This window comes from Chelmon rostratus, chromosome 16, assembly GCF_017976325.1.
Source record: "Chelmon rostratus isolate fCheRos1 chromosome 16, fCheRos1.pri, whole genome shotgun sequence".
NCBI lineage: Eukaryota > Metazoa > Chordata > Actinopteri > Chaetodontiformes > Chaetodontidae > Chelmon > Chelmon rostratus.
The window spans coordinates 6,462,762-6,519,694 of record NC_055673.1 but is presented as its reverse complement, the minus strand read 5'-3'; the positions used below and the strand labels follow the sequence as shown (position 1 = coordinate 6,519,694).

The following is a 56,933-nucleotide window of genomic DNA, read 5'->3' as shown; positions in this document are numbered from 1 at the left end:
GTTTGTTACACAGTAAGATGAAGTAGAACTCCTGCTTTTAGGAGTAAAAGTTAAGTACAAAGTACAAAATACAAAAGTATTAGCATCAAAAATATTCATTTTGTAGAATGGCGCATTTCAGAATGATGCATAATATATAACTGGATTATAATTAGATATACATTAATGCATAATTGTCAGGTACCTTAATCTAGTATAATCCATTGTGATTTATTTTTAATTTATATTTTGTATGAAATCAAGTCCAGTGAAATAAACATAGTGGAGTAAAACATACAATAAAGTACAGAATAGCAGAAAATGGATATACTAAAGTTAACTAAAGTACCTCAGAACTGTACTTGAGTAAATGTACTTAGATGATTTCAGACAGAGAATGACAGGGACTGAGAGGGAGACGTGGACCTGCATACATTTGCATTTTCTGATACATCATGTGATATACTCTTGAATTCATTAAAGGTCTCCTCACTTCTTTTAATGCCTCAGCATACTGAAAGACAGTTCACAGGTCACAGCAGCAAATCTGACATCCACGGCCTACTTTCTGCTGCACCACTGGAACACGTGCCATCTCCAGATAAGATATCAGCTACACATCTGCTGTTTAAATTCAGCTCCCTGTGTAACTCCACACAGTCCAGTTCGAAGGACCTGACCTGATAATGCTGTGAAAAGTTGCTTATGTGCTGCCCAGTGTCAGAATACAGGAAGACATCATCTACACCTACAAAGCAGCTATCCTAGAAGAGAGATTTGTTAATTGAACACGATTCACCAGGTTACAGTGGTGTGATAATGACTCCTCCTGCTGGACATATGAACCAATGCAAAAGTGCTTTCATGCATTGTGGTCTCGGTTACAATAAGAACTGAAAAAAATTCAGTGTTCAGTGTTGCTCCAGTTTTGAGCAAACATTACTTTGCTTGTTTGTTTGTTGTTAGTTTCTGGTTGCTTTCATGAACTTATTTCTTTTTAACTTATGGTTTTGTTTGGATTTGTTCAGATCTGTATAGTTCACGACTGTCCAAAACTTCTTTTGTCTGCAAAGGAAATACATCTAAAGCCTTGTGTCCCTGACTTCAGACTTTTCTCAAAAGAAGTGAAGTACTTATATTCATCCCATAATGATATCTGTAACAGAGAAGCATATAAGACTGCCACTTCTCTGGAAGCCATTGTGAAATTGAATTATTTTATTAGTTGCTTTGCATGTAAATTTCTTACACAAAAACAAATGAAATTAAGTGAAATATTCCAACTTATAGTATTACAAATATATATTTTTAGGACTGATAAAAAGTAGCAGAAATACCAAAAAGGAGAAGATCCTGACAATAATGCCAGAAACTTCACTACCCACAATTCAAATGGAACTCGCGCAGTCGCAGTTAGAGTCGGTCGCTTGACGCTGATTTTGTTGTCCTAACCCAGTTACTGTAGTGAGCTAATGCTCTGCCTCGTCTGAGAACTAGCAAATACATGTTGCAGTTATGTAGCCCATAGAAGAGGGACTTTGCCCTGCGGTGACCAGCTAACGTTAGCTCATGTTACAGCCCTCCCTCGTCGTGTGAAACTGCTGCCACTCCGTTTGTCAACCAGCTAGCTAAACTAGCTAGCTAGCCACACGCCAGCGAGCAAGCTGGTGTGAGTTTGCAATGTGCTGCTGTTTGTTTTCTCTCTCTCTCTGTCGTCTCGGCTAGCTATTTAACTCAGCAGCCAGGCGGCCAACCTTGCTACGGTGTCGTGAGGTGCGAAGCAGAAAAAACACCGCATCCATTTCCTTATGCTGTTGGTGCTATCAGGTGTCCAGCTAAGATGTGGCAAAGTGTCGGGCTCACACTGCTGGTCATTGTGGCCACACTTGTCTGTGCGCTGCTCTTCATGCTGTTCGGTGAGTTTACAGAAAATAACCTCGCTGAGTTACTTACATAACTAGCTAACTCCCTAAAGCCATTTTGTAGCTGGTTAAACTGTTGTCTTCGGATTGGTAACAATGACGCCGGGATCACTTAAGCTAGCTATAGAGGCTGCTATAGCTGATAAATTAGCTGAATGATTCGGTGTAAAATTAACTTTGACCATCTTAAAGGAATAGTTCCTTCTTCCCACCCAAACGTCCGACTGTTGCTTTAAAGTTGCTTTGTTTGGCAGGTCAGAGTGTATTGAGTGTCTTTGACCGGCAAGTTTCGATTTCAGTAAGGAGTTTCTATATTTATCGTGCACAGCGAAGGAGTCTGGCAGATGTCGGAACATAAACATGGCTGTTCCTGAACGCCTCTTCTGCAGGTGTATGTTCGCTCAGTCCCAGGTAGCCCCATCACTGAGTGTTTTCCATCTCTTCCACCTCTGCCCACACCTGATTAGCCTTAACTGCACACACCTGATCCATTTAATCAGGTGTACGTAGAGCAGTGGAAGATGGGGAATATTAAATGTTGGGCCCTAATTTTGTGCCTCTAATGTAGAAATATTACTGGTAAACCCAAATTCCAGTACTAAGCAGCTGAAAGAGAGACACTCAGCGATCTGTGGAAAACATCCTAATTGTTTTGACTCTTTTGTCCTTCTGAACGAAAAAATATTCAGCCTGCTGCTCAAGATTTTTAACCTGTTTTCCAGGTTGCAACTCTATTTCCTCTCCAGGTAGTCATAAATCACTTGTCTCCTTGCTCCCTTTATTTAACGTAAGAAAAATAGAAACACTTATTTCCTTTGAAAATATAATATATTGCGTATAATGCATCCATATAGACAAATGAGCATTATATAATACTTTTGAATTTTTAGTTCAGGTTGTACAAATTGACTAAGGAGGTGTTGTTTCTGGCTACTGTTTTTTAAGATTGGGAAATGGGTTAAAAGTCTTATTTATCACATGGCAGCCAGAATATTCAGGGGGTGAGAAGAGTATTTACCTCCAGGATTATCAAAGGTTGGATGGCTTTTTGCGCACCTTTATTATCCCTGTAAATGCCTATTCTCCCTTCTTTACCCCTCAGGTTGGTATGTAGTCTGGCAGCTCTTCCTGTCCAAGTTCAAGTTCCTGCGTGAACTTGTTGGGGACGCTGGGACCCCGCAGGCCGAAACACAGCCGTCCGAAACCAAGCCAGAACGTACAGTTAACGCCTCAACACGAAATCGGCCCAGGACTGCACGCCAAAGAGTTGCCTCTCCAGAAAGCACTTAATAGATCACCCAGACGGCCACTGTGTATCCTTCACGTCTACTCACGAAACCTCTCCTCACATGACTACTCGTCAGCCCTCTACCAACGTCACGTGTGACCATCAGAGATATTTCCCACTGATCCTGCGCTCTCCACTACACAAGGACATTGTGGACACTCAGTAGCCAGCCCTCCTCTTCACCAGGACACTTTAAACTGACCAGGCAGATCTCCTGGTTTCAAAGGGAAAAGCCATTTACGTACATTACTGTCCATTTCTTTGTCATCTGTTCATATGTTTGGTTATGTACAGTCGTCTGTGTACTGAGCAGTGAGTCTGGGGCTCCACTCATGCCCCTTCTGTTTTCCTGCAATAGTGACGGCCAGCTTTGATGAGTGGCCACGCTGCTTCCTGCCACCGATGTGGAGCCTGAAGATGCTCCATCACACAAAGAGATGTGTTCTTTCATGCACATGTTTTAATCTTGTGTTTTTAACAGAAGTATGTCCTACTTTGAACAGTTGAGTTCACCTATATCATTTCAACAACTGAAGATAAACTCTAAACTGAAACAGCGATTTGTACAACTGACAATTTGAATTCCTTTGAAACGTAACAAAGTGCAATGAAAGGAATGTTTATGCTGTCATTTTGTTGTTTCTTGCACAGTATACTCTTCGTATTATGGACTACCATCCAGTAGATAATGCCCAAAACCCTCCAAGGACCTGTTGGATAGAAGGAAGATGACAAATGACACGGCTTCATTCCAGTTGTGTAAAATGTGACCTTTTTTTCTTGCAACTTCTCCATCACCCTTTTTTTTATCGACTTATACTTGAAGAGTCAGGAGAAAGTTTCAAGGATTGTTGGTGTTCAGAAGCAGCTCTACACATTATTAGCTGATCTCTAGGAGCTACGAAACGAGTGGTGAACCCTCTCCCGTTCCCTGTGCCTCTGTCTGTACCAGTGCCTGTCTGCACAGCATCCACTGTTTGTTACATGACCTCCTTTTGTATAGCTGAGAGTAGCTTGGTTTCCATTACAGAGCAAATCAAAGCTGACAAGCAGTTAATATTTATGTAATATTCTCCCTCCAGATAAAGCTCATGTAACTCTTGCACCTTTTTATCAATTGATTTTTTTTTTTTTGTCAGTGGAGCACTAGCTTCAAATAAAAATGCCATAAACATTTTGAGCACTGACCTGTTTGTTTTTAAAGAAATAATCACTCTGGAGGACATGTGATTGGTAGTTCAAAGTATTGGAAGTATTCTTTAATATCATCCATAAATGACCAGTGTAATAAATACATGAAATACTCCATAAACTGTCTCATTGTAAATACACGTGCAAATAACCGTGTATTTGCCGTTTGGAAATTCAGATTGAGAAAACGTGAGTATTGACATTTGATGTCACAGTGGCTGTTTGAAGATATGATGGCTATTCCAAACTCGTCGAGACTGAACAAACAGCATAATCAGTAGATCAGTAAATAAAATAACTGTGCTGCATTCTGACCTTTGCATCCCAAACAACCAATATTTTAACCTCACTGACGGAAAGTAACTAAATACATTTACTCAAGAAGTGTACTTAGGTACAATTTGAGGTGCTTGTGATTGACATGAGTATTTTCCTTTTCTGCTGCTTTTCAGTTCTCTGCTACAATTCAGTCAAATATTGTACATTTTATTCAACTACTGCTACGGTTAATGTGCAGATTCAGATTAATATAAAATATTCTAATATTCCACAACAACCAACGAATCAATCATGACGTATTCTTACAGATTCAGCTAACCAGCAGGAAAGTAGTTTAAATTTTCTCCTGCTGTGACTGCTTACAGGTGAATGTGTTATTAGAATCCTGTTACATCATATTTATTATACTGCATGATGAGCAATTTTACGTTTGGTACTTAAAGTATATTTTGATGCTAATACTTGTACTTGGGTAAACTCAGTGAATTCAGGAGTTCTAACAGAGTATTTCCAAACTGTTGTTCTGCGACTTCAGTAAAAGATGTGAATGCATCTTCCACTACTGGGAACTGGTGACAACATATTTGATTTCAGACATGTTTCTCCAGTCTGACGCTGTGCACAATGCTGCCGTCTCCCAGTTTGACCACAAGGTGGCAGTGTGGCACTGACAGAAAACAGCATCCTAACCAGCCTCACAGCTTAAAGGAAAACTTCACAATTGAGCAAGATAGTACATGTTTCATCTCTTTGGTCTGTAGTCTTTACACTATCAATTGATGTGGATAAAGAATAAAATCCTTCCACCTGGAACTTTTTGTTTGAATATGTGTTACAGCTTAGAAGTAGACTGATGTAAAACTGTATGTTGGATGAGTGTGCAGACAGAGCAGTCTGCATTGAGCTTTAACTCCCACCAGGAGTGACAACAAAAGGGGGAAATGTTCTATTAAATGGGTGTATTATTGTTGTGCTGATAATAGTGTGTTTGCTCAGTTTTCATCGTGAGGTTTCTCTGGAACAAACTGCAGCTGTTTTGTTTGTCAGTGGAATTCACAAACCAAAACAGATGCTCAAACATACAAAATACTAAAAATAAAACAAATACGAACACAAAAACACATGTGCCGACTGCAGTGAACTCTCCTCGTGTGCCCTTCGAGCTCTGCTGGCTGATTTCAACTTGCTGCAATGAATTAATGTCCCAGAACTCGATGCAGTGAGTTAATCTCCTGTATGTAAAATCTAATTTGAGTCTGTTTAGCTTTAAAAGGCGATTTTAGTCTTTGGCAAGCCTTAACCCATTTCAGCCTCAAGGGTCATTAGCTTCTTCCTAACATGCTCAGTACAAAGCAAGGATGCAATGATCGTGGCTGCAAACACGTAGCACAGAGAGGTCTAAAGGCTCAATGCAGATTTATTGTCGGAAAGTTTCAGAAACAGAAGGGTAACGCAGTAGGTCAAATACATGACTGACACTTTGTAAAGTTCAAATGTATTGAATTTCTCCATAGACTGTGGGTTTTAGACTTTTCTGTATCAGTCAGCTCTTTTGAAACTCACAGCTGCAACAAACCCTTAGCCCACATCTGCTGTTCTGAATTTATATTTGCAGTCTGAGAACCAAAAAAGCCCCGAGAACACAGTGGTGGAAAGTAAATCTATTTATTCAACTACTGTACTTAAGTGTGCCCATTTTCTGCCCATTTTTACTGGTATTCCACTACATTCAGAGGGAAGTATGGTACTTTGTAATCCACTACATTTATCTGACAGCTGTACTTTGCAGATAATTAAAATAAACTATAATCAACTAATAATTATGAGTATTAAGGACACAGCAGTATATAAATGAGTTAACTTAGCTGCACTTTTACCAGCAGCAACATTTGATAATTAAATGACTGCACCAGTAATTATAATCCAATAATATATGTTTTGAAGGTGATACTGCAGTGATAATGCAGGACTTTTACTTGTAGTATTTCTACGCTGTGGTATTGCTACTTAAGTGGAGGCTCTGAGCGCTTCTTCCACCGCTGCAAGAACATACATGTAATTAAATGCAATGAAGAAATATTTAAAGGGCAGTAATTGATACATTTCACTGTGGCATGACTCAAATGTTGAGAATCCACTCATCCAGAATATCCAGCATCCATCATCTACTGGAAACAGATGCAGAAAATTAAGAAACCGCCCTCACAGTAAATTGACTCTGAGGCTCATAGTTTGATTCATACTAATGATGCCACCTCTCCCTCAGATCTGGCTGACTATGGTTCTGCCTGCAGCTGGGGCCCTTTTTTTTTTAAGAAAAGGAGGCCCTGCTGAGCTCCGAAGCTGTAATTTCAGAGCCTGCAAATACTTTACAGGAAATGATTGTGGTAAGCCAAGGAAATGACATAGACTCTCCAGTACTCTCTCTATATATACGGAGAGAGCCACACTTTGCTATTTGCTCCTGCTGTTGGCCGCAGGTATTGCACATTACCTCTCTGATGACCTTTCCACTGTTTGTTCACTCAGCAGACAGGTGAGCAGCTGACTTCTGCTCTTATATATCACTGCAAGTTTCCACCTCAGCAGTCCAACACCTGTTTGCCGTTTCTCGGCTCGACTAGACGGTATCTCATCGGGGAGCGTGGAGACAACTGCTCCAGGGGATTGAACAAAACGCAGCTTCAGCTCTCTGTCTCTGGAGCACCTTGTGTAGTTGTGCAATTGTGGTAAACCAAAGACAGCCATTTATGAGATGTTTGGCTGACTGCCCCTGGTGACAGACACATACAGAAGCTTCTGCCGCTGCTGAGTGCAGGACTGTGTGTTCTGGCCCGAGTGGATTTATTAGAGCTGCCAGGACTAAAATAACTCATTGATTCACCAATCTCTCCCCAGGTCACAAGCATTAATCAGACAAAAGCTATTTTCTCACTTGTTTGGAGCCACAAGATATCCTGGCATGCCATTATTACTGCCCTGCAAAAGCAAGACAGCAGCTCAAGAGCGAAAGCTCTATCAATTGAGAGCTAGCTGGCAAGATAGCCACAGCTCACCTTAGCTAAAGCTAAAGCTAAAGCTAAATGTACTTATTGATTTTTGCTTAGGTCACTTTTAATGGACCAACATCTCAGAAATGTAGCTATTCAGCATCGCTAAATGAGGAAGTCGGAAATCCAAATCATTATGTTGAAACAAGCCAGGCTAATCTGTGGCTAACGCTAACTAGCTAGCCAAAAAATAAGCAATAACTGCCATGTTGGGTTTTGACTCCAGTGTAGGACTGCGTGTTCTGGCCTGGATGAATTAGAGCTGCCAGGACTATAATAACTCATTGATTTGCCAAACTCTCCCCAGGTTTCAATTATTTGTCAGACAAAAGCAATTTTCTCACTTGCTTAAAGCCCTGAGATGTCTTGAAGCACCATTATAACTGTCCCACAAAGGCAAAACAACAGCTAAAGAGAGCTAGCATTATAGCATGTGAAAGCTAGCTGGTGAGAAAGCCATGGCCAGCCTGAGCTAAAGCTAAAAGTAAATGTACTTATTGATTTTTGCCTAGCTCTTATCTGTAATTGAAAAATATCAATTTTAATAGACCAGACCAGACCTCTCAGTAACTTCGTTATTCAACAGACCTAAATGAGGAAGTAGGAAAATTAAATCATGATGGAGACACAAACATAGCTAATCTCCTGCTAATGGTAACTATCTTAGCAGTAACTGCCACCTTGGGTTTTGACTCCAGTACAGGACTGTGTGTTCTGGCGCGGATGAACTCGAGCTGCCAGGACTAAAATAACTCAATGATTTACCAAACTCTCTCCAGGTCTCAATTATTTATCAGACAAAAGCTATTTTTCTCACCTGTTTACATCCCTGAAATGTCTTTAAATACCATTATATAACTGTCCTATAAGGCAAAACAGTGTCTGAGCTGCTTAGCTCAGTAGCATGGCTGTTGACTTAGTTTTTTAATATGTAGGTTTTATGGAAATTATTTTTGGGATACAGCAATCAGCCTAAAAAAAAAAAAAAGTAGTACATCTATCGGTGTGAAAACTTTAAACCTCTTTTTTCTCAGCTTCCTTTCTTCTGTGGTTTGTGCTCTCTGGCTTTGCAAGGCAGATTAGCAGCAAATGTCCGAGGTAGACTTGTAAAATGGACCTAACATCGCCTGATTTACTGTGTCTATCTGCAGTTTGGGTTAAATGGGATCCCTTTTTAAAGTCATTGTAAATTCCTTTCTCAACTCCCTGGAGAGGACAGAGAGGAATGCAGCGAATAATAAAAACATTTAGATTGCTTGTAAGTGCCAGCCTGTGTGAGCTCGGAGGATTTGTAATGAGATTTTCTTATTGGGAGCTGAAGTCGTGCAGTGGTCACGGGCATCTCTTCATCACACGGTCCCATCAATGTATCTGTGAAGCAGCTTCTCCACGGGGAGTTCAGTCAGAGTGTAATGAAAGAGAGGGAAGAGGGGCAGGTAAAAATGGGGACCGAAGCGAGGAAGAAAAACACAAAGGCTGTTTTGAGTTGTGTCCTGCAGCCAGTTAGTTACACCCAAAGACGCTGCTGCAGAACATGCACTTTCTTATTCTTATTGTACATTCTATCAATTCACAATACTTTGAACAAGAGCGAATGTGTTGCAGCTGATCAGGTTGCTCTAATAAACATGTATCTCACTGTAGATTAGAGGGCACAAATAACTCTGATCAGATATGACTTGAAATCCAAAATATCCCTCAGGCGTCCACGAGGATGTGATTGAGTTTGACGTTTGGGTTTCCACAGACTGAAAACAATGTTTTACTTCCAAATGTGGCTATTTATTAACTGCTGACTCATGCCTTGCATAAATCGATTCTTCATGGAAAATACTGTTTTCTATCACCCAATCAAGTCCCTGAGATGCAGTTAAAAGCTCCAGAAAACTAAACAAATGAGCATGTGTTCATTCTTGACTTCGGAAATAGTAATTTAGTAAAAATTCCTAACTCAAGGTCCTCTTTTTTTTTTCTTTTTTTTTTTTAGCCAGATGAAGACCATGAGATGCGGTTGAAAGCCCCATGAAAACAAAACACGAGCGCGAAAGTCATTCTTGTTCTTGGACATGGTAGTAAAACAAAAAAGAACAACACAGTCACGTGGTTAAGAACAATCCTTTACTTTGTGGAGAGCTCCACACACATATCGACAATAACATGATTTACAGGGTTTACTGTCACACCCAGCAGTAAGACACATCGACGACATTCTACACGGAAAAATGAAAGAACAGGACTCATCTCATAAGGTGCTTCATAATATACGACAGGAATGTTATGAAAAACGTCTACGTAATCCTACAGAGACACCAATACTGCATCTACATATATATTCATACCATAATATAAAACAATCTACACAAAAATAGAGCAAATATTTACAGAACATACTATTTACAACATCCAAAACGGGCTTAAAGATGAAGAGCAATATATATATATATATATATATATATATATATAATGTAAATATATATATTTATGCTAAGTTAATGTACACATGAAATGAACTGGAGCAACATGGTTGAAAATCACAAACTGGCCAGTTGCAGCAACTGTTCTTTGAACTGCTGTGCGTGGTGTGAGAGGTCAGTGACTCTGTCCACCATCTCCTGGATGGCAGCTGTGTTCGGGTAGTTGAGGGCGGCCGTCTTAGTCGCAGCCACCACCGTCTTTAACAAGTCACACAGCACGTTACTGGAGTTCATCACCCTGTTGGCCACCTCGGGAGCGGAGGCCTGCCTGGACAGAGTGTCTCCGATGAAGACCAGTTTGTGGGCGCTGAGGATGACGAACTTGCTGTGCGCCACGAAGATGCGGGGAGGCTGCCCGGCGCTGACGCAGCCGAAGAAGGCGTCCACGGCGCTGAGGAGCGTGACGAAGTGCTGCTCACACTGCTCGGAGTAGAAGCCGAGCAGCTGGCGGTCCCGAGCGCACACGTGAGTGGACGGGGAGGAGGAGGAGGAGGAGGAGGAGTCCGAGGGGGGGGCCGAGGTTATGCCCGAGTGTTGGTGTGAGATCCACTGTGTGATGTCGTTCTCCACGGGTTTGATCACTTCCTGCTCCAGCTTCTTGAACTGATTGATCTGTGAAGGGTGACAGGATTCAGATTAGTTTCCGACCTTGCTTGCTAACATCGTCCGTCTGATTTCACAGAGATAATCATATCAGATCAAGCTCTGTGAAAATGTATCCGAGACTCAAATTCTGCTCCAGACTAGAGCCGCAAATCAATCAATCGATCAGTTGAATGACCATTTCAGACATTTTTCAAGCAAAAAAAAGCCAAATATTTGCTCCGCAAATGTGAGGATTTGCAGCTTGTTTTTTATCATACATGATGATAAATGAAGTATTTGTTTGGTTTTGGGCTCCTGGTTGAATAAAACAGGCGGTTTTAGGACATCAGTTTGGGCTGTGGGAGGTTATGATGACGTTTCATAGACTGAATGATTAGTCGATTAATCAATTGTTTTCTACTTCCAACAGAAAGCTGAAGTGCCTCATCAGAACACTGTGGATTTGACTGACAGCGGTCAGGAAATGTAAATAACTAACAACTCCACACATGTCATCAGTTTCTCGCCTCACCTGCTCCTGGCCCAGCTGGACTTGACTCTGCTTGATGATGTTTTCTTTGTCCAACAGCTCCTTCTGCTGACGTTCAAAGTCGTCTTTGCCCTGCGGAGGAAGACAAGTAGGTGATGAAGAGGCATTGAGGGACATCTGCTGCATTATCTTCAATTTAGTGGCTATACTGTATATCAGCTGTATATAACTGACTTAACTTGATGGTTGTTGCTGATTTAGGATGAAATATCAGATCATCAACAGAAACTATTTATATATCTAAGGTTTTCTCTTTCACTCATTTCATTCACACTTTTCTCAGTCTGAGGATTTACCTGCAGGTGTACGTAATCGTAGTCCTCCATCCAGCTCTTCACACACTTCTCACTGTTGTTCATGTTGTCTTTGTCTTGGCTGGAGGGCACGGGGAACGGCTTGGTCTGGCCTCCGTAGTTGTCGTTATCAGAGGATGGGGAGGTGAGCGGGTGGATCATGTTCTCATCAGGTGTGCTCCCGATGGAGAAAGACCCGTCCGTGTGCGTCCGCCTGAACAGCAGCTCAGCGTTGTTGCCTATCGTGGAGACCAGCTGCTTGGCGTCATCGGGGACAGTCCTGGAGACCATGACGAAGCGATCCAGGTCGTCGCTCTTGTTGTGGTGCTTGCCAGAGGATGCTAGGGCGTTCAGAGCCCAGCTGCAATTCTCCAGGACCTGGTAGATCTGCAGGAGGATCTGCTGCGAATCCTCCAGGCGTCCCAGCTGCCTCCTCATCTTACTGTGCAGGCTGGAGTCTGATAGAGCCGTGGCGTTAGCCGCAGCCCCTCTACCAAACACAACAAAGTCTCCCAGAGCAGCTCGGACCCTGTCTAGCACTGTGCGGACGTCGTTAGCATGACGCTCCATGAAGGGAAAAGTCCTCCAGTGAGGAGAAGCTGCCATTGAATGTAAAGCCCCGACCGAGGCCTCCACAGCCTGCTGCAGGCGGTACAACCTCTGGACGGCAGCGTCCACGTCGAGGGCGAGGCGGCCCTCAGAGCTGGAGCCCGTGGAGGACGAGGAGGTGGACATGCTGCTGCGTGTGCTCCCGGTGCTGGAGAACGACAGGCGGTTCACGCCGTCCGTAACGTCTGCTACTGCGCGGGCATCCTGAGCGGGGATGTCGTAGATGCCTTTGCTTCCGTCTCTGTCGGCGGGCGAGGTTCTGTGCTGGGAGGGCTGCATGCCGCGGGGGATGTCGTATACGTCCCTCTGAGATCCCGCACCTGAATGAAGGGTGGGTGGAGGTACGTCGTAAATGCCTTCGTTGCCGTTGGTATTTGGGTGTTGGTGATGGGCAGGAGGCTCCACGCTGGGGGGGAAATCATAATGCGACTGGGGGCTTTGTGTGGGCTTGGTGAGGGCAGGCGGCGGCACATCGTAGATGCCTTCCTGTTTGTGTTTGAGAGGCTGCGGGAAGTCGTAGTTTCCCTCCTGGAGGGTGAGGTTGATCCTGCAGGGAGGCACCGAGTAGACCTGCAGGCAAAGAGAATCAGACATGAATTTAACACGCATACAAAGAACTTTGTCTTCTGTCCTACAAATAAAAACAAACACACAAAGGTAGCCACTCCATCATCATGAAAGCATGCAATGGATCTTTATCTCATCATCATCATCACCAGTAAACCTGCCTGTTTCTACTTATGGCACCTGAATGTGGTTCAATTCTGCTCATATCAGGCTGTCCACCATGGTTGTTTTTCATCAGACAGTATGTTTGTACCAGACAGAAGCAGAACATCCTAAATCAGGAACATGATGTACTTTATTCACCAGGTTAGTCACAGAAATCAGGCTACGCAGGTTAGTAAGGAATGCGTTTTAAATACAGTGCAGTAACTTGGTTACTGCAAATCCATGAATACAAGCAGCAGGTCAGAAATCAGATTTCTCGCCAGGCCCCGACCTTATTTTGGGACCATAGTTTTCTTATTTTAACTGTAGAAGAGACCGAAGCCACAGAGAGCAGAGCATTTCACCACATTGTGTCCAAATCAAATGTTCAGTGGTGAAAAGTGACCCGTAGATTTCTAGGGGCTACGTTTTAGTTTAGAGGTTTCAGTCGTAGTCTGGGCTGAATTATTTTAAACACAAGGGTGCATCACTCCGTGTAATGAAAGCCGATTAGAAGCCCAGTTAAACGTACACAAGCACAAGCAATAAGTGCTGTCCAGGGAAAACCCAAACATCTCGTCATGTGACATTTAAGAAATGATCTTACTGGAAGAAGTCGACTGAAACCCGGTTGGGTGTAAATGAAAAGGCACTGAATGCCTGAAACCGGATACAGTTTGTATAGCAGTGCTGCAGTTAGCGATAGAGGAAGTGAAAGACCTTCTGGCTTGTGCAGATAGTACATTTGAAACCTCAGCGCTTCTTCCTCTAATGCAGAATCAAGAGCACAACAAAGCGTGAACCTCCCACTAACTTGACAGGGCAGAGTGTGCGTTCTGACGTACATGGCACAGAGCATGATGGGAGCGCAGCGGGGCGAATAAAACGCTGGCCTGTAAGTGATTTCCATCAGCCTTGAAATGCACTCTTTTCAGCTAGACAGGCCTGCCCAAACTGTAATTAGGAACGACGCAAATAACAGGTCCCGGCATATTTCAGGTTATTACAAACAAACTGATGGCGCTCGGCCTGGTCGGGTCTGGAAGTCTGGTGAAATCTTAGAGGGTCTGGAAAGAGAGGAGTTATGTCCTTGACTTTTTTTTTCCCCTGCTGGAGAGTTCAGACACAGAACCATACTCATGGAGTTTTGGTTAAAGTCCTCTGGCAGGCAAAGGTTTCATTTAGTGCAGCCGCAAGAATGTCTTAAATATGACATTTGACGTATTATTCATTTATTACAGACAATTAAGAGAAATACTAGGAACTGTATCAATAAACATAAAATAACATATTCTGGTTGTAAGCAGCTACCACTTCCTTTATTTTCTTCATGCGACTGAAATAAATGGAGTGTCTGACTGATCTGCCCTTTCATTGTGGTGGAAGATGGAGTAGCTGTTGAAATGTTCTCTTACCCCTTGTGAAGAGGGAGGTATGTCATAAACGCCTTGTGTCCTGAGGTCCATCTGAGACGGGGGAACATCATAGACTCCTTGGTTCCTGGCAGCACTGTGCTGACCAGGGTACATCTGACCCGGTGGGATATCGTACACCTGAAACATGAAACAAACATGAGATAAACACCACATACGTTAAACCTCTTGTTATGTGTCCGAGTCTGCATTTAAAAAAGTGAATGGAACTGAATTTATTGGATTAAGGGAAATTGCAGGCTTTTATTTCGTGGGAGCTCCATTTGTTTTTCTTTAAATAACACAACAGAGCATAACATCGCAGCAGCACTGAAGGGTTTATCAGGACAAGATGACAGGACAAAGTTAGAACTGTCACGAATCCTTTCTGAGAAAATAAGGTCACTGCAGAGAACAGGATATGTGGTAGATTCAAACACGGAACAAGCTGAAGATCAAAGAAACAGCTTTCTCATTCTGACAAATAAAGGCCTTCTTCTGTACAGCATTTGTCTCAAATTATTCTTGCTGTGTTCACTACAAATGTTTCTGTTTGTTTGACCGATTTATTTTATTTTAAGTGCTAAACAGTTGTGGATTAGAGCAAAAGGTGCTTAATTACATCTTCTTATTTTTTAGCACCAAAGAGCCGTACGAGTGTGTTTGAATGCTGTACAGTTTTTACACTTTTTGCCGTTTCTGTTCTTTCGTTCCAAGCGGCTGTTGCCTTCCATTCATTTCTTTTTCGTAGGAAAATTGTTTGGGTTATTTCTGAAACAAGTGAAACATGTTCGAGTTCGTAATCCACCACAGTGAACCCCAAGTTTGCACTCTGACAAAAATGAAAGCAGACTTAATGTAGACTGTGCTGGATCATACAACTCAACAACGTTTCTGCTTTTAATATGTGGATATTAATGGAAACCTGTGGATGCCTGAAAAGGTAGGAAAGATGTGAGATTTGTAGTAAATGGGCCAAAATATTCAAGTAATCTGCTGTAATCCATTAAAATTAAGAAAACTGATATTGCAGAAAAATATATGTTATGAGTAATTTTCTATTTTTCATGCAAAAGTTTTGACTTGGACATTTTACTTTTTACTTTATTTTATTTAATCATTTTCTTGTCTTTTTGTTTATGATTACAATTGAGCTCTTTAGGATGAGTTTTTAGAATTTATGTAGTAGTAAAGTTCAGCCAAAATGCAACTTAAATACCTTTGAAATCATTCACAATGTACACTGTGGTATTCACACTATTATTAGATTTTTAAGTAGACAGAAGAGGTCGTACTGGTGAACTGAACATGCTGTGGGAACATGAGACACCTACCCCCTGTGATCTACTGGGTGGGACATCATAGAGGTCCTGCTGGTTGTGCTGGCCTGGGCTGTAGGTGTAAGACTGTCCCACTCTGGTCGGGGTCACCACCTGTCCGATCACAGCGGGAGAAGAGACAAACAATCAGAGCTGCTGTCTAAAAAACGACACCTGGGCCACAGCAGTGCTCAAGACAAACACAAACTACAAACACACTCCTCTGGCCACGCTGCTCTAAGATCTCTGTACATCTGTCCCTGTTCTCCACTGTTTTGAACACTTTCATTCCCAGTCCTCGAGTGACCCGGGGAAAATAAGTGATTACAGTTGAGGCAGATATGTTCTGACAACAGAGACGGACCAACATCCTCCCTGTTTCAGGCTATTTGTGAAGGACCCAGGAAACCAAGAGATAAACAGAAACCTGGAGCTACAAAGACTGTTGAGTCAGTTGCTTTAAAGACATCTGGTTCGAGTCCGACCTGGGACCATTTCCTGTCAGCTCTATACCAGGCAAAATACTTTAACAGGGCTGTATACAATTATTTTCATTACTTGCTTAGTAAATAAAATGTCAGAAAATAACAAAAAATGCCCATCACAACAGCCCAAGCCCAAGGTGATCCTAAAAATATTCATTTGCAATGATATAAAACAGAATAAAGCAGCAAATCCAGACCCTGGAGAGGCTGAAACAGGCAAATATAAATTTCTGAAACAGACAAATGTAATTTCCGACTAATTAATTGGTTGATTGATCAATTGGTTAGTCTTTTCAGCTCTACGCTTTAAAATATTATTTTTTGAAAAATTATCAAAAGGAGAATTGGGATGGGGCCACAAGCAGGAAAAAAACAAACATGTCCCAATGTGTTTTATTCTTTGTGAAAACCAGTGAAAAAGTTGATCTGGGACATAAAGAAATGCATAAAGTCTGTGGTGTCAGTGATATCAATTACACAGCAGCAATATCTATCTACAGTTTGCTAACTTAAGCTAGCTAACATTATAGTTAGCTAGCAGTCATACTAGACAATGTAAAGCTGCAAGTAGCTGCAAAACCCCTGGGTTTAAGCAAGGTTTGGTGCTACTGTTATGAAGGGCCTTTTTTTCATTCAAAATTTTACTTGGTCTTACTCAAAAGACCTAAAAAGCTGAATATTAAGCGCAAGAAGAAAGAAGTTTTGCATGCTAGCTAACATTAGCCCGCAATAGCTAGCAGTCAGTCCAGACAAATTAAGGCCACAGCAGCAAAAACCCTGGAGGAAGACTTGAACAGGAGTGCATTTTATTGGCCAGACATTCATATTTTTATTAGCATGAGGAATATTGTGCTTGTTTTTCTTTTTAAAGTCTCTCATTTGAAGGCATAAAAGCTGAAATACTAAGAGCAACAGAGGGAAGCTGTGTAGTAAAGCTAGCTAACATTAGCCCACATTAACTAATGGTCATAACAAAGTAAGGCTGCAGCAGCAAAGCCTCTGAGTGTAGAGAAGGGTGCGTTTTATTGGTAAGTAATGAATCTTCCAGTTAGTATGATGGAGATTGTGTTTTTAGCCTAAAAGTTGAAATATTAAGAGCAAGAGAGAACAGAATACCGACCTAGAAGCTGATGAGTTATATTTCAACTTATGGCTCTACTGGGAAACAGTTCAACTAATAAAAACTAGACCGAGACTGAGTTTTATCTTGGTCCTGGCTGGACTGGGAGTTTTCCAGACATCTCACAACCTGGAGAAGTAATCATTGAGTCATCTGTATTGATGAACAACCTTGTTACAAACACAGACATTTTGCTGTGGGATTTAATACACCTTTAAAATATTTTACACTAAGGTGCAGAAGGGCTCGCCTACAGAATAACGGGGATTCCTATTGGAAAAAAAACCCCACAAACACATACAGCTGGTTTCACCTTCGCCTTTGACATTTTTGCCCCTGTTAATTTTTTTTATCACATTTTCCCTCCTCTTTTCCCGTCAGTGCTAATCAGTCCCTCCACACCTCCTAATCCCAGAGTTTCCGTCCCCCTCCCCCTGCCATCGTCACCCTAAAAGCAGAGCTGCAGACCTCCTTGCTGCGTCAGACAGACAGAGGAATGCTGGGAATGTCCTTCCCTGAGCCCAGTAGTCCTCTTCTGCCCCCACACATCAGTATCGCCACACTGGAGCAAGCAGGGTTCATTAACAGGGCTTGAAAATAGGAACCATGTGCATGGCTTCCTGGCAGAGGGAAAAGTCTCCAAGGACATATAAGACTTTAGTCACAGTACATACTCGTGAGTCGCTGTATGGCCGAGTTAATATCCTAACACCATCTCTCGTGCTGTGGAGACATTTATCGGAGCGTGAGCAGTAGGAGCCTTAACCTCAGCCAACTCAGAATGGGATTAATGTTTCTGAGGAAGCAGCATAGATGGAGAGGAGGAGGAGGAGAGGGGACTGGTTTGTAAAAGAGATTTATGAAAAAGGCTAACAGAGGTGGAAGAGGGGGGGAAGCGAGAGGAACGGAAAATGGGAGTTCGTCGCCTAGTATGGAAAGGAATGCCATTCATCTGAGCCAGAGTCTGACTAACAGTAGTCCATATGGTTCTCATAAGTCCAATCTGAACAAGCCCGTGGTGATTTAAGGTGTTCATTGTTGGCATTCCTGTCCGTGCATACATCATCCCAACAGGGCCTGTGGGGTCAGAGCTGAAACATACACCGAGGGCTTTAAACACATCAGACTGGCTCTGAAATAAACCAACGGAGGAATAAATAGAATCGCTGCTTTGGGCTCTTGTCACGCACTGTCGCTCGCACACTTCAGGCTATTAAACTTGAAAGATGTTCAATCTCTGTTAAAATATATATACAGCACAGTGATGGAAACCACGCTATTGTCACATGTTCACGCATGTACTGTAGCATCTGGCTGAACAGCATGAATGTTGATCACTGTGGAGCTGGTCTACTGTACACTATATATACACTATGATTCATATGATCCAGATCAGGGGTTTTCAAAGTCTGATACTGTGGCCTCCCCCTCAGAAAAAACTGAGACAACTGAATCATAAGAAAACCCCCCAATTTTTTTTTTATTTTAAAGCCTGTATTTGTTTAAATTTTGGTCAACTGTCTCAATTAAAAGTATGCCGAATTCGCTGTTATCAGTTCCTGTTTGCAGTGTACCAACAGATGTACAGGAAAGTATCACTGAATTACATTAATACTGCAGAAAACTTAAAATCGTGATGATTCTCAGGCAAGTTCTATGTTTTCTAAGTAGATTTATTGAAGTTTATTTCATGATAATGATATCTCTAAAAACTAGGTGTATCATGTCTGTGTTTTGACTCACAGCCTTAATTGCCTCCTTGTCACACCTCACCCCTCACTGCCAATGTAAGCTGAAAACCTTTGTTTGTTTTTAGCAAGGCTTGAGAGCTGCATTACTAGCTTCTACATGTTTTATTTTCATTGTTTGCAGAATAAAAATGTGTTAGAACTAAAAAAAAGGCAGAGCATGTCACAGCAGATAGGGAGCTCGCCTTTCACTGAGTAACAGCAGAGTGATGCTTGGTAAAAGGTCACTTTAGCCCGGCTGCTGTCCCTGCGGGTTCAGCCTGTGTGCTGACGATAAGGGGATGTCTGGACTCAGCTGCCACATGCAGATGGCAGTGAGCTGTCTGTCAAAGACTTCGCTGACCTTTTCCACAGGTACATGTCATTGCTTTGAGTAGCACCCGTCCCATCAGTGGCTCCTCTCAGCCGCCGCCAGATGCACACTGCTCATTTATTTCCCATCTCCGCCCTCTGTTTACCCAGCAGGCTGTTGCTCCGAGGCTGCTCGGCGCTGCTATAATTTCTGGCGGGTAAATATTTACCACGTCCAATGAGGTTGGCGCTTGCATGGCCGCGGCGGCCCTTTCAGAGAGCGATGACATCATGAAGAGCCAGGACGACTGAGCAAACATTTGTTCCCACTCAGGTGATATGGACTTAGGATTCCTTTATGGAGGAGGCAGAGCAAACTGAGTGACTAAAGAGGGATCAGGTTTAAAGTGGTGCCCTGAGGAGCCAAATAGATGTCTTGTTAACGCTCCTACATGTTGTGATGAGTGACTCATGGCTGTTTCTGCAATACTGTGTTTACTTAGCATCCTGGCAGGCTCAGGTTTTGGCAGGCAGGACTTTTCAGCTTTACTTCACAGTGATTTGAGAGGTGTCGTCAACAACTACCTCATCAGCTTGTTATATGCCATCTTGGATTTATGTGCTGATGAGCAGTGCGTTGCCTTGAAAACATTTAGTGTGTGCTCTGGAGCTTAACGATAATAATGAATAATTGTATATCAACTTTCAGCAGAATCATATCGTGATCATATGACCCTATTATCATTCTACCAGGTGAAACACATCACTCTGGATCCAAGATCTGGCTTGTGGCAAAAGCATTGAATGGTTTGGGGACAAGTTACATTTCTGATCTGCTGCTTCGTGATGGACCGTCAAGACCTTCTTGGACCAGTTTGCTCGCCGTCCTAGAAATCAAAACTAAAGTTCAGAGACTTCTAGCCCAACACCTCACTGTAACACTTCATGTTTATTCTTCTTTTACTCATGTCTGTGGGAAACACCCTTATTTATATCAGTGTGTTTTCAACCATGTCACCCAGCCCTAGCATGGTACAGTTCTGCACGACTTCCCGTGGGTGAGTTGTGGCACTAATGTGTGGCACGATTTCACAGGAAATCATCATTTCACACCTTTTCATTTGTTACGTACACACACGCAGAACCGCTTCCTCCCCCCTCTAATGGCCTGCTGACACAAATCAACAACCCTAACGAGGCTTTTCACCAAAGTTCGGCTTATAAAGGATGTTCACAAAGATGCTGCTGTCACAGTGGCACCCTTATTGAATTTCATGCCTCCGTGTCCTTATTCACACCTCCTCGTCTCCTTTCTTATCCATCTATCGGGATGCTGACAAAGTCGACCTCCCCCGCTTTCTACCTTAAGCTCTGTCAGACACACTTAATGAGTGTCTTAAATCGGAACCACAAGCTGTGGCAATCTAACCACACTATCACTCATATATTAGGTAAGAGTGGTGTTTTGTATATGACTGCATCTCCTAAATGTAGGGTGTGTTTCTGCTCTGTAGTAACCTGCCCTGTTCTGCTTTGCTGAATCACAGCACAAAGACATGTCTTGTAGCGTTGCGGTCCATTTTCCTCGCTGCTCAGAACTGCTCGATAATGTTCCCCTCAGCCACTCGGAGCCGCACCAGCCTATTAAAGTGCCAAACTAATTAATGCAGGTAATTAACTCGTGAATCCTGTGAGGCTTTCAGCTGTCTCTATAACACGTCCAAGTGGCTAAACCCAAACAGACAGCGGGCTTAATGAGGAGCATTAAAAGAGAACACACTGATTTTAGCACTAATAAGGATCATTCTTCATCCTCTCTGATCAAAGCGGCTCCTTAATCTGGTGGCATGATTATCTGAAGAGAAGCAAAGTTAAAAGATGTGTCTGACATTCAGTGTTTATTTTCTAGGAAGACAATGTCATGGGACAGTCCTCATGAGACAGAAAAACAGAGGATAATGTAAAATGAGAAATGTCTTGAATGACACTTTAGCATAAATCTGAAGAGAAAACAAGACTCCACAGCCATGCTAGCAGTTCTGGAGACTGTACTTCAGCATGACAGTACTAAATGCTAATGCTACCACACTAGCATGCTCACAATGACAACACTTACATGCTGATGTTTAGCAGGTATAATGTGTAGCGTGTTATTAGTTTAGAGTGTTAGCATGTTAACATTTGGTAATTAGCACTAAACACGAAGTACAGCTGAGGCTGACGGGAATGTCATTAGTTTTGACGGTATTTGGTTATAAACAAAAGTGTTGGACCAATTAATACTTTGACCTGATGGTGGTGCTAAGTGAAAGGTCAGTTGATCCAGCCAATAGGTGTGGACACATTTCACCCAAAACCATAAATGTGAACCTCATGGTACTTGAGGACGAGTCGGGATCAACAAAGTCAGAATGATTCATCCTCTGGGCGCTATGAATGTTTGCACAAAATTTCATGCCACTTCATCATTGATGAGATATTTCAGTCTGGACCAAAGTGGTGGACTGACCAAGCAACAGTGTGGCTAAAGATGCCAAAAAAAGCTTTTAAATGTGAGTATTTCCTGGATTTTCTTTGTCTTCTATTACACGACACTGAATCTCTGGGTTTTGGACAGCCGGTTGGATAAAAAAAAGGCAATTTGAATGTCAACTTTGGTTTTGGTAATTGCCACCTCTGAAGCCATGCTGCTAAAATGTTAACTTTCAGCGAAGCATTTCCTGTCTTCTAACCTCCCACTTCTGCTCATTTATCACAATCTCTGCTTTAAACTTTCAAGGGGAGAAAGTCCTCTCAGTATGCACACCGCAGAGCATATTACTCGGTGCAACTGATTTATGACCTTGCCCCCTCGGTCAAACCTCATGGGCCAGCGATCTATCACAAGTGCGACAATGGCGAGCAGACAAGCGTCTGAAGGAGCTGGCTTGCTCCAGGAAGAAATAACTCACTTATCTGGTGCTGAGATTGTCGTGTGCATGATTAAGCAGAGAAAATATGGCAGTGGCACACAAACAAGCCATTCATTACACATAACCTGGTTACTTCCAAAAAGGGGACTTTTCTCAAGGTAGATGGCACACCCTCATAACCCATGAGCAGCTATCAGAGCACTTCCTTGTGTTGTATGGGAGTTTATTAATCCTTTTGTGGCACCCCTACCTCCCAGTGTGCAGATTGGATCTACGGGTATGACACAGAGAATGGAGGAAATGCCCATACAAGGAGCAGACCTCATAAGCCAGGAAGTGAGGAATGAAAAGGCCGTCTGGTGGGAGTAGATAAGAAGCTCGGCGGAGATCTTTGAACTCTGAACCCAGCCCATCTTTGAACACTGTGACCTCAGCGCCTGAGTCAGAGGGGGAAGCACAGAGGAAACGTGAACACTGGGGAGAAACTGATGCAGTCAAACAGACACACCTTTCAGAGCTGAAGAAGAAAGAACAAATCAAGGCAGTACAAGGCCTCCATGTGAGGTGCCTCTTTGTGTGGCTGAGAGCTCCAGGCATCTGTCCCACACGGCCCCAGCTCGGAGGGCTCGGGGCGGTGGGGGTAGCTCACCCTCCCAAAAGGGTCATCCAAGGACAAGGCCTCAGCATCAAACCAAACAGCCAGAGAGGCAGAGAGCGCCAAACCTCAGTGTGCCTTTATATACCAGAACCCCACACCACATGAAGACAAAATAACCAGTCGCCAACTGGATTTGCACTGCAGGGTTGGCACGAAAACCCGAGGAGGCATTCTGGAGGATGTGTGCAGACGAGACCCGGCTCTACGCACACATGAAGGACGTGCAGGAACCTTTCTCTGCGGGAGGCTTAAGGGTAATATGAGAGGGGATTATCAGTCGAGGAAGCTTGCATCAGTCTCCATAATCATTTGGGAAGCAAACATGTGTTTGTGTGCGCTCTCACATCCACGTTTGCACTTGACAACAAGAAAATGGCTGTTTTCCCCTCAGCTCCGCCAGCTCATTGCACATTACACCGCATGCAGCATGAGTCAGCGCTCGGAGCCTGTCATCAATACTGCTCCACGAAGACAAGCAGTAGTAAACAAGGCTGAGTTTGGTGTTTTGAAGAGCAAAGGTCGAGATTTGGATTTCACATCAACAAAAAAGATCTCCACAAACACTATGACGCAGTACACTGTGCTTATAGAGTTTCAAAGCGATGGAAGCTGCTGGTTCTGCGACCACTTTAAAGTTGGATAATTCTGCGTTTACTATAGGTTTATATTATGGCTGTCAGTTTGAATTATTTTAGCTTTGAGATATCTTTTGTCCATCAGTTTGGGGAAATGAATGGCTCTAAATACTGAATCTTGGCCACTGTTGCTATGGAGAAGAAGCTATAACAAATCGCAAGTGATTTGTCATTGCGTTTTGGAACGAAACACCACGCCTACAGAAGTAAACGTCACCAAAATTAAATCGGTTGCACAAGCAGGATTTAAAAAATGAATTTAAGATAAAAGAGGGATGTTTTGAGGTCAGCTTGACTTAGAGAATAGTTTTGGATTATCCATAAATGAGTATACTGTGCATGTTCTTTTCCCTTTTTTTTTGCATAAAAAGGAATTGAGTTGAGGAAAATAGCTGTGTGCCATATTTACTTGTATTGAAGTTCTTAGTGGTTGGTGGATTAGTTCTTAATTGAGCCAGAATTTGAAATTGCAAACCAAACCTTGTAAGTGCTTCACCTTCTGGTCACCTTACAATGTCTATGCAAAAAATAAAGGGGACTTTTCAACCCTGGACGCCCAAAATAACTCCTTCAACTTCCACTCTATGAACCAACAGTCCTTTTTTTAAATAGTTCTTTGCAGTTTTCACTACTGATATTGCTGTTTGGCTTTAACAGGCCTGACTGTGGCCGCAGAGACCGACGGTGCTTCTGTCCAACAGTCAGACGTCACTGGAAACAACAGAGCCTTGTCTGGACTCCTGCAGTACACTGACACACAGACTTAAGTACAACACGCCGTCAAAATCTTTCTATTTAATAGACAGGAACAACCACGCGAAAATTGCACCACTTTGATAACCGCAGATTGGAGGGAAAGTTAAACGTCCAAGACTTAATTTAATCTCTCCAATAACATGATTACAGCACAAAAACCACTCTCATTAGAAGCACATTTAATTTTCCATGTTATCACAGAGGCCTTTTTAATACCATTCCTCTGTTCAGCCTTGAGGCCTGTTAGTGGGAAAGAGAGGTGTTGGAAGACAGGACTGCCGTGTGCAGGTTGATTGACAGGTCTCTCCTCTCAGCCCCCTAACTCCGACTGACTTTATCACACGGTGAATCACACCAAGTCCCCTAAGCCTTCGGCGCCTGCTGCCTATTTACCTACTAAAATGCACACCTTAGCTCATTTCTATGTAGGCTGGAGATGATTTGCTGGAAAAAAACACCCTTAGGATCTCAAAAGCTCATCCAGCATGTAATTACTATCCGTCTCCTGGAGGGATGATCTGGTCTAAGGTGCTAGAACTAGTTAAACGGTTGAATAAACAGGAAAATTCTTCCTTCCTGTTTAATCACACACCTGCCAGTGACTTCCAGTCATACTGAAGGATCGCCGCGCTCAGCCTTGTTTAATTGGTACGCACCGAGGCTAAATAACTTCTGCTGAAAAACAGCCGCTACGGCCATAAGTGACAGATATTGTGTTTAACAGTGGCACAAATAGAAAGAGTCAATGTCAGCACACTAACTCAGTGTCAGTTGTAAAGAAATATCTAGCTTAATTTTGCTAACATCAGCTATAAGTGACTGAAAAGACCTTGTCACTTACGGAAGCTAAGGCTAGCTGATGTGCACAAATGTTAGCTTGTTAATATGCAGTCGGTAGCTGTGTTAGCTAATGTTAACCAACATATCAGCTAATTACCCACCATAAACCGAATGAAATGATCAGCAGCATACGGCAAATAATGTTAGCTAGAAGTTAACTAAAATTTGCTAACATTAGGTAACATCCAGTCACTTATGGTAGCGGTAAACACAGCAGCTAACATTACCTACCATTACAAATGAAATGACCAGTTGCTAATGGTAGGTAGCTGGAAGATAGCAAGTGTTTGCTAACAGTTGGTATAGTTGATTTTGGTAATGTTGACCAACACATAAACATTATCTACCATAAACTAGTCACTGATGGAAGCTGTTTGCTTGAATTTAGCTAATGTTTGCTAACACAGTCACTTATTTTAGTTAATAATAGCTTAAATGTTTAATGTTTCAAATTTTCCTTTGTATTTATTCAATGTTTTCTGTATCAGAACACATGTGAGACTTACTAGGAGACTGGTTGTTTCAACAGGAAGTATTTTCTGGGGCAGCCTGAGATATATGCTTTAAATGATACACCATCCAGCCAATAAAACAACATATATGGATGATTGAATATATAGCTATACTGTAAAGGACCATGCCAGGTGTAATGAGTTTGCCACTGACCCAGTGTACAGCATTTAAATACAGAAGGCAGCTGGGCTCCACCAAAATCCAAAAAACAGCTCTGTGCTGTTTGCTTTTCCGCAGCTTCTCCCCATATTCACTGCCCTTCTGTGGCTTAGACTGGCTGTGCTACACACTGTGCCAATGGACAAGAAAAGCCAAATGGGAGCCATGCACAAAAACACTACCCTGCTCTGTGGTAAGCACGAGGCCCGGCACACCCTGTCCACATTTCACATCGCAGACCCACAATCCCGCCTGCTTTCTGTGTGTGCAATCACACTGATGAGAGTCGCTGCAGACTGGCAGGATAACAGGTTAGGATGGAAATGTGTAAGTGTCCTGTCACACCTAATACCCACACTCGCCAAAAAATGCATTACACACCAGATGATAATGTTTTAAATCCGCTCTGATCCTGAAGAACTGTTTCCAGAGGTCAGCAAACAGATCAGTCTCGTATCTTTTGCTCTAAACCAACTCATCATTTTCTATTTATCTGAGCTTTCATCCTCATCTTTACCAGTGTACCACTGATAAATATTACTTCTGTAAATCATTGGTAATGGGATCGTCAACTAAGTGCCCCACTATTTTAGGACCAAGTTTAAAACACAGTGAAAGTCAATGTCTGAACATCTAATCATGGAAAGGATGGAAGGCAAAATAGGGTTGAAATGATCAACTATCTAACATCTTAACATTATCTGGTTCATTTTAAGAGTGAGGACTAGCTTGCTTTTTCTCTTTTATATTATTGTTAAATGAATATTTTTGGGGTCTGTACTGTAATTTGGACCGAACAAGCATTTTTATGATGTCAAAGTGGGCTATGGTGAGTTGTGATGGGCATTTTCCAGTTCAATGTGCCACAGAGAGCCAATCATCCACAGGTGTTCCTTGTAACCAATCACCTCAGCTGACAGTTTCCCTGATGAGTTCCTCCCCTCTACTTGAAGGAAGGGTAATGAGTGAAATCAGCTGGTCCAGCCGTGTTGGCTCTCCATGGTGCATGATTGGATTAAATGACTAATCAAAAAAACTAATTGATTCACAGATCATGAAAACAGTCATTAGCAGCTGCTCTGTAAGCCAGAGTCTTGCTCCCTGTCTGCCTTACCTTGCTCACAGAGTTATCAGCAGCCAGAGTGCTCCTCGGTGGGACTTGGTAGATGTCTTGTGCAGGAGGGACCTGGTAGATGCTTTGCGGACTCTGCTGCTGTGGACTCTGGAGGGACGGTGGCACCTGGTAGATCCCCTGAGCCCCCGAGCCAGGCTTCTGCTGATAGGCCGAGCTCTGAGGAGAGGACTGGGCGGCTGCGGTGGCGGCCGGGGACTGTGCTTCGAACATCGGTCCGATCAGCAGCTTCAGACGGTTGCCAGGGGCGATGCCTTGGCGGCCATGCAGCGAGCAGAGCCACCAGCCCTCCAGGCCTCCTGTGTTCTGCTCAATGACAGTCAGGATGTCCCCCTTCCGGAAGGCCAGCTCCTCTGGGGACTCCGGCACGTTGTCGTACAATGCTTTGGCCATCAGGTTCTGCAGAAAGAAAGAGGAGGCATTCTTTAGGCAAAGCTTTTTGCTCCATTTTTACAGAAAGTTAGCAACAACAGATTTTGCCTTCTGTCACATATTGTCAGGTTTTAGTAAATTCTATTAAATGTTAAAGGAATGGTTTGACATTTTGGGAAATTCACTTATTCCCTTTCTTACTAAGAGTTGGACAGAACCAGGATAACTGTTCCATCCTGTTTCCAGTCCTTATGCTAAGCTAAAGTATGCTAAACACCTGCTGACTGTAGCTTTGTATTTCAGACATCAATCTCTTCATCAAACTCTCCATAATAAAAAAAATCAGAGTATTTCCAACAAACTATTCCTTTAAAACTCAAGAGTTAACGATGATTTACTGAACGTCTATGGCAGGTTTTAAAACGCTTTGGTGAATGACATGCTGGTGAACTTCTTTCTGCACTTCAAATTACCATGCACGATTGCATTAGCCCCCAGCTCCACACCAGATGCCTTTCAAACCAATCTGAACTTGATGGGATTTTCTCAGCTTGTGCCCTGCTCCAGGGCACAGTTATCTAAAGGGCCAGTGAGGGCTGAGGGATAATGACTCAAAACCACAGATTCTGGAGATAGGAAAAGCCCAGAGTGTGCCACTTCTGTGCCTGAGAGAGGTATTTAAGACTAATAGCCTCAGTAAATGCATCAATCTTTTTCCTTTAGCCCTATTCATCCAGGGGAAGGAGTCAACTGAGCATGAACGCTCCTTTTCAGCTGCTTCATACTCACATAATAACAAAGTTTAACTCCGGGGAGCTGCCTTGCACAACAATAGTCCTGTACTTTAAGCCACGTAAGCTCCATAAATACAATTAAGGATTAAGCGCCTTGCTCAAGGGCACCTTAACTATAGATACTGAGGGAGAGGAGAGTGTTTGTTGTTCAGTTTTCCCAGCTCGCCCACGTGTTTCATGCGAAAACCTCTGCTTTCATTTTATTTTTGCAGCACCGCTACCCAGTCAGACAGTAAAAAACAAGCAACACATCTTTTTTTGTTCACAGTTATTGCCTCTGCTCCGGCAATAAAACGTCAAAAAAATGTCTTATAATAAAGATTAAACTACGTAGTAAAAGACGCACTGGAGCCACATTGCGGCTGACTTTAAATCTTCATGAAGTCTGATCTCGCAGCATCGTGAGCTGGATTAAATCCACTCGTGTCAGACGAGATGAGCTGAGTTGAGGATAAAATTGTATTCCTAATCGGACTAAAAGCTACATGCACATTTGGATCAAAAAGGAACATTTTTAGAGGGTGGGGGTTATCAGAAACATGAGAAACAGCAGCTTCAACCGTTACGGCATCCACATACAGCTGCTCAAAGGACAATTGTTATTCACTTTCACTTATCTTTCTAGTACCTTTTTTTGACCATGTTAGTCAGGCCTCACCCTTCAGTGGCTCAGTGTGGGAATCAGGAAGCCCACGTTGAGGCTGCTGCTGGACTTGAACGCCGTCTGGCCTTCCTCTTTCCAACCCGGCCTGATTCAGGCAGTTCCCATGTGAAACTCTCTCCTCTAGCAACATCGTTATCTCTCACCGCGGACCTGGCCTCTCTGGCTATTGTCTAAGTGCACCGTCAGGGCCGTTAGCCAGCAACACCCGCCGCACAATTACACCCTCACAATCACCCCGCGCCACCAGCTAGCTGCAACAAGTTCGATCGTGACCCCCGGAGGTCGACGTCGCCCAATGGGAGCGGCTCCTGCATGTGTGCTCATTCCGATAATTTGATCAAGGCTGGCAGAGGCATCCATGAGGAAACAAAATGCTGATTACTGTGATTACAGCTGCAGCTCCAATTAGAGTTTGAATATACTTGGCCTGAGAAATGAGGGACGCGTTTGAAGCAGCACACACGTTTTCATATTCTCATCCTAAACTCATTAATGTCATGTGATTAATCGCTCCTGTCAGCACCTAAAGTTGCCATATAAGGCTGCCTGTTCCGGCCTGTCTGTGGGAAACTTTAATTCATAAAAATGCATTTCGCACTACAGAGCTTCAACTCCCGCAGTCAAGTTGAGCAGAGTCAGTAGTGGTGTGAAATAATTCGAAAATATTAATAGCACAGCTTCCAAAGACAAAACAATCCTAAAAGAGAGATCTTTACAGCCTGCAGTAGGTGATTCTACACTGTCAGGTGCTACAGAAATCTGCAGAAAGCCTCCGAGGCAGCTGTTTTCCTGAAAACCACTGAACTGTAGAAGTCGCTGTGCCGAAATATAGACTCATAACATCTAAAAGGCCTCTCAGTAAGTGTGGTGAACAAAGCATTGGGATAAAAGATGACTCACGAAATTCATTCTTCCTCAAGAGAAAGTTCTGAGCACAAGAAAATTGCCGAATGCAACAAATTCTGTGCCACTGAGGAGCAAAGCTGTTCGTATGAGCGGTTCCTGCAGGGGGGCCGCCGTCCTGCTGTTATGAGCTGCTTTGTGTTTGATGCCCGCAGGAGAAACCCAATCACCTCACAGACAAGTTTGTACCACGCTCCTTCGTCTCTGCCAATCACATCGAGCGCCGCAATCAGCTGCCAAATCAACAGCCCCAGTTTCACCAACCACACGTGCGCTCAATCACAAACCAACGCGTACACACACACACACGCATGCACAGGCCACTGAAAGCCACCTCTGCAGAGATACAAGCTGCTGGAGGAAAAAGTGATGAGAAACTGTGACCGAGCATCAGTCCTCTAAACCACACTGAGACGCTGGCGTCCGGAAACCTCTCACAGCTCAAACAAAGTCACGCTTTCATGAAGCCTCAGCGCAGATCTGAAACTAATCTAAGGGCTCGTTTGGTTTTGGGTCCCGGCTACTCGTTCACAGCTCAAAAGACAACAGCTCAACGTTGTTTTTCACCCTGATACTTAGCTTAACACACTGCAGTTTAAGAAAACATGGAGACAAAACAATCAAATAAAGAAAGTATTTTCAGCAATTTAACAACATTTAGAAATCTAAATCTGCACTATGTGCACATGTTTTCCAAGTTGCAGTGTGTTGAGCCTTCAAGGACACCGTACAAATGAGGATATTTAGATTTCTGTTTTCTGCCTTGTTTTTTCACCTTCATAAAATGTGAAAGTCCAGTTGACTTCTCTACTTTTTTGGTTTTAATAAGAACAGATGACAGAAAAATATATTTAAAGCATAAAAAATTTTGCATGTATCATTTTTACACCCCGATCAATGAAGTGAAGCCAATGCTAACAAAACACAAAGGTTAATATTAGGTGCTAAATGCTATAACCGTGACAGCATTGACGACTCTCCTTGGGGGTCCATTAGGATCATTAAGACCTCAGACTGCATCTGGAAGGCTGAGGACTTGTCACACACTAAACCCTCGCCCTCACTGTTGTTTAGTTTTATTGAGGCAGAGCTCGTTTGTAGGTACGTACAGACGACTTAAATGGAAATCCTGATCACATTACAGCACCTCCACCAATAAAGAGTGAGTCACAGACGAGCCAGAGTCCAAACATGATGACTGACACATGACAGGTCATGTGAAACATCACCCCTAATCATATTGAACAAACAGGTTGTTGGCTGTAATGGCTAACAGCTACGTGCAGATCCTTTTGAAGTGATGCGGAGGGGGGAAGTGTTTTTGTTTGCTTCAGCCTGCTGCGCCACTGTAATCCGAGCAGGTGAAACTGACTATTAACCCAGGCGTCACATCTCCGGCATAAACATTGGTTAGTCACAACACGGTGACTCCACCGCTCGCCATTGATCCTCCTATAAACACATGTGTTTGCCATTTGACAGGCGGGGAGGGCCCCTTCTGCAGCACCCACAGATGAGTGCGAGCTTCCAGGAAGTTATCTGTCATAGGTCAGTGAGGGGAGAGGCGTTCTGCTGCTTCCGAATGTAAATAAGAAGCCACCCTGGTCCTTACCTCCAATCTTAATGAGAAAACATGGGGTGGCAGAGGTGGATGGTGGGTGAGATGAGATGTCACCTCATCTCACTCAGTGTCCTTTAAATATACTTTTATCATTAAGTTTAAATAATAATAATACTAATTTATAATAATCTAATCCAGTTGAATCATTAAGTCATTTATCTTTGATTTTTTCCATTTCTGATAAACATTTGTAATAATAAAAAGAATTGTTAGTTGCAGCATTATTTTAAATCTGTTCTTAAAATGGGCTTTTATAGTTTTACGAGTTATAACCAGTCAACTTTTTAAACATTTTTGCTTAAAATAGTGGCTCAAATAAGTAATCGATTATCAGAATTGTTGCTGATGGATTTTCTGCCAATGGACAAATCCATTAACCAAACAAAGGTGGCGTCTTCACTGGTTTGTTTTGTCAAACCGAAAATCGTCACACTTAAGAGGCAAGAATCAGAGAACTTTTGCTATTTTTGCTTAAAAAATTACTGAAACGATTCATCGATTAACAAAACAGTCGCAGGTAATCCATTAATAGGCAAATTGCTTCAGCTCTAAAGATGTTAAAGATGAAGCTTAACAAATTTGGCCTGATTACTGAAAAACAGATCACGTCCAGAAGACACTAAAGGTATAAAAGCTAAAAAGAGAAATCCTGCATGTTTTTTTTTTTTGTTTGTTTGTGTGTTTGAGGGTCTCTCAGGTCTTATCCTGCCCTCTGCAGGATCTGGCCTCAGATACGCTCTCACAGCTTCATATGTTTTCGTCATTAGAAAGCGAGAAATTGTGCATGATACAGAGCCTGAAGACCCAGCTGTCTGAGCCCCTCCACTCTGAGCCCCTCTCTGCTATGACTCACTCACCTCTACATCAACAAGCCATTTTTTTTCCACCGGCGTCTCGCCTGAACACAAACAGTATAAACGTCCTCTCATTTGCGTGGAGAGCCTGAGCTGACCATGCCAAAAATAAAAACTTATGTAACTTCACCGCCTGCTGGAAGGGCCCCACCTTTGCTTTCAGTCAGAGCTCTCTGGGTGGTTTTGGCTCTGCCTCTCAGGGGTACACATCAATCTAATAATAATGAAGGTGGCTTTGGCTAAACAAGCTCACAAATACTCAAATTCCGCCGCTGCTCCGGCCAAAAACACAACCGCACCACAGAGCACAAACCAGCATCCCCACAGCAGCGGGAGCGGCCCGGCTTTCAAAGACACAAGGATGTTTTCAACCCAAACAAACACAACCTGCCCCCAAAAAAGTGGTACGCTCCGACTGTGAGAACATCACGCAGCACCTCGTCATGTGAAAATTAGGGCCGTACCACTGTAACACGTGTCCCGGGGTGGTTCGCAGAGAGGGGCGAACCAGCACACTCATTTGGCCTCATTTCACATGGTTAAATATAGAAAATAATTATAGTAATGACGATAATGAGGACCTGATGACTTTTACGAGCCGTTCCTCAGAGTGCGGCCTGCTGCGGGTGAGAGCCAGTTCAAATAAATGGGCCGTGTGAAGGGTTCTGGGTAGGAAGGGCTCATGGGAAACGGTTCAGAGCTCAGAGTACATGGCAATTTCTTCATTTGGACAGTTTTCAGGAAGGTTGACCCTCTGATTACAGCCTCTTTACAAGCCAGTGGCCGTGTATTAACATAATTATACAGCAGGCTCAGTGAAACTTCACCTCCTCTATTTCTGAATAAGCCTTATGGAAAAAGGTCCATGTCACAAATTTGGTGCTTAGCCTCAAAAGCACACAAGGCAACACGATCCAACACATGCACTGCAGCCACACAATGACTGACTGACAGCTTATGCAACATGCTGTAAATCAATAGTTAGGACACAGTTACAATGTCATGAATAGAGTTGTAATGACATAACTATTAAACAATCAATAGCTTTTTCCAGTCATGTGGTCATCAGCCATTGACGAGTGGACAGTCGTATATCACAGCACACTGGGCTCCTTCAGGCTGGTTGAAAAGGCTGGATTCACTGTGCCCGGTGCTGCATAAAAGACTATTGTATCCCCAGTGTAAATATGACACCCACCTCGCCTCTCATCTGTGATTCACGAGCTGCAGCACTGCGAGGAAATCTCCACAGCCTGCAGCACCGTTTAGGTGTGCCACGCTGCGTCTAACCACACTGCGAGCTGGAACAAACCACTGATGCTCAAAACATCAGCTTGAGGGCTGAGATATTGGTTTAGTCAAGGGAAATGCGTGGCTTAAACTGTGTCATAATGGTGGAGTTTCCCTGAAAATAAAAAATAAGTATGTCACTTTGGTCCTCTTTAAAAGTCCATAAATTATTTTACACTTCTGGTACAACCCTAATCCCAGAGAAGTGCTGCTGCGTCAAATTCAGAATGAGCAGATATTTACAAAAATCAATGAAGCTGATGAGGTCAAATATTAAATACATCGTCTCTGTGCTGTTTTCAATTGAGTACATGTCAAAAAGGATAAGCACGTTATCACACTGTGTTTCTATCATTTTGTTTATCACTATCTTTATATTAAAGGCGAGGTCACATCTGATCTACGTGCTGCTCAAAAAGCTCCATGACTGTTCAGATTCGGTGTTTTTTTTCACTATTTTCTGGCATTTTACAGACAAAAGGATTCATCAAGTTACATTTGTCGCCTGATTTCTATCAGTCTGACTGTGGACATTGGAATAAAGATCATGATGAAATAAAACGTGGCACAACTGCAACACCATCAGCTGCTTTCTGATTAAGTCACAGGAAGCAGTTTGAGGAAACTATTAGTTAAAATGACCGTTCTCCTCCAGCTCCTCCTCACTCTGTTCATTCATCATAGCTGTTTTATTTCTTTACTGTCACATAAACTACAAGGTGGCTTGACATGACGCCCTCCTCTGTTTCTGTCCCACTCCTTAGCCTGCAGCACTTCCTGCCTCCTGCAGAACCCAAAGAGATCCAGGCTACGGCTGACCCAGTCTTATCATTTCACATCTTGGACTCCCTCGCTGTGCTCCTGAACGCCAAGTCCAGCCTATAATTAGAAGTGAAAGCCACACTGGAGATATTCTCGCAAATGTGTATCAAGTTTTGTGAACTGGAATGGCTGCTGGGGAAACACATTGTGCAACGTTGCCTCTCATATTCTGCCAAGTCATTCCAGGACGGTGTGAACGATGTGAAGCAGCAGGAAGAGGAACTGTCCTTCGGTTTGAGGACTCATGTTGGCAGGCGTCCACGCTGCTGAAGTGTCTGCGAGCAAAGCTATGAATCTCAACAAACTCCAGGGGCTTTGTGCGGTTGCTGACACCGCCCTCTGACCCACAAAGATAATTTACTGCACCTACAGGGGTCAAAAAAGCACCAGCAACACAAAAACCAGCAGCATGCTTGGTATTCATGGGGCCGGCCAAGAAGCGATCAGTTTTGGCGGATTTGAGGGGTGGATTATTTCCAAGCTTGGCATCGATGCCAAACGAGGGTACATGAGTGCATCGTGGTAAACCCCGGAGACGAGAGCTAATCCCTCCAGGGGGGAACAGCCGACATGTGAAATATGTTTCGTGGTATCTCTGCAGGGCCACATTGAATGGTTTTACATATAGGAATAGCCAATGAGATGGAGATTCACTCCAGTGTCCTCCCGATTTCACGCTACGCAAAGATCCCACAGACACAAAAAGCCGAACAACCGAGGCTGCCATCGTCCCGCTTTGAAACATGAAGGGTGTCTGAGATAAAAGGAGGATCTTTTGTCTCGTGGAGGGAAAGATTCACCCCTTTTTAACACTTTAGTGCTTTTGAAAACATCTGCTTATGATGCACTCTGCGTTTACATTTTGTGTTGTCTTTATTTAAGTGGTAGCTGGTCAGAGGTTGATCATGTGATTAATGGTCAGCCGCTGAACCGCTGACAAACGAGTCAATTGAGTCAATTGAGCGCTTTGAATATGCGGTCATTTTGATTGATTTCCTGCTGCTACAGTGAGGTTTAATGGCACAGAACGCTTTCATTCAGGGTTCTTCCTGCCTGACTTCTGTAGAAAAGGCCAGAGGAAACCTCAACAAACCACAACAATGTTATCAGTCTATTAGTCACAAACACAGGTGAATTAACCTGATCTCTGAAAACTGCTACAAGGAGTTCAGAGAAATGTTGGAAATGACAAACTAAAGTGGAAACACCAAAAAGTACACAATACCAATCATTAAGTAACTCAGTAAAGTACCAGATCAAAAGAGGATTTTTCCTTAATAAAGTTTAGAAATCTTAATGTCATCACTTCAATCAATCAGAATGTCAGAAGATGGTAAAAAATCACATTTTTGTTGGTTTTATCCAACCAGCAGTCAAAAATCACTTTAATTTCATACATAATCAAGCAAATTGTCAAATTTTTGGCATTTTTGCCTGAAAAAAAGGCTGAAACAAACTGATTATCACAAGGATGCAAATTATGAACTCATTTGCACCTGCATGCCTACATCACATGTTCAGCCTAAAGTCACTTCAGAAACATCCTCAAAGCACAAACAACGAAGTGCAGGCTGTGTGCAGAGGTATTAAACACTTCTCTTCCCCGGTGTTCCCAGCTGTCCTGCCTCCTCTTATCTGCCACGAGGCCTGACTCTCCACAGGGTCGCACCAAGCTGACAGTCCCGCTACGTCTTCAGAGATGACCCTGCAGAATAGCTGGCATTCCTCGCGGGGAAGGAAGGAGGTGGCGAGAATTATTTCCGCCAAAGGTCAAAGACGGAAATGATTATATGCATTGTTGCTGATGTTGTGTAGTCTCTCTCTCTCTCTCTCTCTCTCTCTCTCTCTCTCTCTCTCTCTCTCTCTCTCTCTCTCTCTCTCTCTCTCTCTCTCTCTCTCTCTCTCTCTCACACAATGCAGTCTGTCTCCCCGCTGACCGTTTTCAAATGTTAATGGCTGGCTCATGGTGCGAGGGCGCAGCGGGGGGTTGGAGGGAAGGCTATTCATTCTCGCTGGGGGAGAAGCTCTTCATGCTCACTGAAAATTTTGCACAGGAGCTACCTACCTTGCACAGGGGCAAGTAATTCTGCACTGAACGTACTGAAAATGCTGAAAACGCGACGTCTCAGCACGATAATACCGCGACTTTTTAACAGGCGGTGGGGTGTTAAACGGCCTGTGTTCAACTCAGCCTCATTATAAGACAGACCGCCTGTGGAAAGAGGGAAAAAAAGCCACATGGAAAAGCTTTTTCGCTGCTTGAATGTGTGTGAGAAACCTGCACAGGTTGATAACAAGCCTCGAAAAGGATTGTTTGCTTCGTTTTCTCTGAACGAACTCTGTTCTTCTTTCAGGAGAATACAAATGTCTCTTTCTTCACAACGCTGCACAACCAAACATGCACGACACACAGAGAAGAAAAGACTTGGTATCCCGGCGTGTCCCTCTGCCAGACTCATTACCAATGTAAAGGGGCACCTTGAAACAATCATGTGCATCTTCCGAACAACCTTCCCACGCACAATTGCCTGAAATGCTCTCATTCTCAGAGGGCACTCCTCGACCTCCCGGCTCCCATCCCCCCCGACAATACATCCAACTCTGTTTGCCCTCTCGTTCCCCCCACAACTTCCTTTTTCTTTTTCTGCAGGCCCTTTCAGCATCACAGATCCTCCACCTCCTCCTCCCTCTCAGAACAATGTCTGCTCCGCTCTCCTCCAGCCCTCTTTGCTTTTGGACCAGCGCCTGGAACCTGAACCCATAAAAAAGAGAAACGCTGAGGAAAACACACACACACACACACACACACACACACACACACACACACACACACACACACACACACACACACACATATTGGCCGTAATATGGGTTCACCTAATCACTCTTCTCTGTGGTTGTGAAGCTATTTCTGCAACAGTTACATCAGCTACGAAGGAATGAGTTAAAAGGTTGTGGAGGTCTCTCGGCAAGAATGTACGACTGATTGCTTTTTTTTACTTATTTTGCCCCAGACAGTTGCATCATAAGACTTTAAAGGAATAGTTTGACATTTTAAGAAATACATTATTCACTTTCTGGTGGAGTGTTAGATGATGGTAAATATAAATCTGGAGCCAGGAGACAGTTAGCTCAGCGTAAAGACTGGAAACAGTGGGAACAGCTAACCTGGCTCTGTTCAAAACTAGCAAAGTCTGCCCACCGGCATTTTCTTTAGTCAAGAGATTTTTAATCCAAAGAAAAACCAAAGAGTGAAAACAAGTTGTGGTTTACGGGGGGTTAAACTCTAAAGATAAAAAAGTTTTTAGTTTATTGCTTATGCTATGTTAGTAGGGAGGTGGATTTTGTTGCCTTCGGATGGAGCCAGACTAGCTGTTTCTTCCATTTCCAGTCTTAATGCTAAGCTAAGCTAAACGCCACCACAAAGCTAATGAGCATAGTTTCCCAAATGTTGAACTCAAGGTGTTCCTCCTCAGAAAGCCCTGGTCCCAGGGGTGTAAATACAGAAAGTGAAGCCCTGGGGCCCATAGGGTGGGGGGGCCCTCCAACAATACAGAACGGGCCCATTTGAGTGATTGAGATTGCCATCTCTCACAGAGGCAAATTTGCTATTCTCATTTTACAAAAACTACAAAAAACTATAAATTAACTATACAATCTATTATATTATTAGAAAAATCATTACTATTTTTGTTTTCTTCTGTATTTTTGTCAGTGATGATTGCTGTGTAATATGTGTGTTGATGTTATCCACTGTCAAGCCTCCATTTGATCATGTGACAGGACGACATGTGCATGCTTCATAAGTAGTAAGTAGCGTGCACTGGGCCGCCATAACCTGAGGCCTGGGCCTCACAGATGCTGTAAGACATCCATCTGTGTGTGGACCCACCAGGGGGATTATACGCATTAGGTGACCTATGGAAGACAAGCCTTCCCTTCACACCTGAACACCCACTGGAAACCATCTCTGATGTCAGAGAAAAAAAAAGGGGAGGGGGGTGGGCAGCGTCTGGCCAGGACCTCACCTCAGGACATGTGACGGGCGCCAACCACCGGGGCGACCTCGTTAAGCTTCTGGTGAAACATTACCGCTCTGCGAGGAAAGTAGCGCTTAATATAGCTGTGAATAATTCATCGCGGCTGAGATCAAGAGCAAATGCTGAGACCTGATAGGGGACATAGTAAACTCTGACACTATTTAACAGATTTAAACAGGGATCTGTGAGAGGCCTGCCCGCAGGAAACTCCATAAACGCAGCAGGGACGCAAAATGTGTCGTCTAACCAAGACCAAGCCTCTTTGGCTGTCGTCTGTCTCCGTCCTGTTTTCCTCTGGCACTGTTGCATATTGCAGATATGTTAATCATAAGCAAAGAGCGCTCTGCGTGATTCCCATTCTGTTCCTATCTCGCCTGACTGCGATAGAGGCAAACAAAGACGTGCAGACGCAGTTTTACGTCAGAGAGGTTGTATACTCCGCAGATAACAGCTTGGAAACACGAGTGTTGATCACACTTATTAAAACCCAATGATCAACGTTCTTGTTGAGGACGAAAACAGTGATCAATGGAGGCCTGATCAAAGTCCTTTCCTCCCCTGACATCCGTGCTACTCCCTCTGGCCCCGTGCCCAGAAACATCATCATCATCACCGTGGACTGTTTGGCTCCCACTGCTCCGTGAACTGTGTACTTAACAGGACAATGAGTCAGTTAGGACCATGACGCAGCTACACGTCGCGGACGCCCTCCAATCACAACCACACCCGACTAAAGAGCAACACCAAGCCCAGCAGACGCTGAGGAAAAGATCCGAAGTGTGTCAGCTCAGGAGTCTGAGCCAAAACTCAAGCTTCACACTTCAGCCAACAGCCAGTGAAGAGGTGAAGCCACTGCCCTCAAAACCCCTGAATCATCCACACACTTTGCACAGTTTTGCATGACAGAGTGCAGTTTTTGCTTCCCTAATATGGTGAAGCAGACTTCAGACTAAGGTGTATGCAGCTCATGATAGATGAAATGAAGCAGGGGGGTGACACTGTAACAGTTCTAGGTTAAATCTAAAAGCTAAAAGTGTCCAAAAAGCAACTGCCAGCTCTCCTCAGAGCTGTCACAAAGCTGTCCATCAATGACTGACAGCGACAGACACAACAGAGCCTCTGATTGGCTGCGTGCTGAAGCAAAGAGCAAACTGGGGGCTCCAATCACAACCAGAGCATGGAGAGGATTTAATGAGGACATGATTCATCTCTAAGTGTCAGAAATGATGAAATGGAAAAAGAAGAGCCTGCAGTTCATGAGATGAATCAACCTTAGGAAATTCTTCTGTTCCAGACAAATCAAGGTAGCTTTCCCTGCAACACCTCCACCTGTGGGCTGAATCAACGGGATGGGTGCATCAATACGATGATGTTTGAGTCATTTCAATCACTGAGTAAACAAACAAAAACAAACACTTTCCCTTCTGGCTTTTTTACTGATAAAACAACAGTGTTTTAATTGAGTTTTGAGAAAATGTGATTTATCACGATGAAGCTGGAACACTAATAACAATTAGCAAATATTTTGACAGTTATTTCATGGCTTTAGTCTGTTCCTTGTTCCAGCTCCTTGCTTTGCTGCTTTTCTTTGACGTCTTTGAGTTGGGACATTTAAAGGTGTCCTCAGGGGCTCAGGGAACTGTCAGCTGTTAGGAGCAGGAAAATAATACAACACAGTGCAATATGAAAAGAAATGCTCGCTGCAGCCCTGATAGGTATTTTGAGATTTGAGAAAATCTGTATCATGTTATATAGATGGTTTTGTCCACAGCCAATCTCAGCAAAATAAAACAAAGTCAAACAGCAACAAGGTGAAGGGGACAGCTGTGACACTGCAAAGCAATACTGAATGCACCCATAGGCTTTTTATACCTGCCAGGTGCCAATCTAACCCCCATTGTGAAATTATTTTAAAGTGTTTTTACAGAGTTTTTGTCAGCAGCAGGGACACTGGATAGAAGACCTGAGCTCAAATGGTTAAAAGAGAAAACATCGTCTATTTCGGAGGAGGAAGGGAGAGCTGGTGCGTATTTACTCTATTTACGCCCCTGTGATGGCAATAACTGTAGCCGGGACATAAGAGATGATCCACAGAAACATCAGTAGCCTCAAACGAGACATTCACACACACATTCACACACATTTACATTCAAATCGAGCAGAAACATCCCAGGAGAAGAGTGACAGCATCCTCCTCTCCTTCCATCACCTCTGACGAGCGCAGTTTCCCTTTTTTAACCACTTCAGTCTCTAACACAAACCCGGATGCACTCATTTAAACCAGTTATAATCACCGCCATGAAAGCAAAGTGGAAAAGTTTCATGAAGGCAGCACAGACTCCACAGACGAGCCCGGCTTTGTCGTGAACAACAAAACTCCAGCATTGGTGAACACAGGAGGCAGAAAAGTACCGCCGCCGCTCCGCCCGCTTCACTTACTTTGTATTTCATCTTGCAGCTCTTCTCTGTGACTCCAGTAAAAGTGAGAAATATATCCGCTTTATCGCATCAAAGAGGGCACATCTGCTGGTTCCCGGGCTGCAGTGTTTATCTGTGGGGTTAACGAGCCATCCAGAGCCTCACACACGGGAGAAACACGCACGTAGGAATCTCTGAATCCGGACCGTTTCCTTCTAGTCCTCTTCATGAAGCTCGCTCCTCACCACATTGACTGTCGAACGGGTCATTTGCATAGAGCGTCACTGATTGGTCGAGAGGAACATTCTGGTCCCGCCCCCTCCCTCCCAGCGCCCTGCCCTGACGTCATTATGGCACACAGCGTAGATTAAATCACACAGATCCTCAGTGGGGATATTCTAAATATAAATTATAATAAATAATAAATGACTCAACTATACTAATGTAAATAGATAGTTGGATATAGCAACATGAAGAAGGTTAATATTAATTAGTTTAATGTTTGGCCACTCCTTTGTATGAGTTTTTTGGAGGATAATCATGCTACATTTTGGAGCTACTCTGTTGGCACCATTAAAATATGCCAATTAGCTATTAAGAGTTTTTATTTGTAATGAACCCACAGAAGTACAGACAGCTAACACTCGATTACTTTGATATTGATAAAACTTAAAAATGAGATGATTCTTAGGCAAGTTCTGCGCTTTTTTTCGGATTTCTAAGCAGATTTATGGACATTTATGTGCGTCATGTCTGTGAGCTCAGATCTGACTGAGTAATGAGAGTGTTAATTCAAGAAGAAGAGGTACAAATGTAACGGCAAAAAAACTGTGGCAATCAGGCACTTAGCATTTTTGCTGCTTTCCCCCTCTCGTATTGTTCAACAAGAATTTTAAACAAAAATCAAAGCTAAAGTTAAAAGTTAGAATTAGACATTTTTGCAAGCAAATCACTCACCTCCTACTTAGTCACTGCTCTGCTAGCTGCCCAGTGTGATTTCATGAATTGTACTGTTGCAATTGTACTGTTGATTACTTGCTGTGTACTTGCTATATGTTGCAATAAATGTCCAAAACTGGCAAATGCACTTTGCTACAGTATTTTTAAAACACATGATTTGAATTATCTGACATTTCAAGAAGTTCTTATGTCTCTATATGTAATAAAAAAAAAGTGTTAGTTGCTTTTCTTAGAAACAGTCAAACCCTGTTTGTTAAAGGAAGTGTGATTACATAGCATTTTCTTTTGCACGGAAATATGTCTGCCTGTTCACAAGAAAATTACAACACCCAGTACCACCACCTTTTTACCTTTACCTCCCGACCCCATCATCCTGTTCTCCAATGAATAAATAAATACATAAATAAATAAGCTGTAGCCGTGTCCTCCCAATGCTGTCCTGCACTGCAGAGCTCACGTGACACGAAAATGTACTTAAAATTCCTGTACTACAGCTTCAGGATACACGTCTGAAAACAAGGGCTGCACAAGAACTACATATCTGTGATTTCTCAAAGACGATATAAATATTTCAACTATGAAAGAAAGAAAGAAAGAAATCAAATGGGGAAAAGATGTTTTCTGTTTTCTACTGAGAGCATTTTCTTTTAAGAGTATGACTGCTGCACTTCACTGATCCACCAGAGAAATTGCTCTTCAGAAAACATTAAAATTGAACACGAGATAAAACTATAGCTGCATGTAATTCAGTGGTCTTTACTAATTCTTTTTAAACAGCTGTTTGCTGACTCGAACAAGCTACCTGGACCTGATGGAACTGGTTAATTTGAAGAAATGCACACAAAAAAATCAATCTCTCTCTGGACAACACAAAATACAATTCCCAATAAATTCCTGTAACAATACTTAGAAAATATTTTGATTAACTTACAGGATATTTTACATGAATTTACAGGTTAATTTTCAGCGCTCACCCTGACTTGAGTGAAGACAGCAGAGGCGATAGCAGAGATGTCACTTCTGTGCACTCAGCTCTGCATCTAATGGAGGTGACAAGAAACACCCAAGCTGATCTCTGACAAGCTGACAAGCTGGCAGGAAAGCCTCTCGCTTCTCTGCACCACCCTGCTAACACCTCCTGCACACAGCCCGTCTCTGCAAAGTATTAGTTATTGCACTGAAGATTCGCACCTCACCAACACAGAAACCCAGTGAAGAAGAAGCTAGTGCTGTCATTTATAACATTTTGCTCTCATACAGGCCTGCCTGTTTGTTATTGGGACTGTTTTCTCTAAAGAGGCAGAAATCTCCTGTAATTAGTCTGCCTCTCACGTGTTTCCGAATGCTCTAATTTGTGTCAGCTCATTTATTACAATCACAGAGACCCTATCGGCTCTCATTGTCCCCCGTGAACAGTCATATCCTCAGATGAATGCCTCTTGTAAGGGCACTCAAAACACTCGTTTGTGTAATATACACCATGCCCAGCTGGAGCCCATTCTCTGGGCCACAAGCGGGTACGGGGGGCTATTCTTTTCTGTGTATGGCATGTGATTATGTGCCTGCGAGCACCTGTTTCCTATGACAAACACAACTCATTTCCCCATCTGTTTATATCAACGAGTTGGAAGAAAACAGCCTGAAATAAGCCAAAAAAGGTTGTTTATCCCCCTTCACAACATTTGGCTGCACTGAATGAGTCCATTAGTCTTCAATCTCTAGTGGCGTGTCATTTTGGCTGGTTTCAACTGGAGCCTGATACGCATTATCAGCTCACCGTTGGTAGAAATGAGAGATTTGGAGAGCTCCTCTCACAAGCTCGAGTTACAGCCCCCAAAATCCTCCTTTTGAATCTCGGCGGACAAGTCAAACAATCACCGGCCGGGAGAAGATTTGTATTGGCATTTGGGCTCTTGGGTGAGCCCCGGTCGTCATGACAACTGCCACCATGGCCGCAGTATTTGTGGTCTCACACCTACCGTATTACATGAGCAGAAAGGGTCTCCGGTCTGTGTAGGTGCAGAGGCCTTTCAGTGTTATTATGGCACATTTCAGCGCGGAAATAGCCGGTAATAGTGCGAGTGAAAAATGAGCCGCTCCGCCTTTCATCTCCGCCAGGTGTCTGTGATGTTTGGGTTTCATAAGCGCCCCTGCAGACCTGACCCCAGGTTTAACAGAGGGCAGAGCAGCCATATATCTTACATAAGTGGAGATCACAGGGCACTGTCGCCTGAAGCGGGGATCCTCATTACAGTTTTTCGTGGATGGACAGTAGCAGGAGGTGTTGGCGGCGGTGGAGAAGCCTGACAACAGCTCCTCTGTGCAGCCCGGGCGGAGGTGGCCCCTCACTGCTGCCTGTGAATCACTGTCCCTCAAACTCTCGCAAACCAGCTCGGGCAGATTTATGAGGACCACCACCCTCCACCACCCTTCTTGTTGCCTTACTCCACAGCCTGTGCTCAGACAGGCGGGGCCCCCCACTCGTCCCCCCAGCGTCTCCCTCTTTGTGCCCTGTGACCTTGTGAAGCCTTGTGGCCGGGCAGCAGCCGAGAGGAATGCACAAAACACACAAGACGGAAGAGTGAGAAAATACGAGTCTGACACACAGTTGGGGTTGTGATGTTTTTCTGCCATTTGTACCCAAAACTTTAAGGGGTTATGTCTTTTCCCCCACCAGTACCATAAAATCATCACTTCTCTGTCGTGGTATGGAGCCACGCTGATAGTTTTGGTTTTATTTGTTTTCGGATATTCGCCTGTCAGATTTCTGCCACCACCTCGGTACAATGGATGTGAACGGAATCTCATTTGTGGTTCTCAGAGCGTTGAGAAATTAAATTCAGCACTTCAGCAGCAACATCTCTTTTCAGAAAAAGTGTCTCGTCACTCAGATAATCCACAGACCTCAACATGTTTTCTTTTTCACTGCTGCTGACAGCTTGTTCTGTGGATTATAGAGTAACAGGGACACTGATTTTGGAAAGAGGTGTTACAGCTGAAATTTCCTTTCCAGCCCTAATGCCAGAAGTAATGGTGGACGATTTTGCAAAACCATTATGTTCGATGACTTTACTTCTTGCTTTCGACCTCAGGGAAATGTCCTGGTTATTGCAAATTGACCACGTTTGGGGTAGAGCCAAAGTTATAAGCTGTCCCTTTTGTGGTTATGGTTGCTTAAAAGACAGCACATGAACATGAGTTCCTACATCAGTGTCAGAGGTGCCACACAACTGTCCACCATCCTGACCTCCACATATTAATGACACACTACTTCCTGCAATAGCACTGCAGGTTGGCATCTGACAGAAGTAATGAGGTTTTCCAGTGCTGTGAGCACCATCACCTTCATTGCATTTGAGTAAGGGCATAAATCTCAAAAACACCCATGTCATTAACTTTTTTGGCATCTGTATGTGGAGAGATGCCACTAAAGTTAATGAAAAAAAAGTTTTTTTTCATAAATTCTGGGTGAAGCAACCCTTTGATTGAAGAAGAGTCCTTATGCCAGAAGATGATCTCAAACCTGGGCACATCAAACAAAACCCATCTGCATGGCTAGATAGAAGTGAAAGATACTTGACCTGATACAGAAAAGAAAAGACAACATGTGGTTTGTAGTAACGCAACTGAGACCAGTTTGATCCTCCCCCTTACCGTTTACTTTTCCTTGTCTCGTAAAGTATTTCGTCTTTGAAACTGCACTTACCTCAGATATTTATTTTTCTTTCACTGTTCTTTGGCAGAGAAGTTGATCTAGAGGTGTGGCCATGATGGCATTAAAAAAACATCTCTAACACAATATCCTCAACCTGAACTCAACAGAAACAGAGGACTGAGGAACTGAACTGAGAAAAATAGGTTTTTATGGACATGAGTCCACCTGGTGCTTTGGAAACTATAGTCTGTCCAAATTACAGGTATATTCAGTCTAATTGGGTCCAGACAGGCTCCTGGAGGTCTCTGTTAGTGTGTCAGTGTCACAATAGGCTGCAATCACATGCTGTGTATTATATATTCAGAAAAAGGTGCTTTCTGAGGGAACAACACAGTTTTGCTGAGTGACTTGTTGATTAGTTTTGCATCACACTGCTCCCAGTGTTATAATTATCTCTCATTTTGGGTCTCTTTGGGTCGACTATATATTGGATCAGGTGTAATCACCCACAAACTTGCTTTGGATTGAAGTTATGTGTGTCTGGATCGTGTCGGTTTTCCTTGGATCTACAATGAACAACTCTAGCAAAAAGTAGCACCGTACCATCACAGCATCATGAAGGACGACACATGCGTCCGGTTGTGCATTTAAATAGTGACGTGATTGTTTAGCTCAAAGGAATAATTCAACATTTGGGGAAGTCGACACTGTGATGCTGGCAAGGCTCAAGTACTGGACTCAAATGCACGACTCAGACACTTGTTTCAAAACAAAAGGCTTCAGGCTGATTTATTACAAAACTCAAAATGATTTCACAAAAATAGAACGAAGGGTGTCAAAAATGCAAACACTAAAGTACAACAAAAAGCGCTAAGGATATTCTCTGAAGGCAAAACCAAAAACAAGACTCTTTACTAAATGGAGGTTCACTAGGACAAATGCTGGACTGACGTGTAACACAGGGTTGGCACAAGACAATCTGGCACAGGACAGGGGAAATGCAGACATTATATACACGAGGTAACAAGGAACAGGTGGAGACAATCAGGGCGGGGCAGACAATCAGACCAGGAAGTCAAGGGCCTGAAACGAGAGGGGAATTAGTTTTCACAATAAGACAGGAATTGCAAGACACAGACCAGACAACAGTTAGATGAGAGGGTGGTGGAAGGGGAGATGATTAGCCTAGCGTAGCATAAAGACTAGAAGGGGGAAAACAGCTAGTCTAGTTCTCTCAAAATGTCTACCCACACCTCTATAGCTAACTGAACATTTTATCTTTTCGTTTAATCCATACACACAAAAAAATTGGGAAAAGTTAGCTGGCAAGCTGTTTCCCCCTGCCTTGAATCTTTATGCTAAGCTATGCTAATCGTTTCCTGGCTCCATCTTCATACTTAACACACGCACAAGACTGATATTGATTTTCTAATCTACGTCTGAGGACAGTGAATAAGGGTAATTCCAAATATGCTTAACTTTTCCTTTAAAAACAACAAACTACAGACTGCCGACAACAAATCTACCGAACTGGACGAAATGATCCACTTTAAATGATTTGTGATCTGCAGCTCTGGTGTGAACTTTGGTCGAACCAACATAATGATCTCAAACTGACATCAGTCTTTTCAAGTCATCACATTTCCAAGTCTAAACACTGCCCTCACATACATTACGTGCCGCGCTTCTCCGTCACACTGCTCAAACATTACAGTAGATTGATTCCCTTCTGCATCATTAGCTAAATCAACCACAGATCAGAGGAAACAGTCACAGCACTATAGCTCTGTAGCCTTTAGCAACTGCTCCAAGGCTCCAGTTTGATCAACCTCACAAACATGAAGGGTTTCATTTACGTCTGATTGTCACAGTTGTATTTCAATGACCTGAATAGCTCCTTGTACGCGGCTAAAGGCTTTGCTTTATTTGGCCTTCAGCTTGGCAGTGAAATAAGTGATCCACGGTTGCTGAAAAACAAGGCCATAAAAGTCTGTATTAGACAAAGATTGTGCTGCACACGTAGGCGCTCACTGTGAACGTGAATTACTCTTAACTGAACGCCAAGGCCATCTTTTAAAATCCAGAGTTCAATGTTCACTCTGTTTTTTATCCCCCTCACTTGTTCATTCATTGTACATTGCCCGGGCACACCTTCCCCTGTGAGTAATTTGCCTCTGGATTGGTCTTGTATTCTGCAGCAGAGCCAACTGTTCATCATTCTGTCACCAGCTACTGCAGGATAATGCTTCAGTGTCAAGAGCAGTTTTAAAATTCAGACGACATACAGATCCCTGCACACAGCAGAGCTTTATTAGTGGAAACAAGAGAGGTGAAAAATACTTATTTTATGCTTTAAATGCAAGTACACCAAGGTCATACATATGATATTGACAAAGTGGAGGCTCAGGTCTCGTTCCCAATCATCCACTCCACTGACCAGTACTGTAAAGCTGTATATATGTCCCTCAATCAACAGCAAGAGCAGACTTTAAGCTCAAAGTCAGCACACAGCAAGGGCAAAATCTTCATTTGGCAGTGATGACATCTATCTCTATCTATCTTTGACATGAAGCAGGAGCAATTCAGTCATCATTACTAATATTGAAGGGTATAATTTCCATTTTGTCATATATTAGGGGGGGACCTCCCTCCCTAGTCCCTCACCTGATCCTCTGCTCACATCACCACTTTGCCCACTAACATGAGCATTATCCCAGTGATGTCCCAGTGCCGGAGAACGATTCTCAACTGGTGGTGCTTCTGCAGCTGCCAGTGGGTATGTGCACGATTGCCGAGTGTTAGCTCCATTGATTTAAAAGAATAGAAATCACAGTTTGGTTTGTATATATAAATAAACATATCCACATATTGAACCAGCTCAGACATTGTGGTGACAATTGAGGATACATAAAAAGCAGCTAGCAGGCACGAGAAGTTGAAAGTGTTGCACAAAAGAATTCAAACATGAATAAACAGCTAAAAATAGATATAAGGCCGAAATAGTTAAAAATAGTAACAGTAAATAGTAAACAGCTGTAAATAGCAAGCTAAACCCTATGGATAAATAGAGATAAAGCTAGGTTGCGATGGAAATATTTAGCATAAAGTAGGCTAAGCAGTTGAAATATTAAGCTGAAAGCAATAGTTAACTAAAGAAATGGATAAAAAGTTAAAATACTTGGCTAAAATAAATAGAAATAAATAGCTTGAAAAGTATTAAGAGCACAGTTAGCTAAAAGCAATGATAAATAGTGAAATAGCTAGCTTGAAATGGAAATATTTAGCTAAACATAGGCCAAAAAGGAGATTAAATATGAAGCTAAAAGAAATAGATAAATGGTACAATAGATAAAAAGTCAAATTACTTAACTAAAATAAAAAGATATAGATAGCTAAAAAAGACGTAAGAGTTGAAGCAGTTAGCTAAAAGTAATGATAAATGGTAATATAGCTAGTTTGTAATGTAAATATTTAGCTAAAGGTAGGCTAATAGACAGCTGAGATATTCAGCTTAAAGAAATAGATAAATGGTACGATAGTTAGCTAACAGTAATAAATGGCCAAATAGTTAGCCTAAGAAATGGATGAACAATCAAAATATTTAGCTAAATGTAGGCTAAATGATTGTACAGTAGTAGGCTAAAATTCAGTTGTTAGCTGTGGATGAAGTAGATGTAATAGAAGAATTAGAAGTAGAATCAGAAAAAGTTAGCTTTCATTATTGTGTGAAAATTATGACGACTATTTTGAATGATTAACTGTATTAAACAACATGGACCATCATGGCCGGTGTTCATGAAAGTAGCTGAGCAGATCTGTAAGGGGCTGTGGGGGGGTGTCAGGAGGGAAATGAAACCACTGGTCAAGGATTTAGAGTCGTGGCTGTGACTTCAGGGTGATGATGCCTGGTTATGTGTTGATGTGTTACATTCACATTTCTGCTGCGAGATGCTTTTCTGCCTGGTTGGAAGCATGATAAGACCTCCAGTGGGCAAGGTGATAGACTGAGAGTATTGACCCCCTCTGCTCTCTGTCTGATTGGATAGTATGTGTGTGTGTGTGTGTGTGTGTGTGGCCCTGTGAGCATGTGTATTTACTGTATGTGGTGTGTGTTGCAGGGATGTGTGTGCACTCGCAGCTTTAATCAGGCCACTAATCCCCGGGTGCTTTAAAGCTGCAGCATTGTGGGAGTGAAATGAAACACTTTAAGCAGAGCTTGAGATGATGACGGAGTTTCTGTGTGTACGTGCGTGTGTAAATCTTTTGTGTGTCATTTAAAGAAGGGCTGTAACCATTACCTTCACCATCGATTTTAATGGCCAGTTGTTTTTCTGATTAATTGATGAAGGGTTTGTTGTTATGACCCCAGGTTGGTCTGGAAGAAAGGTAAGTAAAATAAAATCAGATGAAGAATATGTGGAGGTGTTTAGTTGATGAATCTTTTATTGACAAATGGTTGGTATGAAAAAGATCAATAATTCTCCAAATATTGATTGATTATTCATTTAATCGTGTTATAATATTGAACACTTAATACAGACATACTTCCAAAATATCAGTTTCAAATAATATGAAACAGACAAATGCTGCAAATTAAAAAAAAGACAGAACTATCAAATATTAATTGTGTTGCTAGACGAGTCAACTGATCATTTCAGCACTAACTTAAGGTGATGTTCCAGATGATTAGACTAATTTCTTTGAATAAGGAACTGACCTCCCGTGACACATTATGTCAACACGTTCTGACATGATTCTGTTTTTAATCTCGTGTGCAGACAAGTCAGTCTAATCCGATCATATTCACGGTTTTCTTCTCTTCTATCCACAAAATTCTATGCTTTTTATTTTCCCTCTATGCAAATGTGTGCCAGAGATTTATCTGGCCTGGTGATGGATCCAGCACATTTGGACAGCTACTTTCTGGAGAGCGCTGTCCGGGGCCTTTAAACAAAGCATGGAGAGAAAAACATAGTGGTTTTGGCTTTGCTCTGCTGGTTATTTATGGAGAGGATCCATCCATCCTTTTGTGCTCTGCGGGCAGGGGCGATGCGGGTGGGAATTCTGGGAAGTGAAGGATCTAAACGAGGCAACAACCCCCAGAAACTTGTCGGTGGACGGTGAGGTCCGCCAGTGCCTCCGGCTTTCAAAATACGGCGCTCCAGAGTGCACTCAAGCGCTCACACACACACAAAAACACACACATTTAAATCTGCACAAAAACACACACTGAAAGCAGGATTTTAAGAGGGATTCCTCACCTTTGCCTCCACCTCCAGCCCCATTACTCACCTTTGTTGCAAAAGAACCAACTCTCCGCCAAGTGACCTACTTTTAGCTTCTTCTGGTTGCACTGCACACACTGACCTTTTCTCCTTCCTGCTTTATTTAGCTGGCACTTCTCATGTTCGCTATGGCTTTGCGCCCCTGTTTTTATACCTGCATTTAAATGTTTTCTTAACTTAATCCTACCAAAACACAACCGGGACAAAGCACAATCATACCAAGTTGAGGAAATATGTGAATACGCAGGAAGGAAAGTCAGTGATACAATGCAAGCCATCCGTGCTGAGGTCTTTGTGAGTGTGCGCCTCTGGTATGGCTGGCGCTGTATTGGAAATGGGGTTCTGGTTTCCTGCATACCCTGCTGACTGAGATGAATGGGTGTAGTGTGGGTAGATTCTTAATGAACTCATAGCAGGGTGTAGTCTGGGCTGGCGGATTGCTCAACACCAAGTCTGGAGTGAAAACGCTACAGATCTAATTGTGGCTCTTGCGAACAGGGTCTGACTGCCCTGATTGCTTTCTGGTCGCTGTTGTCAGGACGCGGAGCTCTGCCCAGGATCTGCGGCTGAAAAGTAAAGCGAGCGTTTGGCTCACATCTGGATTTGGTGTTGGCCGCGGCCGGAGGAGACATGACGAGACACGGTGAAATGAGGGACATCTCTGCTATTAATGATGCCATGTTGTTGGTTGTGAAATGGAAACAAACAGATTACATCAGCAGGCTGTAGGAGTGGAGGCTTTGGAAGCATGTCTGGCACCACCCGGGAGGTCACAAACACAGAAAAAAGAAGCTCAAAGCAAGATTAAGAGCGAACAGCCATGCTAACATCGCTATCAAGCTGTCCCTCTTTTTGGCGGTACTTTGAGCTAAGTGCCAACATGCTAACGATGATAATGCTAACTTTCTGATATTTAGCAGGTATAATGTTTACAATGTTCACTGTCTTAGTTCGGCATCTCAGCATGATAAAATGTAATTAGCATAAACCGATCGTGGTTGAGACATTTTATAGACAACAAAAATGTCGACCTCATGGTGGCCCTGAGAGAAAAATCTGTGGAATTTGGGATTCATTATCTGAGGACTGTGGATGCCGTTTGACCACATTTCAGGGAAAAACCATCCAATATCTGCTGAGATATTTCGGTCTGGACCAAAATGGCAGGCAGCAATCCTACAACCACAGCGCTAGTAGCTAAAAACAGAATAAGAAAGCACGATAAATAACATAAAGTATAAATAAATAATAGAAAGTAGTTCGACAGTACATGTTTTGAGGATTTGGTCACTGACAGTTAGCGCTAGCTGGATACAAAGCACTACGACTGAACTAAATTGGGGCGTCTTGTGATAATCAGAGTGAAATGTTCATTCAGCCTGACATTGTGTCCATGTTAGCTGATTTCTTGTTGAGTTCTGGGGTTCATCTGTTTGATGTACGTACGGGCAGTTAATCTCATGTTTATCACAAGGACCAAAGAACTATTCAGATTTAAGAACTGTCATTTCTTTAAGTTGACTTCTGACAATTGTCCATGTTGCTATTTTTCATGTATGTAGCTGTCTATGTAGGGAAATGACACCCCCCTAATCCTGTCTACTAAACTCTGATTGGTCCGTTATTTCTCCAACCAGGGAAACAGTTGTTAGTGGGCTCAACACGGGACCAGTGTAGACCAGATCAGTATCTCGGATAGACTTTTTTCCTATTGTCTGTTGTTTTTTGAGTACAATCTGGGACCTTTGTTGCACGTCACTCCTCGACTCTATGATGTCTAATAAAGGCAGAAGAAATGCACAAGCTTTAGCTCAGTGACAGCCCTGTACACACATCCATCTGTCATCATTTGTCTGCACTAGCATGTAAACCAAAACACCTTGATAGAAGGCTAACACGTCGACTAACTTGAAAATGTTAAACTGTGACTAGAAGGGAATGGAGATCCTGCATCTGAGTTTTATTAAAGGAAGATATTTCATGCATGTTCTGTTTCTGACCCCGTTTGTGTTTATGGTCAAAGTTTTTTTGTGCAAGTGGCTGCCATGAAAACATTCATCTATAAGCCACTAGCACATTAGCAAGCATATGAAACAGATGTTGACAACAAGGCAGTGATTGTTAGCACACAATAATAAACCCGGTGCTGCAATGAGGAGAGCTCAGCGTCAACAACTGCACCGATACAAAACAGGTCTTTTCAAGAGTTTTATATTTAGAAAGCCGATCAGCCGATTCTCCCATCAATCACCTGAACGTCCCCCTCTGTTCCTCTCTGTCTGACACACACACTCATGCACAAACACAGCCAAACCTGTGGTCAGCAGTTTGATCCAGTTTCTGCTTTCGGCCCTCCGGAGCGGTTTCGTCTCAATGCCATGTCCCCCCCATGCAGTCAGAGTCAATCTGAATAAAAACAGCCACACATACAGTAGTTATACGAGCCTCCAGCTGAATATACCTATTTTTTGTAATACACTTTTAGCCTCAATTTTGCTGCTTTTTACACTTTCATGTAGTTAATTTGATAAAAAGAAAAGCAACAAAGTGGAAAAATGTGTGCTTTTGAAAAAACATGAGGTTACCATCAAGTAAAAAGAAGGCAAGCGTTCTAATAAAGAACAAAAACAGGTTCTTCAGATGCCAGAAAGATCAATATATTTCAGGGAAAGGAACAAAGTGACAGTTTTTGTTACAAGACCATCAGCGACTTACAGACCACAGCCAACCAGACAATCAGCTGTGGCCAATCAGACGGAAAGTAATCTGCAAATGTGTCTTCATCACCTCATCAACTAGTTAGGAGAGGTCAAAGGCCTACGAGGGGGCACATTTTTCTAATTTCTCTCCCTTATGACGCTCCAACTCTCCCTGTACAGAACAAATGCCCCTCAGGTTTCTGCACCCTCACACGACAGGAACATTTCCAGAAACTTCTACCACCTCGGATTCATGCTGCGTTCACATTTCCGAGCAACAGATGCTGAAGGGAAGACAAAAACCTTCACAACAGATGAAAAATCCATTTGCTGAAAGAATGTGCACGAGGCTCGGTGCCTGGCTTAACCAGCCATTTGTTTTTGCTATTGAGTTCAGGAACTTTAAGTGATGTTTATATTTGCATCCCTCTGGCTCGGGGGAGCAGCTCCGAGTTTTAATGCGGGTGAAAAATGTGCCTCACTGTAAATCACTTCGTATTCCAAGCCATGGACGAAACAACTGGGGCTTGAGTCAGAGATGTGCTGCGATCCTGGGAAATGGTGTTTTGTTGTGTTATTCTTGCATGAAACACAACATTTGGAAATTTAAATAATGTGCCAATTGTTCTGCTTTTTTTATCCAGATCTCATTTCACCTCAACTACTACAAAATATACAAACAGTTATAGAGTTTTTTTGTGATGGAAAAGTCATTTCCTGCATAAAAAGACACAAAATGAACAATGCAAACAGCCAACCTTTTGTCCCTGAGCCATACATGTCCGCTTCTACCACTGATGTTGAGGTTATTGCACCGAACAGCAGTGCAGATTTCTTTACTTAGATGAAAATATGGATTCCTCATCCACCGCTACCCGGGGCTAAACCAATTCCGCCAGAGCTGGTCCCCGAGCAGACGGCTGGAATGAAAACAGGCCAGGATACCAACTCCACCGGCCGCTGTAGGGTATCCAGCTCCAGTCCTGACCTGATATAACCTGCCTGCATGAAGCTCCCCTGTGGCTTTACAACTGCTGAACTGAGCCCCCATCCCAGCTTCACCTACTTACCGAGACCACATTTCATCTCGTTATACAGACAAACTGTGAGGAGGCCACGTTGTGCTCGAAGCAAGGAGAAGGATGTTTGTTTGTGAGCGAGAAGTCCTGAGGGCCCGCTAATGAAATCTCCAGAGGACTGTTGGATGTTTAGTTTAAAAAGACTACAATCTATATTCACTGTATGTGGTTTATACTTACATGTATGATCATTTCTGTAAAGGCTTTTTAACAATCAACTCTTTTGTGTTAGACAAGACAAATTTAAAATCCTCCTTTCAATCAAACAAGCAAATGTTACATGTTGTACATTTATGAATCATATCAAAAGATCTTCAGTTTGAAATAATTCACAATAAATCACAAATACTTTTTACACCGAAAGAATAAACGTTATAAATAAAGATAAGTCTGGTGATAATCTGTGTTTTTCCTGTGGAAAACAATTAATTGATTCCTGATATATCTCTATCTGTGCCGCAGAGCGTAATTATCATCCAGAACCCACATACACCGTCCTGCTGCTGTAAATACTCACTACAACAACAAATGGTCCACAACAGAAGCCCTATTTACTTTCTGTTTGACACGCACACTGTTTGAAACCAGCTTTGCCTCTTTTAGAAATGAAAGGATATACACATGCCTGTTTATATGTCTTTTATGTCTCCAGTATGAGCCTTGAGGCTGAGAGATGCAGACAGGGGAGGGGAGTTGTTGTTGGGGTTCTTTGTAATGAGGTTTTGTTGACAGTAAGTGAAACGATGTTGTCATTCTGTTTCTCTATTTTGAAATGTTAATTTTTTAAGACCTTTTTTCTGCAGTTTAAAGTGTTTAGTTTTTAGTTTTTCTTAATTTGAATCAAAGGTTTAAAGGACAACTGAGTTAGACACACACTGCTATAAAGGTGGGTCCTATTAGGTTGAATGACCCGACGGCTGCAAGTCTCAGCTATAAGCCGTCGGGTCATCATCCTACTCATCATTATCATCATCCTCTGACCCAAACTGCAGATGTTTTGGCCAAAAAACAGTAAAAACTGTAAATTATTTAACATGTGAAAGGACACAGCGTCTTGTTTCTTGTCCCATTTCATGAAGAGTTTGTCTCAGTGGAATTCCTTTTGACTTTTATCTTGACAGCATCATGTTTTTTTTTATTATTATTATATGTGTTTGTATTTGCAACTTTTTTTTGTATTCTGGAGCCTCTCCCCTCCACAGACGAAACACACTGTTGGTTCTGGCATTAGCTGCTTCATTCATGCCTCATTCTTCAGCTGCTTGGCTTCCAGCTGATTAGTGACGTCCAATCAGATTCTTTGAAAGCTCCCTCAAAGAAGAGCCTTTTCTACCAAATCTACCTGCGCTGTTTAACCATTTGCTATAAATAGTCTTTTTTTCCATAATTCACAATTATGCTTTTAATTTTCTGGAATAAGAGCACCTCGCTCCATCCATCCCCTGAAACCAGTGTTGTTGTTTGGACTCTTCTGCGGACAAACCCATGTTATGTTTATTTTCTTGGTCTGCTTGCCACTTTGGAACAATAGAGAGTTTATCGGCAGAATTTCCTATTCTCATATTATGCAACGCTGCAGCTGGATGTGCGCTGAGCGGAGCCACAAATGGCCACGTCCTGTTATAATAACAAGTCTGGCGAGCCATTCTCTCACTTATCACTGCCATCCTGCCCTGCCCTCCCCTGTGCTCAGCCTGCAGGGGCATTGACTGTATATCACTGTCACACTGAGGCTGGGTTTGTCTGTCATTTGGGATGCAACATTCCTATTATGAAATGACCTGATTTGGTTGAGAGCTATGAATATGATTTAAGCTTTTCGACCGCAGGCCTTTTTTTGTCTGGACTATAATCCAGGACAAAACAACAACGTTAAAGCCTGTATTTTCGGCTTTTGTATTTTCTTCTCACTTCTGCTTTCAGACGGGTTCATATCAGCCTCCTCGGTGCTCGCTTCTCCTCTTTCTCTTGGTTTTTGTTTGAGTTGAGGCCAGCTGTATTTCATCCTGACAGCTCTGTTGAGGTATGGTACAGTAATACCACCACGCCCCGCAGTTAGCTCAGTCCTTCACAACAAAAGACCTCCGTTTAGGGATTATACTGTACAGGATGTAGTTTACTCAAAACAGCAGGGTTAGCCTTTCACTCTCCTTGTTTGTTTGCCGTACTACGTCTCCAGTGAATGAACAGAAGGGCAACTTGAGCTCTTTTATTGCTCTGCTCCATCACAATGACTAAATGTTTAAGTGGATCTCAAAGAAGCTCTGAGGGGGGAGGGAGGATGTGCTTGCTGGAAACACAAAGTGCTTCTTGGTGTGTGTGCAGAAATATGAGATAAAAATAAAGAACAAGTCTGCATAGTTGTGGACATCATGCAGCAGTTTGATGTCAATGTCAAACTAAAGTTTTCTTCTCCTGTTTAAAACTGTCTATTTCAGTGAGGAGATGAATGTGCTGCGCAGTAATCTGGCAGAAGTTCATGCAACCAAGCAGCATTTTGGTCTTTGAGTGACAGCTAGCTGCTAGGTTTCAGCCACCAGGCTTCATTCGGCCTACCTCATCTCCA

At 42.9% G+C, this 56,933-nt stretch overlaps 2 protein-coding genes across 3 annotated transcripts; one reads left to right on the top strand and one right to left on the bottom strand.

Moving 5' to 3' along the window:
• Positions 1 to 1,403: 1,403 nt before the first annotated feature.
• Positions 1,404 to 4,813, top strand: smim13 (small integral membrane protein 13). Its single transcript, XM_041955816.1, has 2 exons — positions 1,404 to 1,895; positions 3,004 to 4,813. The coding sequence occupies exons 1-2, from the start codon at positions 1,820 to 1,822 to the stop codon at positions 3,189 to 3,191; spliced, it is 264 nt and encodes an 87-aa protein (XP_041811750.1). The 5' UTR covers positions 1,404 to 1,819; the 3' UTR covers positions 3,192 to 4,813.
• Positions 4,814 to 9,808: 4,995 nt separating this feature from the next.
• Positions 9,809 to 42,684, bottom strand: nedd9 (neural precursor cell expressed, developmentally down-regulated 9). Of its 2 annotated transcripts, none has more exons than XM_041955154.1 (7): positions 42,624 to 42,684; positions 26,894 to 27,310; positions 15,678 to 15,776; positions 14,347 to 14,484; positions 11,615 to 12,790; positions 11,301 to 11,390; positions 9,809 to 10,795 (listed from the first exon to the last, which is right to left on the bottom strand). In XM_041955154.1, exons 2-7 carry the CDS (start codon positions 27,302 to 27,304, stop codon positions 10,241 to 10,243), a joined length of 2,469 nt encoding a protein of 822 aa, XP_041811088.1. In that variant the 5' UTR covers positions 27,305 to 27,310; positions 42,624 to 42,684; the 3' UTR covers positions 9,809 to 10,240. The 2 variants fall into 2 exon arrangements, with proteins under 2 accessions (XP_041811088.1, XP_041811087.1); XM_041955153.1 differs by lacking the exon at positions 42,624 to 42,684 and adding an exon at positions 40,711 to 40,921.
• Positions 42,685 to 56,933: the final 14,249 nt, after the last annotated feature.

What these genes read in the sequence shown, in the direction of transcription:
- smim13 (XM_041955816.1), top strand. Translation starts at nt 1,820, where the DNA reads ATGTGGCAAAGTGTCGGGCTCACACTGCTGGTCATTGTGGCCACACTT. An exon ending in GCTGCTCTTCATGCTGTTCG is followed by an intron (nt 1,896 to 3,003) that starts GTGAGTTTACAG and finishes TTTACCCCTCAG; the next exon opens with GTTGGTATGTAGTCTGGCAG.
- nedd9 (XM_041955153.1), bottom strand. An exon ending in CTGATAACTCTGTGAGCAAG is followed by an intron (nt 15,777 to 26,893) that starts GTAAGGCAGACA and finishes GTGATCGGACAG; the next exon opens with GTGGTGACCCCGACCAGAGT. An exon ending in CACCCAGTAGATCACAGGGG is followed by an intron (nt 14,485 to 15,677) that starts GTAGGTGTCTCA and finishes TTCATGTTTCAG; the next exon opens with GTGTACGATATCCCACCGGG.